This window comes from Anomaloglossus baeobatrachus, chromosome 2 (genome assembly GCF_048569485.1).
Source record: "Anomaloglossus baeobatrachus isolate aAnoBae1 chromosome 2, aAnoBae1.hap1, whole genome shotgun sequence".
NCBI classification, from domain to species: domain Eukaryota; kingdom Metazoa; phylum Chordata; class Amphibia; order Anura; family Aromobatidae; genus Anomaloglossus; species Anomaloglossus baeobatrachus.
The window spans coordinates 41,227,468-41,299,556 of NC_134354.1; the positions used below are offsets into that span (position 1 = coordinate 41,227,468).

The 72,089-nt window shown below is 44.6% G+C and overlaps 2 protein-coding genes across 2 annotated transcripts in view; both read left to right on the top strand.

Moving 5' to 3' along the window:
- Nucleotides 1-10,175: 10,175 nt before the first annotated feature.
- LOC142286229 (protein kinase C delta type-like) lies at nt 10,176-18,388 on the top strand. The gene is made up of 10 exons (XM_075333335.1): nt 10,176-10,242; nt 10,688-10,776; nt 10,921-11,091; nt 11,855-11,946; nt 16,548-16,610; nt 16,766-16,904; nt 17,016-17,204; nt 17,309-17,437; nt 17,531-17,718; nt 17,914-18,388. The coding sequence occupies exons 1-10, from the start codon at nt 10,176-10,178 to the stop codon at nt 17,978-17,980; spliced, it is 1,194 nt and encodes a 397-aa protein (XP_075189450.1). The 3' UTR covers nt 17,981-18,388.
- Nucleotides 18,389-66,394: 48,006 nt separating this feature from the next.
- Nucleotides 66,395-72,089, top strand: part of LOC142286246 (protein kinase C delta type-like) — an 8,702-nt gene continuing 3,007 nt past the window's right edge. The window contains exons 1-4 of the mRNA XM_075333336.1: nt 66,395-66,461; nt 66,907-66,995; nt 67,140-67,310; nt 68,074-68,165. Coding sequence (XP_075189451.1) covers nt 66,395-66,461; nt 66,907-66,995; nt 67,140-67,310; nt 68,074-68,165 — 419 coding nt within the window. The remainder of the gene's footprint in view (nt 66,462-66,906; nt 66,996-67,139; nt 67,311-68,073; nt 68,166-72,089) is intronic.

The window sequence follows — 72,089 nt, forward strand, 5'->3', positions numbered from 1 at the left end:
CTTTATATCATTTTGCATAGACTTCCTGAAAGTTTCAAAGATGGACTTCATCTCCTCCTTTGTGACAGGCTGGTGATCAGGGCTTACCGTTTCCACAGCGCCCGCAGCCTCCATTGAGCTCTCCTGCTTGAGGTGGAGGAAGTAGCAGAGCGCGCAGGCCGTGCAGGCTTTGCAGCATGAGGAGAGGCCGCCGCCATCTTAGAAATCATCTCCAGCCCGGAGCCTCTGGCAAAGAAGTCAGATACCTTTCTGGGAGAGCTCCGGCGCCCGGTTTTGGACCGCCTCATCTGATCTCTGGGTGATTCTAAGTGCCTGGAGGAAGATTCACCGCTGGAGGAACCACTGGTAAGATGTGTGAGCCGCTTCACCGCCTAATGCCGTCGGCGCTCCTGGATTATGCGACCAGCGCCATGCTCCGCTAGGCCACGCCCCCCACTTTATTACTTCTGAGTCTGACAGACTCACAAGTTCTAAATGAAGAACCGCCGACATCAACCAGTCGCCCCCCCATTCAAGAAGGGTATAAAATCGCAGTTCTGTCCCCCTATTACACCAGGGAATAATAAAGACCTATTCCAAAAATTAGTTTTGAAGGATATAGAAGCCTTGAAATATCCTACTTTTGCCGCAAATTTAACTAGAGCTGAAAAACAAGCTTTAGACACACTTAAATCTTGGGATGACATCATAATCCGCAAGGCGGACAAGGGTGGCGCCACTGTCCTGTTACCAAAGGAGGCATATATAACAGAAGCTTTAAAACAACTAAATAATAAAGGGGTTTATTTAAATGTACAAAATGATCCAACATGGGCATTTTCTAATAAATTATGACGTTTACTAAACAAAAATGTAAGTGCAGGGGTTTTATCTAAAAAAACTGCAGAAAAATTATTTGCTCTTTTTCCCATAAAACCGCACTGGTACTACCTCCCAAAAATTCATAAGGACAGCGCCGCCCCCCCTGGCCACCCTATCGTGTCAGGAATTGTCTGATTAACAGAGCCACTTTCTGAATACATTGAATGGCTACTCAAACCCTTTTTGAAATATATTCCATCCTATCTGAGGGATACTGGGGAATTTATCGAAATGATTGAAAATCATCAATGGCAAGAAGCCATTCAACTAGCTTCTCTCGATATTGATAATGATAACTAGAGCATTGAAACAATTTAATCAAGATACAGCTTTAATAACGTTCATAGCTGATGCCTTACATTTTATCCTCCACCACAATGCATTCAAATTTGTCGATAAATGGTTCTTGCAATGCAGGGGTACCGCGATGGTTACCCCTGTAGCTTGCAGTTCTGCAACTTTGTTCCTGGCCATGTTAGAAGAGGACTTAATTTATAGCATGTCTAATCTCTTTCTAAAATTTATAAGGAAATATGCGAGAAATTTGGATGATGCTTTTTTGGTGTGGGACGGGAATGAAGAAGATTAGAGGGCTTTTGTGAATTATCTAAGTGTTACCAACTCTTATAATATGCTCTTCACATACAATTATGGGGGCAAAGAGCTAGAATTTTTAGATGTCAAATTGACTATTCAAGAGCATAAGTTGGTGAGAGAAATTTATAGGAAGCCGACTGCGGTAAATGCCCTCCTGCACTTCAATAATGCACACTCGTCCCACACCAGAATGGCACTCCCCTATGAACAATTCCTTAGGCTTAAGGGCGCTTTACACGCTACAATATATCTTACGATGTGTCAGCGGGGTCACGTCGTAAGTGACGCACATCCGTGATCGTAAGTTACATTGTAGCATGTAACAGCTACGTGCGATTGCGATTGAGCGGTAAAATGTTAATCGCATGCACGTCGTTCATTTCCTAAAAATTGAACATCAGGTTGTTCATCGTACCCGGGGTAGCACACATCGCAGTGTGTGACACCCAGGGAACGAAGAACAGATCTTACCTACGTCCTGCGGCTCCCGCCGGCAATGCGGAAGGAAGGAGGTGGGCGGGATGTTTACGTCCCGCTCATCTCCGCCCCTCCGCTTCTATTGGCTGGCTGCCGCGTGACGTCGATGTGACGCCGAATGTCCCTCCCACTCCAGTAAGTGGATGTTCGCCGCCCACATCGAGGTCGTATGGACAGGTAAGTACGTGTGATGGGGGGGCTATTCGTTTGTGTGACACGTTCAACAAATTGAACGTGCCGCACATACAATGGGGGCGGGTACGATCGCATACGATATCGTATGCTTAATTGCAATGTGTAAAGCAGGCTTAAGAAAGATTACTATTAGTCTGAAAAAACTGCAGGAACAAGCAGGTGAATTGAAAATGCGACTGTTATGATCCGGAACCATGGAAGATCACAATAGATCATTGGCAAAAAAGGTGACAAGAGCATTGGCAACTAATCTGGCCGCCATCCCCATACTAACCATCAACACTAGAAGTAGCTGAGGGGTGAACTAACATCCTATGCACCGCGAACCCAGCCGGAGAACTAGCTATCCTAAAGGAAGGAAGGATGAATAACTCTCTGCCTCAGAAACGGATCGCAAAAGGTATAGCAAGCCCCCCACATTCAAAGACTATGGTGATATAGGAAAATACAATACACAGATGGATGATAGGATTAGCAAACGTGAGGCCCCACTGACTAAATAGGAAAGGATAGGAAAGGGGCTGATGGTGGCCAGAGAAAAACCCAACAAAAACCCAAATAGTTGATGATGATAGTACAAAAAGATCCACAGATTTGCACGATCTGCAATCCGTCCTATATCAGGCGCTCTTGTCAAACTAATGAACAGAAAACAGGAACAATTACAAATTGAAGAAGCAACAAACACATGGACTTATAGGAGCAAAACTCCAAACATAACTGCAGGGAGCTTCCCAGCAAAGCAACAGAGAGGGAAGATTCCGCATGCAAATAAACTGACAATACCCACAATTATTGACAACCCAGATAAGAACAAAAGAACAAAAACAACATAAGAAAGAACCAAGCACCTATCTGGGGTAGATGTGGTCTGGAGCAAGAGGAAAAGGCTGGTGAGCTACAGGACAATGATAACCGGCTCAGACTGCCAGGAGGCCAAGGTTTAAATAGGCAGAGAGTTAGCAATGTAAACGCCCATTGCTCCAGCACACCTGGTCTCTGTCCAAACCATTCCTGGCTACAAGAAGGAGCCTCACAACAGCAAAAGCATAAATCGGAAGATGAAAGACGGGTTTTTTTGCCGCGCTATGAACCACAAAGCTGAAGATTTCTTAAAAATATTCTTTTATTGAACCATTCCAACGCGTTTCAAAGGCACAACCGCCTTCTTCTTCAGGGAAAAAAGAAAGGTGTTTCTTTTTTCCCTGAAGAAGGCGGTTGTGACTTTGAAACGCGTTGGAATGGTTCAATAAAAGAATATTTTTAAGAAATCTTCAGCTTTGTGGTTCATAGCGCGGCAAAAAAAAAACGTCTTTCATCTTCCGATTTATGCAGTAACCTCATCTTGATGGGGCCGCTGCTGAACCACCCTAGCACTCCCATACATCTGCACAGGGGTTGTGACTGGCACAACCTGACCAGGTGAGTGCATCCATTCTCTCTACCCTTTAAACCCAAATACCAGGTAAGACCCTATTGCGCCTTTTCTTTCCCTACTACAGGAACAGCAAAAGCATAACTGAGATTCACAACACGCGACTAAGTGAACAGGGTTACCCTGCGGTGATAATTAAGCAGGCTTATGAAAAAGCAATGTAAAAAAACCTAATAAATAAAAAAATGCAAACTAGTACAACATCAGATCCCTTAAAAATTAAAAGATGTGTCATTCATTTCAAATACACACTCCTATTTGATCTGATCAAATCCAGTATCAGAAAAAACTGGCATCTTATTAAAAAAGATCAAGATTTAGCAAGCATAGCATCTAATGACCCCATAGTCTCCTACATAAGGAGTGTGAATTTGAGTGACCTCCAGGTAGAAAATAGTTTTGAAAATATCAGAGCAAAAACCTGGTTGGAAAAAAATAGATTATACGGTAATTTCAAATGCGGCAACTGCCCTTTGTGTGTACATCACCTATTAGGAGATTCTATCGAAATCGGGAAAACAATTTTCAGGATCAACGACTTTATCTCCTGTAAACCCAAATACGTTGTGTATGCGATCCTCTGCCCCTGCCATAAGTTTTATATCGGAAAAACTATAAGACCACTATATGTTAGATTCCGAGAGCATTTTAAATCTATCACTTCAGGAGTCGGCTCTCCCCGCTTAATAAAACAAATCAGAGACTGTCATAACAGTAACCCTGATTGTTTAAAATTTGCAGGTATATTAAGGGTTAAACTCCGTTCAATAGGAGGAGATACCCATAAACTCCTGCTTCAAAAAGAATCTTGAATAATAATGGATCTAAAAGCTCTCGGCCTCCTAGGTCTAGACGAGAAAAATGACCTAGCAGTTTTCTTATAACTCACTATGTTTCTAGACTAAAAAGGTGATAATTTATAGCCATACGTTATTTGCAATATAAAAAGTATAAAAAATAGAGAATAATTTTAACAAGTCCTTTTTTTGTGTTGAATGTTTCTGGTAATGTGCTTTTTACACCTGTTTTTAATTCACATAATGCCGTGGAATCCACGTTTCCCTTTATAGGTGTGGCCTCCCATGGCAGTCACTACAGGACCCCCGAAGCACACATTGTGCGAAACGGCCAGCCGCCGTCCTACCCCATTTGCCTCCCCTCACCCCCCTATGCTGTACCCGATCCACATGTAACTTAAAAAATAAAAATAAAAACACCACGAATGAAGATACGGTGTTGCTGCCTCTTCTACCCTAGATTGGATTTGAGTATATGGACTTCTCTCTTGGATGGTGCACCCGTACACTCCGTGGTCTGGTTATGATCCATGCATAGCGACGGATCAGCAGGATAAGCAGTGCCCGGTGAATCTGATTTTTTTTTCTTTATATATATATATATATATATATATATATATATATATATATATATATAATGTGTGTTTTTCCAAGAGTGGCAGTGAGACTTTAGGAGGAGGTTTGAGGGGTAGAGGGGGAGCTGGGGTGGAGCCTGGGCGGAGTCCCAAGGGGGCCTGAAAATTTTGCCAGTATGGGGCCCTGAAATTCCTAGTGGCGGCCCTGGGCACGGGATACAATGGGGCACTATGCCAGCTATCCTTAGTGACACTTTACACACATTAGGATCACTTTGCGGTCACTAACAATATGGCTCCGAACTGTGATCCTAAACTTCATCCTTCCTTATCCCTTTGGAAACCCGAAATGGGAGGGGGAGGTGACATCCCACACAAGAGAGCAGATTTCACCCACATTTACTGCAGTTGTAATGTGACCTAGTTGTGCAGTAGGATTTCAGCAGCTGCTCCCCCTAGTGTTTAAGAGTGGAAAATATCAAACTTTAAAAAAAATAATTATATTTTGCTCAATTAAAAACAAATTATAATATTTCAACAAAACATTAAAACATTACATTTTTTCATACTTTACAATTTTTCAGTTATTGAATTTTTTTTTTAACAACACCTTCCCTTTAATATGCTTGGATACAGCACTCTGTGTACAGCCAGCTTCTTTAGCAATGACATTTGAGGCACACCATCATTGTATAGTGTGTCAATGACTGCCTTCTGGACATCTGTCAAGTCAGCAGTCTTCCCAATGATTGTGTAGCCTACTGAACCAGACTAAGGGACCATTTTAAACGCTTGGGAACCGTTTGCAGATGTTTTGTGGTAATTATTCTAATTTTCTGAGATAATGACTTTTGAGTTTTTATTGGCTGTAAGCCATAATCATCAACATTAACAGAAATAAACACTTGCAATAGATCACTCCAAGTGTAATAACTATATAATATATAGGAATAGATTTCTCTGTGTGTAATGACTATATAATATATAGGAATAGATCCCTCGGTGTGTAATGTCTATATAATATTTAGGAATAGATCCCTCTGTGTGTGATGACTCTATATAAAATATAGGAATAAATCCCTCTGTGTGTGATGACTCTATATACAGTTAGGTCCAGAAATATTTGGACAGTGACACAAATTTCGCGAGTTGGGCTCTGCATGCCACCACATTGGATTTGAAATGAAACCTCTACAACAGAATTCAAGTGCAGATTGTAACGTTTAATTTGAAGGTTTGAACAAAAATATCTGATAGAAATTGTAGGAATTGTACACATTTCTTTACAAACACTCCACATTTTAGGAGGTCAAAAGTAATTGGACAAATAAACCAGTCCCAAACAAAATATTTTTATTTTCAATATTTTGTTGCGAATCCTTTGGAGGCAATCACTGCCTTAAGTCTGGAACCCATGGACATCACCAAACGCTGGGTTTCCTCCTTCTTAATGCTTTGCCAGGCCTTTACAGCCGCAGCCTTCAGGTCTTGCTTGTTTGTGGGTCTTTCCGTCTTAAGTCTGGATTTGAGCAAGTGAAATGCATGCTCAATTGGGTTAAGATCTGGTGATTGACTTGGCCATTGCAGAATGTTCCACTTTTTTGCACTCATGAACTCCTGGGTAGCTTTGGCTGTATGCTTGGGGTCATTGTCCATCTGTACTATGAAGCGCCGTCCGATCAACTTTGCGGCATTTGGCTGAATCTGGGCTGAAAGTATATCCCGGTACACTTCAGAATTCATCCGGCTACTCTTGTCTGCTGTTATGTCATCAATAAACACAAGTGACCCAGTGCCATTGAAAGCCATGCATGCCCATGCCATCACGTTGCCTCCACCATGTTTTACAGAGGATGTGGTGTGCCTTGGATCATGTGCCGTTCCCTTTCTTCTCCAAACTTTTTTCTTCCCATCATTCTGGTACAGGTTGATCTTTGTCTCATATGTCCATAGAATACTTTTCCAGAACTGAGCTGGCTTCATGAGGTGTTTTTCAGCAAATTTAACTCTGGCCTGTCTATTTTTGGAATTGATGAATGGTTTGCATCTAGATGTGAACCCTTTGTATTTACTTTCATGGAGTCTTCTCTTTACTGTTGACTTAGAGACAGATACACCTACTTCACTGAGAGTGTTCTGGACTTCAGTTGATGTTGTGAACGGGTTCTTCTTCACCAAAGAAAGTATGCGGCGATCATCCACCACTGTTGTCATCCGTGGATGTCCAGGCTTTTTTGAGTTCCTAAGCTCACCAGTCAATTCCTTTTTTCTCAGAATGTACCCGACTGTTGATTTTGCTACTCCAAGCATGTCTGCTATCTCTCTGATGGATTTTTTCTTTTTTTTCAGCCTGAGGATGTTCTGCTTCACCTCAATTGAGAGTTCCTTAGACCGCATGTTGTCTGGTCACAGCAACAGCTTCCAAATTCAAAACCACACACCTGTAATCAACCCCAGACCTTTTAACTACTTCATTGATTACAGGTTAACGAGGGAGACGCCTTCAGAGTTAATTGCAGCCCTTAGAGTCCCTTGTCCAATTACTTTTGGTCCCTTTAAAAAGAGGAGGCTATGCATTACAGAGCTATGATTCCTAAACCCTTTCTCCGATTTGGATGTGAAAACTCTCATATTGCAGCTGGGAGTGTGCACTTTCAGCCCATATTATATATATAATTGTATTTCTGAACATGTTTTTGTAAACAGCTAAAATAACAAAACTTGTGTCACTGTCCAAATATTTCTGGCCCTGACTGTAATATATAGGAATAGATCTCTCTGTGTGTAATGACTCTATATAATATATGTGTTTCTCTTTTTGAATTGAATTACTGAAATAAATTAATGTTTTGATGATATTCTAATTTATTGAGATGCACTTGTATCATTTAGACTTTTGGTATACTCATATAATATTTAAATGTTTTTAATGTTTGTTCATTTGATGAGTTTTTTTCGCTCTAATAAAGATGTACTTTGTATTTCTATCTTTATGTGGTGATACCATTTTTGTAGTACACTTTTCTTTCTTCCATTATTTACCTAGTCTCTTTGGTACTACTGGAGATCACCATAATTGATTCCTGGGATGGTGTCCTCTAGTCTGTTTTGGTTCCAGGCCCAAACCTGTCACAAGTCTCCAAACAACAAAAGACGTCCGTGACAATTTCTACATAAAGCTATTTCCTAATATTATTATTATTATTATTATTACTACACCTACTACATATTGGGCTAGGATTCTGAAGATGGGAATACCCCTTTAAGGTTGAAGGTAGACTTAAGTCTATCGAGTTTAACAAATGATCAAACCTAACCTGTTGATCCAGAGAAAGGTAAAAAAAAAAAAAAAAAAAAACCATGCGCCAGATAGTAAGCTCCACATTAGGGAAAAAAGATTCCCTCCTGACTCCACAAACGTCAATCAGACTAGATTCACAGAATCAAGTGGACATAACCAGTAATATTATATTTTTTAAGAAAGGCATCCAGGCCTCTCTTAAATTTTAGTAATGAATCAACCATTACAACATTATGTGGCAGAGTTCCATAGTCTCACTGCTCTTACAGTAAAGAATCTGTGTCCCTGATTATGAATTAATATCCTTTCATATAACTGTAGTGGATGCCCCCCAGGCCTAGGTGTAAAAAGATCATTAGAGAGCTCAGTATTGTCTCCTCATATATTTGTACATTGTAATAAGATGGCCCCTAAGCTTTCATTTTTCCAAACTAAATAACCCCAACTTTAATAACACATCTTGGTATTGCATTCCACCCATTCTTTTAATAACCTTGGTTGCTCTTCTCTATACTAGCTCTAGGTAACGGGGCCCATTTTGACCTCCAAAGCAGGCGTAATTGTGGATTATGATAAATTATTGGGTTGCAAAGGTCCCATATACTGTTCTTGACAAGGACCCTTTGATGGTCTGTGCCCACCAGTGACCTTGGCTATCTGCAGTGAAATTAGCTGTATGAATGGGGAGCCGGCCACTGCTGCATTCAATTGTTGTCATCCCTCAGAAGAGAGAAGTAATAGGTCTCTATGGGAAATCACTATGAAATAACTGGGATCACAGCACAGCTGTCATTTCTTAAGGAGTCACCATCATTTTATTTATTAATTTATTATTCTTTTCATAAATCAGTAGTACAAGTGAAGATAAGAAACTCTGTAATATATCTCAGAGAAACCTGCTTCCTTCTCCTCGTGGACTGATCTTTCACTCTCAATTCACAGATATAATTTACACTCAGTGGCCCACAGAGCACGGAAGCAAGATGCAGGAAATTCAATAAGAGGCGTGCACCTTCATTGAATTTGCCGTACCTTACGACGGCTATGTGTGCTGCCAGGAATATACTCCAGTCAGTGACTGGAGTACATTTCTAGCAAAAACAAAATTGCCACTTTTTTCACGTAAGTTCTGATGAATTTGTCGGGCAGCCATGAGCATGCACCGCTCTGCCCAAGCTCTGTCCACATTCCTCCTACTTGGAAAAAACACAAAACATTTGTGGAACTAAAAGTTGCATAAAACATTTGTGACATTTTAAGAATTTTAACATCAAAACTCTGTCAAAAACTCCTTGATGACTTGGAGTCCTATTGTGTACAGATTTTGCCATTACTGAACTAGGAGATGACAGTTGGTGCTCATATACTTCTATGGAAAGAGGGAAAGCTGGAGGCAGACACAGATATTCTACTGCAAGTTCACCTGTAGTGACAGACGATATCACTGGTCTCTCGGTGATGTCACTTGACCTTTGACTTTGGTCCCTTTGTGATGTCATGTGACCTATAGAATGTGATCCCTTTGTGATGTCATAGAACAGTCAGCAGAATGTCGCTGCAGCCTGAATATCGTCCAGTTGTTTTCATCACTTAGTGTGTGAAGGCGATTTTTACTTGCGCTTAGCAAATTTTAGTGTTATATAAAATATAATACCGAATAATAGAAGGCCTGTTAGAGGAGTAGTTCCAGGAGCCATCCGAGAGCGCTCCAGAGTGGACAGGACCTTCCTCAGCCCAGAATTTCATCTATGGAGCTGAATATGGAGAGTTTAAGGAAGAGAAAGAGAGAGAGCAGAGATGAGGTGCCAAAAAAAAGGAAAATAGAAACATCAGAGGGTGATAAAGATGGCACCAACCAAAGCCTTATCAAGGCTCCAAAGAGACCTGGAAGCCCGATACAGGAGAGTATCGAGAGCAAGAGGAAAAGGGGACAAGCGATGGGGGACAAAGCTGATGATAAATCCAGCGTCTCCCCCAAAGCTGAACCTGAGCTGAATATGGAGAGTTTGAGGAAGAGAAAGGGAGAAAGCATAGATGAGGTGCCAAAAAAAAGGAAAATAGAAACATCAGAGGATGAAAAAGATGGCACCAACCAAAGCCTTATCAAGGCTGCAAAAAGACCTGGAAGCCAGATACAGGAGAGTATCGAGAGCAAGAGGAAAAGGGGAGAAGCGATGGGGGACAAAGCTGATGATGGATCCAGTGGGTCCCCCAAAGCTGACACTGAGCAGCTGTCAGGTGAGTACAGAAATAAGACCCCGAGAGCCAATAGCCCCAATATAGTAATTCATGGGATTATGAACCTTTAGAATACCCCACCTATTATGATTTTTGTGCCTTTTCTCTTTGATACCTTCTAATATTGTTCTACCTCATGTTGTAATTGCTATAGGAGGCCACATTAGAATTATATAGGAATAATACATCTTATTTCTCCTCTCTCCATCAGGGACAACCCCGGCTGAATCTCCCATCATTGTGACTGGACTGGAGAGCTTCACCTTCCATAAAATCCTTGGAGAGGGCGGATTTGGTAAAGTAAGTATTAGGAATTGTGGTGACGTCTTCCTCATGTGTGATGTGGATGATATGACCCTAGGAACATCACTGCTTCACATCTTCTTGTCACGTCTCATGGCAGGACGGGCCTTTCCTCCAGTTCTAATGCTTTGTATCCTCCAGGTCATGTTGGCCACACATAAGGCCTCCCAACAACAAGTGGCAGTGAAGATGGTGAAGAAGAGGCTCCTACTTAATATATCAAGAGACGAGATCCTGATAGAACGACAGGTCCTGGAGATGACTAGGAAGAGTCCATTCATTACTCGGGCTTTTGCCACCTTCCAGTCCCAGGTAATCCCTCCATAAGTACTCCTATTCTTACCCCTCTATAGTTACCCCTATATATATCACTTGTAAGGCCACATCTGGAATATGGGATTCACTTTTGGGCTCCACATTTTAAAAATGATGTTCAGAAGTTAGAGTCTATTCAAAGGCAGCAACTAGATTATTGCAAGGAATGGACAACTCCCATATGATGAGAGGTGGAAAAGTTGGATTTGTTTAGCTTTTAAAATAAGACTTCTCACAGGAGATCTCATTTATATGTATGAATACAAAAGACTGGAACATGACTTATTCCTTCCAAAGACATTACTAAGGACTAGGGGGCACTCTCTGTGAGTGGAAGAAAGGTAATTACGGCAGCTAAATAGGAAAGGGTTCTTTACAGTTAGAGCATTCACACTGCAATGCCCAACCACAAGAGGTAGCAATGGCTGACACTATCACAACTTTTATATCTGGACTCGATGATTTCCTTAGTACACACAACATTGTCGGTTATAAATGATTTAGTTACAAAATGTATAATTGTTGGAGGAAGTTTGAACTACATGAACCAAGGTCTTTTTTTCAACCTATGTAGCTATGTAAAAGGCTCACAATCTAACAGCTCTGAGCCTTCTATATATTCTATGAATGCCTGTCCATATGGCCATGCAATGTTCTTCTAGGACATTACCATAGTATTACATGTATTGTAACATTACCACCAGTGCCCCATATCTAGACTATACCAGTAACACCTATTATCTCCCCTGCTTTATCACAGGACTACTTATTCTACGTCATGGAATATCTCAGCAGAGGAGACCTTATAGACATCATGTCAACCAATGGCCCATTTCCCATTTCAGCCACCAGGTAAGACAGAACATGGATATATGACTTAGGAAACACTATCTGACGGCTTTGCATTGCTATACTAACCCTAGCCCAAAAGAACACCTTTTCCAATTTCGTAAACTAAAATAAGACACAAAGACTGTGTGATATCGGATGTAAAAGGCCACAACAGCCCGGTTTATTAACAACAAACAATCAGTAACATATCATCCATAAACATAGCAATAACTCCATAAAACCACCAGCAAAGGAGGGGGGGGTAAGTGAAGAGTCCGGTTGTACATGATTGTAACACCAGCTCCACCACGTGCTCTCAGCCGCACCACACCGGATCAAGGACATCCAGCCTTGTGTGGCCCAACCAATGTCCCGCTGGAACCCAGCCAAGCAGGGACCCAAATTAACATATTCTGCTGAGACTCAGCACAACAGGGACCCACCTTAACCAAGTATACCAATGCACCACCAGGGTTAACCCGTTCCTGCACTGGGTTACCCTCCGCTTTTTGTGCAATCCACCGACTTCAAATACCCCCTCCTTTTTGCCACAGCGAGCTTGTATGATACCTTGTAAGTGGGAGTCCCGCCACCAAAGATCAACCAGGGCCTTCACTATGGCCCCCCAGGTACGCCAATATCTCAATGGCAATACCAAATGGGCTCAAATGAACTCCATTGAACCTCACAACTCACCAGATAGAGACTCCAAAACCCAGTGCCGCATCACTGCTCCGCCCATATGCACCGCACCATCAAAAATCCTGTGGTAGTTTTTTAAAAAACGTGCCCTGTCACCCAACTGTGCATACCTCCAGAACAAGTGAGCCACTATATCCGACCACACGAGCACAATACCCGGGCGGGAAGACAAGGGCCCAAGACAGACAAGCTTGATGTCATGGATCAAGTCCCTGGACACCCTGGTCCAAGAACATCTCACCCATGTGCAGTACCAAAACATCCGGTGGTCCATCCAACCTACGTGATAGCACCAGTCCTTAAAAATACCCACTTCAAGGCCATTACCATACACTAAAGTTTCCCCTCCTCCCTGGCGACATTGAACTGCTGTCCATCAAGCCAAGCACCGGCCTGAAGGGAATTATTTAATTTTACCAACGTGCTAAAACGCCCCCACCCCAAAAGGGGAAGTTCGAAATACATAAAGTAGCAGGACACACCTCCGACTTCGGGGTACAAACCAAACGACCCATATGCCACATAAAGTTTGCCATACCATACATAACTAGCCAATTGAACCCAACCAATTGTACGCACCTTAAGAGCCCCCCAGACCAGCAGCCACTACCGCTGCCCCACTCCAAAGATGAGACACGAAATTCTCACCCATTCTGCCACTATAATGCAGATCCAACGACACCCCCTAACTGAAAGGAAGGCAACCCTAATTTGTCCTGAAGTCCTAAAGGAATCCGGACGCACCCCTCACTACACCAGACCCAGTGACACCATAACCCTGGACCTTCCGACAAACCCTGCACCAACCAAGTGCCCAACGCCAACCACTTCCCTGAAACTCGGCCTTCAACCGCTGAAAGCAACACCAGACCCTATACACAATGCCGCTTGTATCCACAAACTGCAATTATATCATGGCCTCTGGCCAACCTACCACCCGCTCCCTGATCCTAAAGTTCCACCGCCAGGGAGGCGAACACGATTGCTACCGTGAACACATTCCCAGACCAAAATGCCCCCCAGCAAATCTGTCTAAGGACGTTTCCAGATGCCTGCAGGTACCGAATGACCACCCACCCCACAGACCTGCCCTATACATCTACACTACAACAGACCTCCCCCTGACCAATCCCATTGCCCCACAACCCCTATAACTCCACCTCACAATTTTCCCCGCACAAAATGCACTACACCTTAACCCCTTGCTATCCCTGAGGCCTAGCATCCCTCTTTAGTTATGCAAAGAATAACAAAGTTTATTGATGCACAAAAATACAAGACACACAACAGAAAAAAATGGCCATAATATATAACCATTAAAAACACCATAAATATGGGGAAAATAACCGTTGAAATGGGACAGAGAGATGGCTAAATAGTCATAGGATTTGAATAGCCTAAGCCAATAAAGGATGTATCCTATCGGCTGTATCATGCATAAGTATATCATGTATTAACATTTACCAATGATGGATTATATCATGCATGAGAACATCAAAGAAGTCATGAATTGTTGTATTATGCCAAAAATCACAATTGTGCAAAAACCCAATAGGCTATAATGGATATTTCCTGGAAATATAAACTGATATAGTCAGTAAAATACAAATGTGACAATAACAATAGTCACTGAAAGCCAGGCAGTGCTTTATGTAAAAGCACTACATGTCCCAGGAAAAGGGGGATCCCCATAAAGATAAGCCCCCATACCAGTGACTATTGTTTCAGTGACTATTGTTATTGTCACATTTGTATTTTATTGACTATATCAGTTTATATTTCCATGAAATATCCATTATAGCCTGTTGGGTTTTTGCACAATTGTGATTTTTGGCATAATACAACAATTCATGACTTCTTTGATGTCCTCATGCATGATATAAGCCTACAGGATACATCCATCATTGGCTAATGTTTATACATGATATACTTATGCATGATACAGCCTATAGGATACATCCTTCATTGGCTTATGCAGGCGTCACACGGGGTGATATGTCGTGCGATCGCATAAGCAATCGCACTCGCCCTCGTCGTTTGTGTGCCACGGGCAATTAGTTGTTAACCCCCGTCACACGTACTTATCTGCCGGACGACCTCGCTGTGGGCGGCGAACATCCACTTTCTGAAGTGGGAGGGACGTTCAGCGTTACAGCGACGTCACACAGCGGCCGGCCAATAGAAGCGGAGGGGTGGAGATGAGCGGGACGTAAACATCCCGCCCACCTCCTTCCTTCCGCATTGCCGGACGCAGATAAGCTGTGTTCATCGTTCCCGGAGTGTCACACGGAGCGATGTGTGCTGCCTCGGGAACGATGAACAAGAGGCGCAGAGAAGAATAAACGACTTTTTGAAACTGAGCGACATGTCAACGAGCAACGATAAGGTGAGTATTTTTCCTCGTTAACCGTCGCTCGTAGCTGTCACACGCTACGATATATCAAACGATGCTGGAAGTGCATCACTTACGACGTGACCCCGCCGAAATATCGCCCGATATCTCGTCCCGTGTGACGCCCGCATTAGACTATTCATACCCTATGGCTATTTAACCATCTCTCTGTCCCATTTCAAGGGTTATTTTACCCATATTTAAGGTGTTTTTAATGGTTTTATATTACGGCAATTTTTTTCTTTTATGTGTCTTGTATTTTTGCACATCAATAAACTTTGTTATTCTTTGCACAATTAAGTACTTTGGTCCTCCTGTTTTAGGTATATGCTATAAGGGGGCACAGACAGCACTGACCGTGGAATGGACAGCACTGGTGGCAGCATGGACAGCATTAGGTGGTGCGGACAGCACTGGGGGACATGCTATAAAGAAAAAGACATGGATCGCACATTCCACAAAAATACGATGATCATTGTATTTTTGTGGGATGTGCGATCCATGTCTTTTTTTTCATAGCATGTCATACAGCACTGGGGGAGCATAGACATCACCCAGGGGGTACAGACAGCACTAGGGGGGCATGGACAGCAGTGAAGAGGTTACACAGCACTGAGGCGGTACACAGTGTACTAGGGGGTACACAGCACTGGGGGTACACACTGTACTAGGGGGTACACAGTACTGGGGGTACACAGCATTAGGTGGTACACACTGTACTAGGGGGTACACAGCACTGGGGGTACACACAGCATTAGGGGGTACAAACTGTACTAGGAAGTACACAGCACTGGAGGTACACACAGCATTAGGGGGTACACACTGTACTAGGGGGTGCACAGCACAGGGGGGTACACCGCACTGAGCGGGGGGGCAGCGATGGGTTGAGCACTCATAGTACTGGGGTGGGGGAGGAGTCACACACACAGCACAACACAGGTCCGGGAGGCTGGTAAATCTGCTGCAGCTCTTCTGTGACTTTATCGCAGCGTGCTGCTTACCCCGCCCACCAGAGCACACTAGCACAGGTCATGGTTAAACCTAGAATGTATGGGCTGCAGTCAGGTCCTGGAAGTCAGGATCTGGATAGAGCCCATACATTCTAGCATCTACTCTCAGATCATCAGGCAGTGGGATTTAAAGGGCCAGCAGCCGGGAAAAGCGCGGCTGCCGCCACAGCACAGCTGTCCCCCGGAATGTGCCCGGGGGCCGCATACACAGTCGCCACGGGCCGCATTTGGCCGCGGGCGGACGTTCCCCACCCCTGCTATAGAGTAAGTGCTAGGCACAGTTAGACCCCATTGTGGGCTTCCGTGACCTCAATTTGTATAGTCATGGTTATGAGGTATATTTTTCCTCCTTAGTTATGTTGCCGTCCCTTGAGCCCTTTCGGGGCAACCAGTCCAGGCTGTCTTTACATGAAGATGATGGTTGTCAGGCTCAAATGGCTTTACGTCATTATTCGCCTCAGTTTAGTTTCATGAAATGATGGATGTTGATCATTTTCTGTTGTTTTATTTCTCATTAGATTTCTTGCTGCTGAGCTGATCTGTGGGCTGCAGTTTCTCCACTCCAGAGGCATCATACACAGGTAGGTGCAGTACGTCTTCTCTGTAGACCTTGTATATATACTCTTATACCCTCATCCTAATATCCCCTGTAGACACTTGATATCTCAGGCCCTAAAACGTTATCAGCCCAGCTAATATAATAATTGCAATATGATATTTTTTAAACTCTTTCCAGAGACATAAAACCGGACAACATTTTACTGGACAGCACCGGTCACTTGAAGATCGCTGATTTCGGTCTTGCAGTGATGAACATCTTTGGCGATACAAAGACTTCAGGTTGGGCCGGGACTCGTTTATACATGGCTCCTGAGGTGAGGAATCATCTACATGTCCCTGAGGGATCACTGATATACAAGGCTGGACATCTTCATGTCTTCTGCTGGTTGGACAATGTTCTTATTATCTTTTTCATGTCTTTACAGATTCTTCAAAACAAGCCATACAACACGGCAGTGGACTGGTTCTCTGCTGGTCTGGTGATATACGTGATGGCTACTGGCAGACATCCATTCTATCGAGGGGAAATTTGTAGGGCCCTTGAAGCAATAATCAATGATGATCCTGTCTTCCCAAATGAAATGGACCCCCAACTCAAAGCCATCATTAACGGGGTGAGTATAAAGACACATCTCAGTAATACAGCGAATATATGTAATGAAATACACAATGGAGGATAACTGGAGACTCAATAATCATCTTCATTATATGTTCCCAGCTCTTGGATAAGTCAGCAGAAAGTCGGCAGAAATTTGTGGAGAACATCAGAGATCATCCATTCTTTATGGAGATCAACTGGACAGATATAGAGGAAGCCACAGCGTGCCCTTCATTCCAGCTACCCCCTGTAAGTAAATGACCCAGAGAAGATGGTGGCAGTAGTACATTTCTGTTGTTTCTTCTTTATGAACGCTCTCACTCTTGTATCTTCTTTCCGCAGCCACCAGTGATGACATCTGATACAATGAAAGACGTCCTGTGCTTTACTGAAGCTAACAATACACCAATAGACGAAACAGGTCAAAACCTGTTCTGTGGATTCACATTTGCCAATGAAGGATGGAAGGTCATAGAATCAATACCAAAACCTATAATATCTAATCGAAGGCCTGTAAAACCCCATCGGAGGTGAGTCAGTGTAAATGGGACGGGGATAGGGGGACTTTTTGAGGCTCATTTCTTATCCTATGAATCGGTCAGCAGAGTGTAGTGTGGAAGCCTCTTACTGACTGCGGCTTACACGTTATCCCTTTAGGACAGTCCCAATTCATGTGTCTTATTGCAACATAAGGATTCTTTCTAACCTATTATCTCTCCCGACAGGACATTTGGCAGTATTGTGAAGGACGCCTTCCACAGGATCTGGAGGAGGATAAAACCCTGGAAGTGAACAGCCTGAGAACCGCTGTTCACCTGTTCCTATTCCATCAGCACTAGGAGTGTCCTGAGGGCCGTGACCTGCAGTGTAGCCATATCCACTCCTCTGCCCTGCCATAATCAGGGCTAGGGGTTATTGCTGCATCTGCAGGGTCTGAATACAAGGAGAAGCTGGAGACCATGAAAATCCTACCAGGAGTCACTAATATGACCGCGGACCAGCATTTCTGGATGACATGTTGCCTCGTGCACCCAGGGAAGGGCACTTATCCTTAGGCCATGGTTCCCTAGAGGTTTCCCCCACAGGGGGTTTTTCCTCTCCTGAGTGCCGATGGATAAACACAACAATGGCAACTTGTAGTCCTTTGCCCTCGGTGGAGCTCACACCACTAGTGGCAGAGAAGAACCTAAAAGGACATTTACCAGCAATAAACAAAACCATTCACCATCATGTGCTAGTAGTAGTAGCAATTTATTTTATATGTTCGTGGATAAGTATTTTACATCCCACCCCTTAAGAGCACAGGGTGCATGTAATGTGGTGATAACGCGTATCCACTTTTCATTAGTACAATTTTGGGTTACATCAAACTTTTTGGTCAATTTTTAATCTGTTTTTGGAGGGGTGAAGAAAGGAAGAAATGCTTTCCTGCTATTTAGGGTGGATTTTCATTTGGGCAAAAGAAATAAGATATAAATGTTATAGTTTCAAGTGGCTACAGGTACAGAAATCCCAATTATTATAGATAAAAGTGTAAAGTGCAGGTACACGTCACGGCTGAGCTCCTGACTATCGGTTACTAATCTTGGCAACAGTTTTGAAAAATGTCTAATATTATTGTGTTTATTCATACAAGCTCAACCAGGGTGTAACACCTCAGTATAAACCCACCTTCACTCCTCAGATTTCCATACAATACACCCCTCCAATCCAAAGGTGACACTTCCACTGGCTACCAGGTATATGGCTTTGGCTACTGCCCTCTGTTCAGCTTCTTCCATTAGTGTACATGTATGGACTTCAGGATCGGCCACCACCGTCTCCTGCAGGATGATCGGTCCGGGGGAGCTGCCATCCTATACAATAAAGTGCAGATGGATTTGCTTAGTACAGTAAGGCAATAGATCCTGACAGTAATAAGCTGATAATATTTTGACCCTGACTTTGGCCCAGCCGAAAATACAGCCATGGCAGTCCTGGGGCCTTTGTTTCTCATCAGAGTTCTGCAATTGCATTAGATCCCAGTCTAATCACCTAGAAGCCGCGGCCAGTATAGGTAGCAGCATCTAGGGATTAATAAAGTAGCGCTATCTTGCTATGTCATCTATGTACCCACTGCTGTACAGCAGCGAGCACAGGGATCCGCAGCACTACTATCAGACAGGTAAAGCAGCTGCTGTTTATAGATGGTGGCTCACACTTACAGTCTCAATCATTGCTCAATAGGTAAATGGGAAAAAATAATAGAAAAGAAAGTGATGGATCCTGTTACTGCACAAAGTGTAAAGTGCAGCACCTCCTACCCACACTAATTCTATATAGCAGCCTGAAATTCCCTGAACATGAGGGAAGCGACATAGTGAATCAGAAGAACTATACTACATTTCTGTCACGCACAGACCAGGGGATGTCCGGCGCACGGCGCATCAGACGTACATGGACCAACTACTCTCCAGTGCACCACGAAACTCACCGGGAACACTTTAACAGCGGTGGGCACAGCAGTCAGGGAGTGGGAGGATGGACATCTCCTCTACTCATCTGACTGACCCTGCCCTCCCTAGCTAGCCCTATATAGGTTCCTTCACCCAGTCATCAAGCAGGATATCTAATGCCCTTGCAAATCCCTGAGCTTACCCTCACTAGTGAGTTGGCCGGCGAGCAACACTAGTTCCACCGCTGCACTAGTCAAGTTCTTGGCTGCAGTCAGAAACCAGGACTACAGCCTACACCGCTTCAGACAGCAACGGCTCCAGAAGCTCCTTCCACCTCAACGCTAAGTCTCAGATTGAGGATTCAGTATAACCCGCGTACTCTACAGGAAGGTGTGACCATACATAGGGGATAAGAGTGGTCACAAACCGGAAGCACCAGAGGAAAGGAATTGGACACTACTGGCAATGAAAACTGACATTAACCCTTGATACACATAAAAGAAAGAAAACACATTTAATCTCCAAAGTCTCAGAAGCCAAAGTGAGACTCGGAGCCCAAACCTGGTAAATAATGGAAGAGAAAAAAGCGTACTACGAAAATGGGATCACCCCATAAAGATATAAATACAAAGCAAATTTTTATTAGAGTGAAAAAAACCCTCATCAAATGAACCAAACATTAAAAATTTACATGAGTATAAAAAGACACCCTGATTCCCTCCCCGCAAGAAATATGTCATTATATCCTGAGTATACCAAAAATCTAAATGATACATAGGAAAATGGTTAATAACACTTGGGACCCAGAAAAATAGAAAAACCTCAAAAAGGTGCAAGTAAAATATACAAATGGCAAGTAATGCTGATAATAACCGTTAAAGAGCCCAAAAAGACCTTCTATATATTATAGCCTGGTGTAGATTTCTCAAGAGCCAGCTTGAATGGCCTTTTCTTAAGAATCCTATCAACACTGTGTTTATCCCTGTTGCTTGTGCACCTTTTTCTACCACACTTTTTCCTTCCACTCAACTTTCCTTTATAGATAATGTGTCATATTTTTTAATTTTTGTATTAAGAACAGTGATTATGGAATCAATTATTTTTAATACAAAATTAAATTCACTGTTTATTTAGTTTTTATTTAATTCTATTTTTACTGAAACATTGGGGGCTGCCATCGTGGAGTAACAACACTTACTCACCTCATTTATGGCAGCTATCAGTGCATTGGGTGTGATAGTCGCTCTCCAACCCTATTCTGTAACACTGAGAACTCTCTGCTGTGAGCTGAAGATGCTCCCTAGGCTCACAGCAGACAGCAGAGGGAGGAGATCGCCGCCATCTTTGTGGAGCCCACAGCGTATGCGGTGTTCTGCACTTTCCCCCTGTCACCTGCTCGGGATGAGGTGAGTACCGGTACCGGGCAGCAGTGGTTTCACCGTAACTGATCCTGGCGTGCTGCTCGCCACCCCTCCCCCGCCGCTGAATGCCCACTCCACCGCGTGTGCTCACCTTGGGCATACAGTGGGACATGACATACAGTGGGACATGGCATACAGTGGGGCACAGTATACAGTGGGACAGGGCATACAGTGGGGCACGGTATACAGTGGGACATGGCATACAGTGGGACATGGCATACAGTGTGGTGCAGAATACAGTGGGGCGCAGGATACAGTGAGGCACTATGCCAACTTTCCTTAGTGACACTTTACACATATTAGGATCCCTTTTACGGTCCCCAATAAAATGGCTCCGCACTGTGATCCTAAACTTCATCCTTCCATATCCTTTTGGAAACTAAGAATGGGAGGGGTAGGTGACATCACACACAGGAGAGCAGATTCTGCCCACTTTTACTGCAGTTGTAATGTGACCTAGTTGTGCAGTAGGATTTCAGCAGCTGCTCCCCCTAGTGTGTAAGAGTGGAAAATATCAAACTTTTGACTTCCGGGTCCTGCTCTTGCATGGAAGGCAGCATATGAGGAGAGCTCCTGTGTCTTTATCAAGACCCCTGCAGTCCCAGCACACAAACCAGCTGATTAGAGGTCGGAAAGAGGAGATAAGATAGTGTGCATGCCCCTCAGACATAATGGAGAGGTATGTACACAAGAACAGGACTGCAGGAGAAAGATCCCCCTTTGCCCAGAGGAGCAGCCCTGCTAATGCTAAAATGGCTATGGAGGTGAACAAGCCCAGGAAAAGCAATAAACCTGGTAATCAGCTTACCCAGCAGGAGGGAGGGGGTGAGCAGAAGATAAGCACTGCAGGTCTCAGCATTTCTTACAAGTCCCTAGCAGATGAGGTGGAAAAGATGTTAACCCCCAAGCTTCAGGAAATGCTGGAGCAGACAGTGTCTGATGCCCTGAAGCAAATGCAGGAAGCCATCTCACAGCAATCAGAAAGACTGGTTACAGTGGAGAACAGGATCAGCACTGCGGAGGATGAGTTGGGAGAGGTGCAGGCCGAGCTACAAAGAGTCACCAGGCTGAACCAGTAGCTTGCAGATAAAATTGATGATCTGGAGAATCGCTCCAGACGAAACAACTTAAGAATCATTGGGCTCCCAGAAACTATCACCCCTCACCAGCTAATGGGGATATGCATGGAGGACATACCTCACGCTCTGGGGATTGCTGATACACTCAAGGCTGAACGGGCACACAGAGTGGGACCCCCAGCCCAGCACACAAGTGCAAACACACCTTCAAGACCCAGGCCAGTGATTGTCAGATATTTGAACTTTGTGGATAAAACTAACATCTTACAAGCATTTCAGAAGAAGACATACCCCACGGTGGTAAGGGGACATAAGATTCTGATATTCAGTGACTATTCGGCGGAGGTCACAAAGAAAAGAAGAGCCTTCAGCGATGTCTGCACTGAGATTTTCAGAAAGAAGATAAAATTTGCTTTGCAATTCCCGGCCATCCTTAAAATCTTTGCCCCAGGAGGAGGTACAGAGACATTCACGACCCCTGATCAGGCAAGGAGTTATGTGGACAAGACTTTTGCAAAATCGTCGCCCCTGGCGAAGAGTGGGGATGCTACTCCCCAGAGGGGGTGAGGACATAAAATAGCCCATACAGGGGAAAAATTGCTGATGATTAATGTGGAGTATTGATCCTGTTTGTAAAGGAGCGATGGGGGAGGGGGATTTGTATGGGGGTCTGGAGTTCATGATGTGGGCCTGAAAGTGTGGCGCCCTGGACTAGCCAGGTCGTCACAGGTACTGCAACACACACCCCCACCCGGAGACAGGCACATCAGCCAGACACAAAATCCTTGTTGCCTCCCTCCAGGGGCTGATGTCCATACCAGGTGGGGTGAAGCCAGGCGGTTGGCCCCACCCATTGAGGAGTTCACAGTCCTGGAGGCGGGAAAAGGAAGAGTCAGTTCAGTTAGGGAAGTGCAAGTGAGAGGAGTGAAGGAGTAAACTGACCGTGTCCGGGTGCGTGGCCCGGGCACTAAGAGCAAGGTTGGCAGACGTTGGTGGCCGTCTGCAGGAGAGGCGAATCGACGCGGAACCGTAGGACCGGGGTCGGCCGGTGGCCCGCCGGTACCGAACCGGGGAGCGAAGTGAAGCCAGCACAAACCGGCAGGGCCTGCGGACCCCGACCAGGCTTGGAGTCGCCGTTAAGAGGTCAAATCCGTCAGTGACCGGAACCCCAGGGGTTTCCTAGCAGCCAAGACCCGATAGAAGGCAACCGTCCGACCAGTAGAAGGAAATACAGCTACCCCCACAGCTAGAGTTCCAAGGGCCAGAGCCTGCGGGCAAAAGGGCTCCTCTGGCACATATATACGCTGGGGAGCGGGTTACTGGTGGGAAGCCATCGGGACCGAACATACACAAAAGGTGCAGGGAAAGGCAGCCACCACCAACTGTACGGGAGAAACCACAGCAGCCGGCTGCGGGACCCGTCCATCCAGCCGTTTGGTTTACCAGAGACTTTGCGTACATTTGTGGCTGAGTGAGTACAACCGTGCCATCCGGCACCGCGCTGTGCAGTCCAGGCGACCCTGCACCTTGCCAACCCTGCCTCCCTGTAACCTCACCGGGCTCCGGGACCACCAACACCTACCCACGGAGGGGGAAAACAACATCCCAGCTGCTCCCTACCATCGCTCCCGGGATCCCCGTCACCAGCAACGGTGGTGCCCAACCTCACCACAACCCGTGGGTGGTGTCATGGACTAAATTCCCCAATCCAACCACCCCTTTCACTCATGGGCGAGGAGCGCCGCTCGAGTCCCCGGATCCGGCCCAACGCTCGAGCCACCGAGCAGCCATCGCAGCAGCGCCGGACCCGAGCGTTAGCGAGCGCAGCGCAGTGGCATCCTCCCCGCCCGCGACAAAAGTGTTAACTCTACCATAACCCAGACACCCCCAGTCCCTCTCCATACCCCCGCTTTTCCCTTTTTTTTTTCTCTTTCTTCCTCTTTCCTTCTTCTTTCCCTGTCTTGCCCAACCAATTTATTATCCCATCACCCAAATACACTCCCCTCCCACACATAACTGCCCCCCTCTACCCCCATAACCACACTCCTCTCCCACTCCCTCCAACTACACTCCCCCACCCACAAACTACTTTCCACCCCCTACCGCCCACAGCCCCTTTGCCACCCACAAACAAACAAACCCCCTCCTGCCCCCCCCCCCGGGCAACACACTTTCTCCCACCCACAAACTACCTCCCACCCCATTCGTCCCAATCAACTCCCCCATCCCATTCACACCTCCCCCCATTTACGACCCTTCTCCTTCCCATAACCATTTTCTGGACCCCTCCTCCATTCTTCACTCCTTCCTTCCTCTTGTTTCTTTTTTCTTTCTTTTCTTTTCCTTCATCTCTCCTGGGAATGAGCCTCTCTATACTGCGTCGAGGTTCAACCTACTCTCAGTCCTCAGGGCTTGGGGATACTTGTATATATTTCTGAAGCTATGTTTAGCATGCCTTTAAGTGAAGTGTGGAAGCTGAAGAAAGCAAAAATATTTTGAGTAGCGAAAGACGGATCAGTAGGAGTCCCTACATACATGCGGGAAAAAAGTGAAGTCCGCAACTGTGTTTTCCTACAAAGGATATAGGATAGCGGTGTTATTTTGTTGCTTTAATTGACTTTTTTTTGCACCACCAGAGAGAGACGCGGTGGACAGGTTTTAAGAGGGTTTTAGTTAAGATAGGATAAGAAGTAAGATTTCAAGTAATATATAAGGATGCGAATTGTGTCTTAGAACGTGAAAGGCCTGCAATCGCCACACAAAAGACGAATGATATTGAGGCACTTAAAGAAGCTTAAAGTAGACATTGCCCTTCTTCATGAGACTCTTTTAAAAATTCAGATATTACCAGAATGTGCAAAATGTGGGTGGGAGAAGTGATGGGATCCTCAGCGCAAAATAATAAAGCAGGTGTGTTAATACTACTCCATAAGCAGGCAAATTGTAAGGTAATTACACAGGAAAATGATGGAGATTGGAGAATACAAAAAGCTTTGCTTGATACCCCATGTGGACGACTCAAAATCTATAATGTATATGCACCAAATGAGAGTAATAAGATTTTCTTCAAGGACCTGGAGAGGCAGGTTTTGGAGGACCCTGAGAGGAACATAATAATAGGAGGAGATCTCAATACGGTAATGAACGTCAAAGAAGATAGGTCGGGCACAGGACACAAACGCATGGTAGTGAGGACACATGACAAGGTGCTGAATGCGTTCACAGAACATACTAGCGTAATAGATGCTTAGCGAAACTCACACCCGGCAGACCGAGAGTACACTCATTTCTCCCATGTCCATAGCACATGGTCCAGAATAGATTATTTTCTACTAACATATGGTCTACTAAACAAAATGAGGAGGATCGACATACAAGATCTGGTGATATTAGATCACGCCCCATTACTCCTAGACTTAGAAGAAACCTACCCCAATGGAACAGACATACTGTGGAGATTCCCTTCACACTTAGCCCAAGACGAGAACTTCCAAAAACTGGTAACAATGTGGTAGCAGGAATATACATGGGATAATAAGGAGCATGAGGAGAACTCCCATTTATACTGGGATGCAGCTAAGGCAGTACTAAGGGGAAGAATAACACTGGGGAACGCAATTTTTTAGGAGTTAGGTCAGACAACTGTTCTTAATTAATTTTTGGATGCTGAATCCATAAATGATCTCAGTTTTTCTCTATCACGTCAAGTTTTTGAACTATAGGATTTTTGTCTTCTCAAAAGTATGTAAACTACTGTACCTAAAAAGTATTTTTTTTTTTAAATAGTAGAAATATGAACAAAAAATGAAATATATAAGAAATAGGCATGACAAATATGTTTTTTAACACTATCATGTTTTTTACAAAGGATATATATATATATATATATATATATTGTGAGGTAGCGACCACCAATGTGGTAAATGGTCGCTATATGTCACAGTGGAGAAGGTACCTGCGATATCTAAATGGAAGAAGTTGCTATGGGACTTGTAGTCCACAAAGGATTCTTGCTGCACATAAGGGTCAGGTTCCCTTTAATAATCCCAAGGTGCTGTACAGGGCTGAGAATCACAGACCTCCACCTGTGGGTGTGGCTCGAGGGGTTAAAGCAATCCAGTCTCAGAACCTGGGTGGAGTGTGTCTAGGGCAGTCTAGTTAGAGACTAGATCTAGACTTCCAGCGTGTGTGCTGGGAGAGAGTGAGAGCAGAGCCGAGAGTTCTGCATGGAGTGTGTGTTTGGGGCAGTCTAGATAGAGACTAGCTCCAAACGTCCAGTGTGTGGACTGGAAACAAGTGAGAGCAGGGAGCTCTGAGTGTGTGTTTGGGGCAGTCTAGATAGAGACTAGCTCCAGACGTCCAGTGTGTGTGTGTACTGGAAACAAGCGAGAGCAGAGCCGGGAGCTCTGGGTGTTTCAGCCTGCGTGGAGGCTGAACACAAGGCTCTGATATTGAGTCTGAGGTGAGTGCGGCCAAGCCAGGCCAGGGCTGTAGGACCGAGTCTCTCCTGGAGGAGAGACAGACAGGGGTCTGCAGAGGGCCCTGGGTGCTGGAAGGAACCTTGGCTAGAGCGGTATGCTGGCAGGAGCCAGAGAGTGGGGAAGTTGCTAAAACTTCCAGTATGGACTTATTGTTTATGTGTGAGGGCAGTTTATACTGAGTGTTTTTAACCCCTTCAGCCCCGGGGCACTTTCCGTTTTTGCGTTTTTGTTTTTTGCTCCCCTTCTTCCGAGAGCCGTAACTTTTTTATTTTTCCGTCAATCTTGCCATATGAGGGCTTGTTTTTTGCGGGACAAGTTGTACTTTTAAATGAAACCATAAGTTTTACCATATGGTGTACTGGAAAGCAGCAAAAAAATTCCAAGTGTGGAAAAATTGCAAAAAAAGTGTGATGGCACAATAGTTTTTGGGATGTTTTATTCACGGTGTTCACTATATGGTAAAACTGATGTGTGGGTATGATACCTGAGGTCGGTGCGAGTTTGTAGACACCAAACATGTATAGGTTTACTTGTATCTAAGGGGTTAAAAAAAATTCACAAGTTTGTCCAATAAAAGTGGCGCACGTTTTGCGCCATTTTCTGAAACACGTAGCGTTTTTATTTTTTGGGATCTGTGGCTCAGTGACGGCTTATTTTTTGCGTCTCGAGCTGACGTTTATAATGGTACCATTTTTGCGCAGATGCTACGTTTTGATCGCCTGTTATTGCATTTTGCGTAAAACTTGCGGCGACCAAAAAACGTAATTTTGGCGTTTGGAATTTTTTTGCCACTACGCCGTTTACCAATCAGATTAATTGATTTTATATTTTGATAGATCGGGCATTTCTGAACGCGGCGATACCAAATATGTGTATATTTATTTATTTTTTAACCCTTTAATTTTCAATGGGGAGAAAGGGGGGTGATTTGAACTTTTAGGTTTTTTTATTTTTTTTTAATTTTTTAAAACTTTTTTTTTACTTTTTTTATTTTATTTTACTAGTCCCCCTAGGGGGCTATAGCGATCAGCAATCCGATTGCTGATCGCTATCTGCTGATCACAGCTATTCCGCTGTAAACAGCAGAAATAGTCACTTTCTTTCTTCCTCTGCTCCGTGCCGAGGAAGAATGAAAGTGAAACTTCTTAGCACCAGGCGTCATCACATGACCCTGTGCTACGATGGCAACCACCGAACGTCACGTGATCACTCACGTGACGTCCGGAGGGGGCGGAGGTAAGAAAAAAAGATGGCCGCGCGCATATAGATCTCGCTGCCAGACTTTGGCAGCGAGATCTAAGGGGTTAATGTTCCGGGTGGAATGCGATTCCACTCGGAACATGTAGGCACACATGTCAGCTGTTGAAAACAGCTGATATGTGTGCCGATCCACGCCGCCTGCCCGCGGCAGGGGGCGGGGATTACCGGGACACGATCCATGACGGAAAGATCCGTCCATGGTCGTGAAGGGGTTAAATAAACTGCCAGAATTTCTATGAAGAGACTGTGTACGTGTGTTGCTGAAGCTACCTCACACCGCTGCAAGCGAGTGAAACCCCCCACGTTGCAGGGCGCAACGTTACATATGGTGGAGGTAGCGGGCATGCGGTCTGGTTGCTAGGGGCAACGCAGCCTGGTTGCTAGGGGCAACGGCCTAGGACATATTCCTGTGGATACGGACTGCTTGCGGTGGATCGGCGGGTCCACGAAAATTTTTTGAAGCGGTTTGCGGTGGATCGGCGGGTCCACGAAAATTGTCTGCGCACTCAAGCAGCTGGCGGTGGATCGGCGGGTCCACGAACAGGGACAGCGCTCTCAAGCACCTGGCGGTGAATCAGCAGGTCGTTGGGGACCCGTGCTGCAGTGGCGAGAGTTCAGCGACTGGAGGTTCCAGGCCAGCCGGAATTGCGAGGCCCTGCTTGGTGAGCAGTGATACACTACAGGCTGGAGACCCTGGTTGTACGGGCGGTACAACCCGGAAAGGTTAGTGGTTCTCTAACCCCCCCTGTCTTTGACCACCGGGTATTACCCATTGGAGCGCCCCTCCTGTTCCTTTTCTCGTTGCAGCATGGAGGAGCTCCTGAATCAGCTGCTGCAGAGTCAGCAGCACCAACAGCATGTGCCAGGAGGTCCAGCGACAGCAGTGGGGGCTGAAAGCCAAAAAGAGGGAATGGTCCCTGCGGACATTGTGGAGGAGCTGTACCAGTTCCTGGTCCGGGGACAGCAGGAGCTGTCAGAGTGTAGCGATGTCGCAGCCATGAACCAGTTTGAGCGTTCCCTTCGGGGGCCAGTATGGACACTGGGTGCCCAGGGAGACAAGGGCGAACGGTGTGAACTGGGGGCTAAGGACATTGCATGGAAACCCCAAAAGGGGGCGGAGTCCCAAAAAGGGGTGGTTGCCCAAAAGGGGGTGGAGGCCCGGAACCGGGTAGTTACCCAACAGGGGGCGGGACCCCAGAAAGCGGTGGTGACCCACAAGGGGGTGGAGCATTCAAAATCCGAACAGAGGGACTATACCAAGGGGCAATGGGATTCGCCTTACCTATGTCCTACCTGCGGTATAGGATATCCATCCGATGTGAGGCCACAGAAGTGCTCCGTGGACTTGAATGGGCTAAGTGTGTCTGGTCTGTTAGACCCGGGTAGCCAGTTGACCTTAGTGAGACCCACGTCCGATCTCCATTTTATGGTGGGTAAGACAATAGAAGGACGTTGTGTGCATGGGACCACTAAAGAATATCTTCTGACCAGGGTGATGATTCAGACGGCCAAACATATGGGGCGCCCTGATGTGGGTGTAGCTCCAGATCTGCTATATCCGGTTGTCATAGGACAGGACTTTGAGTTCTTTTGGGACTTATGGAAGACAGAGGCCGGGACCGATTGCACAGGATTAAGTCGGCTCCCGCTTACGGAAGCCTCTTTTCCGCAAGAGGTTATACAGGTTCTCGGTGGGACATTGAGGTACACTGAGGAGGAGGTACCTCCACGTAAGGACAGTCCTAAGTTGGGGGTGACCAAAGATAATGGGGGACATGCCCAACTTAGTGACATGACCGTTAAAAACGGGAGAGCTCCAGACAAGGGGTCCGACACCTGGTTAAGTGGGGACGTGGTAGTCCAGAACACCAGGGGGAGTGACGATGACTCCAGAATTGACACTGACGTTACTAAAGTGACAAATGAGTTCAGTGACAGACTGATGAGCAAAGAGGGGAAATCCTCCTCCAGTCGCCGAAGGCGCAATAGGCGCATAGGGGCGAAGCAAGCTACAACCTCAGATAATATGGACCAGGTAGAGACAGTGTTGTGTATTTCTGCCCACAGTGCGCATTCCCTTCCAGAATATGAGTGTGCAGAGAAGGTTGAGAAAGGCACGTTGCCGATAGCAACCACTAATGTAGAGACGGACAGTAAAATCATGCAAATGAACGATGTGTCTGAGCTGGAACTGACACATTGTAACGACGGAATTCAGCAGGGTGAAATTGCAGGGAAAGAACCGATCAAAGAAGTAATGGCGGTGTCTTCTATAATTTCCAAGCATGAAGCTGGTGGTCTGTCGGATGAAAGCGCTGTAGGAGATGACATACTACAGAGTAATATAGGAGAAGTAATCCTAGACAGTGTTGGTGGAGTACAAATCCACAAAGGTCCGAGTGAGCGGACCGATAAGCTACCCAGTGTTGAGGTGCTGAAAGTTGAAAATGGTGCCAAGGTTCTAAGAAGAACAGAGTACCGTGCTGAAGGGCGTGACACCCTGGTAGAAGATGATGCTGTAAATGCCCAAGAGAAGGCAGAGGGTGACATTGCAGAGACCCAAGAGGACGTTGGAGGGAATGCAGTGAAGTCCCAAGACACGGCTGGTGCTGTAAAAGTGGAAAGAGCCTCTGAGGAAGAGGTGAAGATCAGACGTAAGGTCTCAACAGGAGCTGAGAACGTGACTGACTCAGTGGGTAAGACTAAGATTGAAGACAAGGCGATTGGCTCAGCTAAGAGCCTGAAACCCGAGGCGTGTGTAACTCAACAGGTGAAGCCTTTGATGGAGAATATGGAGGAAGACAAGAGACCTCAGCAACAGTCTAGTGTCCTTGACAGTGAAGGAAACAGACCAGCCTTCAAGTGCTGGATAGACGTGCCGGAAGACTTAAGAGAAGCCTGTGCCAGTGAGAAGGTGCATGAGAGATTCCAGAAGGCAGTAGGGGCCTGTAAAGTGTACTTTGCCGCAGAGACTGATCGGTTGGTGGTGTGCTCTTTTAGTGACGTCACAAAGAAGCGAGTGGCCATCCTAAGTGACATGCACCTTCGGTGTCTTCGTACGAAGTGGCTCATCACTGCCAAGAAGGATGAAGACGCCAGACGCTTGGCGCAGCTGACCACAGGGTTTCAAGAAGTGGTGGTTGTGAAGTCAACATTGATCGGGCTGGCATTGAGAGCGCTAAGAAGTAACATTAAGCAAGCCAGGGAGGTTCCAGGGGTTACAGCTGTACACTTCGAAAAAGACAGCGGAACCTTCCGTATCTATGGAAAAACTGCAGAAGCGGTGAAGACAGCTCGACGGTTATTGGAGTTTGTTGAAGAGAGCATCCAAGTACCCAAAGAGATGGTTATGAGGCTTATTGGACGACATGGAAGAGCCATGCAGGAGATGGTTGATCAAACCGGCGTGACGAGAGTAAGAATTGATATTCATAATGAAGCCAGGATACCCTGTGAAGTCGGCATGGTTCCTGGTGCCATTGCGAGAACGACAGAGTGTGTTGCAGATATACAAGTCCTCCTAGAATACCGCCTGGGATACTTGGATGACTTAAACCAGTTGAATTTAGAAAGACAGAGAATTGCGAACCAACTCCGCCAAGTTGGTGTGGGATGGCGACCATATAGGGGCTATGGCCCCGAAGAGGAAGGTAGCCCGCTCGATGAACGGGTTACCTCAGAGGACGAAAGAAAGTCTGTTGATAAAATGAGCCGGGGTCACAGAGGACCCGGATATTTATCAGGCTATAGTACGGACTCTGAAGGGTCTCCATCCTGCGAGACACAATCTGAAGGACTGAATGAAAAGTGCTGCAGCGTTAGCCAAAGACGCTGACAAGAAAGTATGCTATCCGAGACCCAGACGAAGATGCCCGGGAAGAAGAGCCCACAAGAGATCTGTGAACGGACCATGCGGAGGTCCTAGTTATGGCGCCTCTTCTATCATCTCCCTGCAGAGGCCCCTCGATAGTGAGGCCTCTAGTGGTCAGGTTAGCTCAGGGACTGACAGGACGATGGTGCCGACTAAGGGGGAGTCTCCCTCTTCCACAGACCATGGGCGACAGCCTTGGAGGGATGGGTCTGGCCGGGGACCGTGTCTGAGAAGTGGGTTTCCTGTGCAGGGTTTGGTGACGGACGGTCTGGCAGGAACAGGAGCTCGAGGGTGTCCTAAAGGGCCCTCTTGCCTGTTAGCGCACAGTGGCCCTGATGCCCTGTCTCGGGGCCCCTGTGGGGTATCGAGTGTTCAACCCTACAAGTTTGAACAGAGGGGGGGGGATATGTGAGGTAGCGACCACCAATGTGGTAAATGGTCGCTATATGTCACAGTGGAGAAGGTACCTGCGATATCTAAATGGAAGAGGTTGCTATGGGACTTGTAGTCCACAAAGGATTCTTGCTGCACATAAGGGTCAGGTTCCCTTTAATAATCCCAAGGTGCTGTACAGGGCTGAGAATCACAGACCTCCACCTGTGGGTGTGGCTCGAGGGGTTAAAGCAATCCAGTCTCAGAACCTGGGTGGAGTGTGTCTAGGGCAGTCTAGTTAGAGACTAGCTCTAGACTTCCAGCGTGTGTGCTGGGAGAGAGTGAGAGCAGAGCCGAGAGTTCTGCATGGAGTGTGTGTTTGGGGCAGTCTAGATAGAGACTAGATCCAAACGTCCAGTGTGTGGACTGGAAACAAGTGAAAGCAGGGAGCTCTGAGTGTGTGTTTGGGGCAGTCTAGATAGAGACTAGCTCCAGACGTCCAGTGTGTGTGTGTACTGGAAACAAGCGAGAGCAGAGCCGGGAGCTCTGGGTGTTTCAGCCTGCGTGGAGGCTGAACACAAGGCTCTGATACTGAGTCTGAGGTAAGTGCGGCCAAGCCAGGCCAGGGCTGTAGGACCGAGTCTCTCCTGGAGGAGAGACAGACAGGGGTCTGCAGAGGGCCCTGGGTGCTGGAAGGAACCTTGGCTAGAGCGGTATGCTGGCAGGAGCCAGAGAGTGGGGAAGTTGCTAAAACTTCCAGTATGGACTTATTGTTTATGTGTGAGGGCAGTTTATACTGAGTGTTTTTAAATAAACTGCCAGAATTTCTATGAAGAGACTGTGTACGTGTGTTGCTGAAGCTACCTCACACCGCTGCAAGCGAGTGAAACCCCCCACGTTGCAGGGCGCAACGTTACAATATATATATATATATATATATATATATATATATATATATATATATATATATATATATATATATATATACATACAGTGCCTACAAGTAGTATTCAACCCCCTGCAGATTTAGCAGGTTTGATAAGATGCAAATAAGTTAGAGCCTGCAAACTTCAAACAAGAGCAGGATTTATTAACAGATGCATAAATCTTACAAACCAACAAGTTATGTACAACATGAAGGAACCACAGAGAAGTAACGGCAACAACTCAATAATTGGCTATATTCAATGTGAAGGAGTCTTTATATTTACCAGAATATGAAGTTACCCAATTGACACCGTGATACAAATGTATAAACATTTTTATTTTAATCAATGCATAGGGTAAACATTACAATTACAATTACAATATTTAAAGAAAAACCGGAGTGAGTAGGTGAAAGGAGGGGATTAACCCCACGTGACCCAGGCAAGAATCTTTAAATCTCACAAAAATCTGCACATAAAGTTATACTGAAAGTACCCTCATGCAAGTGCAATAAGTTGATGCTGACACAAAAGAACCCAAGGTCTCCTATAAAGCCAGTCAAATGAGGGGCTTACCTAGCAGGCAGATCAGCAGTAAGTCCTGGTGTACACGTGGGGACCGGCGTCCCAACACGTGTTTCGTCTAGTGCTTCGTCGGGGGACAGTGACTGGGTCACGTGGGGTTAATCCCCTCCTTTCACCTACTCACTCCGGTTTTTCTTTAAATATTGTAATTGTAATTGTAATGTTTACCCTATGCATTGAGTAAAATAAAAATGTTTATACATTTGTATCACGGTGTCAATTGGGTAACTTCATATTCCGGTAAAAATAAAGACTCCTTCACATTGAATAAAACCAACAAGTTATATTGCTCAGTTAAATTTGAATAAATTTTCAACATAAAAGTGTGGGTCAATTATTATTCAACCCCTAGGTTTAATATTTTGTGGAATAACCCTTGTTTGCAATTACAGCTAATAATCGTCTTTTATAAGACCTGATCAGCCCGGCACAGGTCTCTGGAGTTATCTTGGCCCACTCCTCCATGCAGATCTTCTCCAAGTTATCTAGGTTCTTTGGGTGTCTCATGTGGACTTTAATCTTGAGCTCCTTCCACAAGTTTTCAATTGGGTTAAGGTCAGGAGACTGACTAGGCCACTGCAACACCTTGATTTTTTTCCCTCTTGAACCAGGCCTTGGTTTTCTTGGCTGTGTGCTTTGGGTCGTTGTCTTGTTGGAAGATGAAATGACGACCCATCTTAAGATTCTTGATGGAGGAGCGGAGGTTCTTGGCCAAAATCTCCAGGTAGGCCTTGCTATCCATCTTCCCATGGATGCGGACCAGATGGCCAGGCCCCTTGGCTGAGAAACAGCCCCACAGCATGATGTTGCCACCACCATGCTTGACTGTAGGGATGGTATTCTTGGGGTCGTATGCAGTGCCATCCAGTCTCCAAACGTCACGTGTGTGGTTGGCACCAAAGATCTCGATCTTGGTCTCATCAGACCAGAGAACCTTGAACCAGTCTGCCTCAGAGTCCTCCAAGTGATCATGAGCAAACTGTAGACGAGCCTTGACATGACGCTTTGAAAGTAAAGGTACCTTACGGGCTCGTCTGGAACGAAGACCATTGCGGTGGAGTACGTTACTTATGGTATTGACTGAAACCAATGTCCCCACTGCCATAAGATCTTCCCGGAGCTCCTTCCTTGTTGTCCTTGGGTTAGCCTTGACTCTTCGGACAAGCCTGGCCTCGGCACGGGAGGAAACTTTCAAAGGCTGTCCAGGCCGTGGAAGGCTAACAGTAGTTCCATAAGCCTTCCACATCCGGATGATGCTCCCAACAGTGGAGACAGGTAGGACCAACTCCTTGGAAAGGGTTTTGTACCCCTTGCCAGCCTTGTGACCCTCCACGATCTTGTCTCTGATGGCCTTGGAATGCTCCTTTGTCTTTCCCCCGTTGACCATGTATGAGTGCTGTTCACAAGTTTGGGGAGGGTCTTAATTAGTCAGAAAAGGCTGGAAAAAGAGATAATTAATCCAAACATGTGAAGCTCATTGTTCTTTGTGCCTGAAATACTTCTTAATACTTTAGGGGAACCAAACAGAATTTTGGTGGTTTGAGGGGTTGAATAATAAATGACCCTCTGAATAAACTTTTCTCAATTTAAAATAAAAAAGAAATAACATTCTTTTTTGCTGCATTTCACACTTCCAAGCTGATCTACAGTCCAAATGTCACAATGCCAAGTTAATTCCGAATGTGTAAACCTGCTAAATCTGCAGGGGGTTGAATACTACTTGTAGGCACTGTATATGCGCACGTATTTAAGGTAAAAATGTACATTTATAGCTTTTTCTGGAGTGTTTAACTTGAGGACCATCACGTTTGATGCTCCAGCAATAGTCAGCCATCATATGTACATCCCATCTACCCTGGTAACGGTCTTCCATAACCTTCAAATCTTGGTGAAATCGTTCACCTTGCTCATCGCTAACAGCACCAAGATTTTCCGGAAAGTTGGCAAGATGGCAATGCAGAAAATGTAGTTTAATACTCATGTTGCAACCAAGCGCTTTGTAGCTCTCCAATAGTTTCTGAACAATTTCTTTGTAATTACTTGCACGTGTATTTCCAAGAAAGTTCTTGACGACATCTTTGAATGATAACCAAGCATTCTTCTCAAGGTCTAACATAGTCCCGGTGAAATGTTCATCTTTGATGAGCTGTCGAATTTGTGGACCATCAAACACACCAGCCTTGATTTTTTCAATGGACAGTCCAGGAAGTGCCAACATGATGTACTTAAAACAGTCGCCGTCAGTTGGCAATGCTTTTACAAATTGCTTCATGAGACCTAGTTTTATGTGCAGAGGTGGGAATAGTATATTCTTCCTGTCAACAAGTGGCTGATGTAGAATGTTAGGATCTCCAGGTTTAAGACCAGATCTTGGAGGCCAATTCGACTCAACCCAATGCTTTTCTCGAGCTCTGCCATTCCACATACAGAGAAAGCAGGGATACTTTGTGTACCCACGTTGCTGACCAAGAAGGAAGCAAACCATTTTAAGGTCAACACAGATGATCCAATTGTGTGTGTCATATTTCAATAACTGAATAACTCTCTTTACATCTCCATGTTCTTCACGAAGAGAGACAGAATGCCCAATAGGGACTGCACCAAATAAATTGCCATTGTGTAGAAGGACACACTTAAGACTCCGCTTTGAGCTATCAATAAACAGTCGCCATTCATTTGGATTGTACAATGAAAGCCCTAATTCTTGTAGTAAACCAGGAATATTATGGCAAAACACAAAACCGCTGTCACACCGAAAGTACTGCAAAAATGTACGTTCTCTAGTACGAAAGTATGATACCTTCGCTCCTTGTTCAAGTAACTGTTTCTCATTCAGCCTTGATGCTAGTAATTCTGAAGCTTTTTTTGATAAGCCCAATTTACGTGCTAAATCATTTAACTCATGCAGATCAAATCTCTTACGAACTGAATCCTTGTGAATTTCAAATTCTGCATCATTGCTGTCACTGTGTTCGTCAACATCACTCAGAACTTCTAGAGATGGTAGCTGTTCGAAAACTGGCACTGGAATTTCAGCTGAATGAGGCATTGGTTTGATAGCTGACGGTAGATTTGGATATTCTATTTTACTTTTATTTTTCCTGTTAAATCCTGATGTTTTCACTAAACAGAAGTAACAGTCTGTGGCATGACTTTTTTTCCTCTCTCCACACCATGGGGATACCAAATGCCAACTTTTCACGTGTTCCTTTGGTCCACATTGGTAAACTCTCGACACACTGCTTGCACACTATGCGAGGGGCCCATGGCTTATCTTGATCACCGAGTTTTACTTTAAAATATGCAAAAAATGCTTGTTTGACAAATGCACTGATGTTTGCCCTTTGAACTGGAATGGTGAAAACACCACAAATATAGCAGAAGGAGTCAGGGTTGTTTAGGCATTTACGACGAGAGGAAGAAGGAGCAGACATGATCTGAAACAAAGGAAATATGTACATAAGTAAATAAAACACTGAGATGGAAAGTTACAATCTTTGAAAACTAACAAAGAAAAAAAATCATAAAAGATATATAAATTACAACTAAGCGCCCAATGTAAAGAGAAAGCTATCACAAATCCTATTTATTCCTACTATGATACATTTTTTGGGTAAAGATATTGATAATTATGACGTATTGGGAGCTGCACACACCTCTCACCACACTGTCTCAGTTGTGACTATACAAGTTGCCACGTAGCTCTATATGAGTCGAATTGTACTCAGATAACAAGTCTTATTACAGAAATCAGTGCAATTGTGCTTCTATGGCAGGTAAGTTGAGGAGGAAAAACTTGACGTGATAGAAAAAAACTGACTACATTTTTGGAATCAGCATGCCAATTTTAGTATATATCAGTTCAAAAACCTAACTCAACAGAAATTTTTTTTCAAATTGTTCCCCAGTGTAATGGGATATGTGAAAGCATTGCGAAACAAAACAACTAAAGCATTCGCTAAAAGAGAAAGAAGAATTTGACTTGTGGGTGGACAGGGCAAAGAGGATGAGGGGCCAGAGAATTGCATCACATTATTTTAGATTCGGGAACAAGGCAGATTCGCTTCTGGCACGAATGGCAAAGGGAATAACTCCTTTAACATCTATAACTCATTTCAGGGACCCATCTGGGGCTAGTCACAATGACCCAAAGATAGTCAATGACATATTTGGAGAATTCTACAAAAAACTGTATGAACAAGGGCCAGCAAATGACACAGAAGGCGGCAACTTCCTAAACAATCTGTCATTACCCACAATTACGGAATCGGACGGGGAAATGTTAAATGCCCCAATAAAAGAGGAGGAAGTGAGAACAGTTGTGAAAAACCTTAAAAATAACAAGGCCCCAGGCCCCAATGGAATGACGGGGGAATTTTATAAAATACTACGGGAAGATGTTATGCCCACTTTAGTAAAAGTTTTCAACTACACTCTCCAAAATAAAATTCTACTACAGTCTGGCCATATGGTGTATATAAAGGTAATACACAAACAAGGAAAAGACCCCTTGGACCCTTCATCATACAGGCTCATATCGCTGATAAATCAAGACATTAAAATAATCTCTAAAATCCTGGCTAGCATTGATCCTCCCATCGATAGTAAGACCACATCAAGTGGGGTTCGTTAGAAATAGGTCAGCAGTATTCAACATTCGCACAGTGTTGGTGGTACTAGATGAAACAAAAAAACCGGGCCTGATAAAGGGGAACCCTGCGTTGTTGGCCTTAAACGCGGAAAAGGCCTTTGACAATGTAAATTGGCATTGGTTAGGGCTAGTATTAGATAAATTTGGCATAATGGGTACTTTTCGGAACTATATGGAGGCACTTTACGCTACACCTGAAGCTAGAATTTACACAATGGGCTTTCTGTCAAAATCTTTTCAGCTATAGAAGGGGACTAGGCAGGGGTGCCTCCAGTCACCACTTCTGTTTGACTTGGCCCTTGAACCACTAGCCCAATACTTAATAAAATAAGAAGATTTCTCAGGAATCAAGGTGGGGAATAGTGAGATAAAACTAACCTGCTTTGCAGACGATATGCTTTTATTTACGTCAGATCCAGACAACCATCTGAAAAACGTAACAGACAAACTGGCGTACTTTGGCTCCTTTTCAGGCTACAGGATAAATATCAGTAAAAGTCAGATTCTATATTTGACACCCCTGGGAAATAGGCAAGGTGAGGGAATAGAAGTAGCCATAGCCTCCCACTACATCACTTATTTAGGAATTAAAATAGGCAGAGACTCAATATCATTATATAGACTTAACTATCCACATCTAATTGAAAAAATAACTAAAGAGCTAGATAGGTGGAAAAATCTTTCCCTGTCCCTGTTTGGCAGAGCACATCTGATAAAGATGATCAGCTTCTCCCGTTTGCTCTATCCTCTACAAACTATCCCCTTACTGCTGAAACACACCGATATCAACAAGTTACAAAAAGCATTGTAAAATTTTTATGGCAGGAAAGAGATCAAGAGTAGCCTAGTCAAAGCTGTGTCTACAGAAAAAAAGATGGAGGGGTACAAATGCCCATGATTAGATTGTACAACTTAGCGGCGCTTGCCAGACATATAAAAAACTGGATCAATGGGACAACCTTCTTTTCTAACGTTCAGCTGGAGAGGGAGCTAACAAGCCCTTTTAACTTGGTAGCGGTATTACATATGAAGCTAGATAAAATACCAACGTATGTGAAACAAAGCTGTTTAATAAAGGACACGGTGGGGGCCTGGAGAGCACTGAGAAAAACTGCATAGACTCCCTTATTGTCTTTCAAAATTTACTCCATTGTGGGAGGATCCAAATTTTATTCAAGGGTCTCAAAACAAATTATTTCAAGGATGGAAGCAGAGGGGCATATGGAGGTTGGGTGATTTACTGAAAACGGAGGAGGGGAGAGTTCTGAGCTGGGCGGAGGTATCGGAAAAATTTAACATGGAAAATCACCATTACCTACAATATTTACAAATAACAACACATTACATATCAGTGGTAAAAGAGGTCGGGAAGGCTGAGAAGAAGGGGAGTTTTGATGTGTTGATTGGTCAGGAAGCTGGACATGAATCCTTTTCGATGATATACCAACGATTGAGAGATCAAGTACAGGGCCCCTGGAAAGAGCAAATATTTAAAACCTGGGAGACGGCTCTGGGCGATCTGGACATCTATGATAAAATTCTAAGGGGGTTGGAATCTGTTAAGAAAGTAATGATAGGGGGGCGTGGCCGCCCGTATTCAGCTAATACACAGCCTCTCCACAATCTTATGCCGCCTAAAAGGAAGCCCCAGGGAGCACCCACCGCCGTGGCTGGAGCCGTGCGTCCAGGAGAAAGAATGGAGCGCTTTCTCAGTGGGCCGCCGCTGGAGATGAAGAGTGCGGGGAGCAGCGTTAAGATGGCGCCGGCTCCCTCGCCGCGGCCTGCTGGAGGGGAATCCCCACATGCGGCGACGCTGAAGAAGCCGGCGGCTGCCAGCGCGAACCCTCGCGACGGAGCGGGGACGAGAGCGGCAGCTGAGAGGGTGTCCCAGCCGATGAAAGGACACCACACGGCTGAAAATCTCCACAGCAGGGACGCCATGGGATCCACAGGGCACCGCAAGGAGGAAGGTGAGGAGAAGCGGAGGAGCGGGGGGGAGGCCCAGAACATGGGGGCCCTGACAGACACACAGCACCTGACCAGCACAAGCCCAGTGTGTGAGAGCTGCCCTCTGCACTCACCAGAGGAATCCCCAGGCAGAGACATTCCAGCTATCTTCCTCCCTGTGGGGGGGCCTCCCATGGGCAGCACGGCTCTCTCCCCCACACATGCCAGCTCTGCTTATAATACACCAGAAATACAGGCACTGAGGGAGTTAATCTTAGCTCTTCCAAGTAAAAGTGACCTAGATGCACTGGTCTGCAGAATAGAGCAATCTCATCAACAGGCCATCACGGCTGTGAGAGAAGAGATAGGGGCCCTGGACGACAGGGTCACAGCCACTGAGCAGGCTCAAGGCTCTCGGGAAAGCAGAGTCACATGGCTGGAGAAAGACTGTGTGGCCTACAATAATCGGTTTAAGTATATGTCACTGCTGCTGGATGATCAAGAGAACAGAGGTCGTCGCAACAATATAAGAGTAAAAGGTATCCCAGAGGACTGGCCCACTGAGTCGCTCCGCACCAAGGTGCAAGAAATATTTAACACAGTCACTAATAGACCACTGGATGCCACGTTTCTATGTGACAGAGTACACAGAGTTGCCAGGGCCACCCAGGGAGCCGGTGTGGCCGCACCAAGAGACGTTCTTTGCCGTTTACACTTTTTCACGGACAAGGAGCTGATCCTGAGGAGGGCCTGGGAGTTCGGTCCTGTAAAGATGGATGGTGCAGTTATTAAGCTTTTCTCTGATGTCTCCAGCCGCACACTTTACATGAGGCGTCAGCTCCACCCACTCCTGGTTAAAATTAAGGAGGTGAACGCCTCTTACCGCTGGGGCCATCCGTTCCACCTTATTGTCCGGAATGGGTCGTCTACCTTCCTATTGAAACATCCTGCGGACTTGCCGGCCTTATACAAATTCCTGGATCTGCCCGACCTCTCCATCCCAGACTGGCTATCCTGGGAGTCCACGAGTCCCCAGATGCAGAGGAGGGGAAAGGTTCCAGGATCCATGCCAAGCGGGGGCAGTGGCTGAGAAATTTATAAGGCTCCGTTCTTGGATTGCTGAATCGGTGTATTGTGCTCATTTGCATTTTCTGGGGTAACTGTTCCGATGTGGGGGAGGGGTGGAGGTGGGCCTTACATAAGGTCTGAGGGTGGCGGCGGTGGAGAGGCTGTTGGAATTCATAATAAGCATTGCCTCCTGTGGGTTTACAGGGGTGATAGCTAGTATATTGGGGGGTGGGGGGGCGGGTAGGCTTCATACGTGTGTTCATTTCCGTCTTCGTTGAGACTGCCCTTGTAGGCCTAGGGCGGGCCCATACACCTGCAAGCTCTTTGAGAGCATCTTATCTTGATCTCCGTTTTCTTTCTTTTTCTCCTTCTTCCGCCTAATTTCTCTCTCTTTTCCTTTTTCTCCTTTTTTCCCTTCCCTACTTCTACAACTCCCCCTTTTTCATCCCCCTTCCCCTCAAAACCTCTTCTCGTGGTGTGTTTGTGCGTCTAGTCTTTGTCGTTTCCCCGTAGGTTCCTGTTGAAGCCACGAAGCAGATGTCCAAACCTGGTCTTAGAGTGGGGTCCCTGAATGTCAAGGGCCTTCACAGCCCAGAGAAACGCTCAATCCTCCTGAACCTGCTATGGAAAAGGCGACTTCAGGTAATCTTTCTACAAGAAACCCACTATTGCCTAGACAAACCATATAAGCTTTCTGACCGGAGATACTCGACGGTCTACCACTCGCCATCACCTGATCCACGATCCAGGGGGACAAGCATTCTGGTTGCGAGCTCTCTGCCATGGGAGTTGATGGGGACCCACACGGACGGGGAGGGGAGACTGATCATGATAAAGGGTCGTGTCCAGTCCCAGGTCTTCACCTTTGCGGCCCTTTACCTTCCCAACACGGGGCAATGCTCGGCCCTGCTAAAATACCTGAACATCCTGGACGAGTTTTCAGAGGGCACGTTGATAATGGGAGGGGACTTTAATTTTGTTATGGACCCAGAGTTAGATACTTCAAAGGGAGCTGCCAATATGTCTAGAGCCACTCATAGTCGGATCAAACGGGGGTTACACGAATACCAGCTAGTCGACGCGTGGAGGGTGCAACACCCGACAGATAGAGACTATTCCTTCTACTCCGCTGTCCATAACACGTACTCAAGGCTGGACCACTTTTTTATCAAACACCTCACTCCCAGCTGACATTGCGGCCGCATTTAGGGACTTTTACTCTGCCCTGTATTCGATTGACAACAAGTTGACAGAGGGCGAAAGGGAGACAGCCAGGGAAAGAATCCAGGATTACTTAAGATCCTCAGGACTCCCGAGGCTTAAACCGGAAAATATAGAGGCACTGGAGACACCGATTTCCGAGGCGGAGCTAGCTGCGGCCCTAAAGAACTCCCCCTCGGGTAAGGCACTGGGGCCGGATGGGCTCCCGGTGGCCTATTACAAGAAGCTGGGTCACATATTGACCCCCCACTTTTTAGCAGCCTTCAACAACATCCCATCTTGTCCATCCCCACCCTTACCTAGAGATGCCCTTGCAGCAACCATAGTGGTTATTCCTAAAGAGGGGAGGGATCCCTCCACTTGTGCCAACTATCGCCCGATCTCCCTGCTTAATGTGGACCTAAAGCTGTTTGCTAAGATTCTGGCCGAGCGACTGTTCCCCCTGCTAGGGGGTATAGTCCATTCTGACCAGGCCGGGTTCATGCTGGGCAGGGAGGCTAGGGATAACACCACGAGGGCCATTAACCTGATTCATAGGGCCAGGTCTGATGGTGGATCTCTCATGTTGTTGTCGACGGACGCCGAGAAGGCGTTCGACCGGGTTGGCTGGACGTTCCTGGATGGAGTCCTTGCTTTCCTGGGGCTGGGGGGAAACCTGCTAAGTTGGATAGGTTCTCTATATAGTGCACCGTCGGCTCGTGTTTGGGTTAATGGAGTGCTTTCAGAGAGTTTTCCGATCACCAATGGCACTCGACAGGGTTGTCCGCTTTCCCCAATGATATTTATACTCACATTAGAGCCCCTACTGCGACACATTCGGATGAATACTAGCATTAAGGGATCAGAGATCGGGGGAGTGACTCATAAGATAGCAGCCTTCGCGGATGATCTATTATTTTTTATTGCTGACCCAGCCGAATCACTCCCGGTGCTAATGCAGGAGTTTGATCGTTACTCCCTTCTCTCCAACTTCAAGGTCAACTTGTCTAAATCGGAGGTACTGGGCGTCAGCCTCCCTGCGGAGGTAGTCTCGCAGCTGCGGGGAGTCTCTGATATTCAGTGGGCTCCTCAGTACTTGCGGTACTTGGGACTTAAACTGTCGGCCGATGTGAGCTCCCTTTTCCAGTTGAACTTCACCCCTCTTCTCCAAAAAATTAAAGAAGACTGTACAACCTGGTCAAAAGGCACTTTCACGTGGTTCGGACGGGCCGCGATTTTTAAGATGAACATTTTTCCGAGACTCTTGTACCTCCTTCAGACCCTACCCATAGGGATCCCCAGGTCATTCTTTAGAGAAGTTTCCTCTCTACAAACGAAGTTCCTATGGGCAAACAAGCCGGCGAGACTGGCACGGTCGTTGTTGTGCAGACCTAGAGCTCGGGGGGGCCTGGGCCTCCCGGACCTCAAGACATATTACATTGCGACTCACATGGCCAGGGTGGTGGACTGGTGTCGACATTCTAAGGCCAAAGCTTGGGTTCAGGTGGAGCAGAGCTTTACTGAAATACCATTGGCGGGGCTACCCTGGGCGCTTCCCCCTGTGGGCACAGAACTCAAATCCCATCCTACTATTGGGGCTACGCTATCTTGTTGTTCCCAGGAGGCGGTTCGGAGAGCCCTAATGCCCCTACCCTCTCCCCTTTCTCCGGTCATAGGCGCCCCGAATTTCTCGCCGGGTCTCTCTGACCCGATGTTTTGTCTCTGGATCTCCCGGAACAGATTCCGTGCTCAACACATCGGAGCCGAGGGGCAATGGCCAACAACTGAGGAACTTCGGAACTTCCGGGTCCCTGGGCCCCTGGGCCTGTGGCGATCCCTACAGCTCCGACACTTTCTCTGCACCCTGCCGGTCCGTAGTCAGTTTGTCAGACCCCTCACCGACTTTGAGAAGCTGTGTTTGGAAAAGGGGTCGCTTCGACACTCCCTGGCTATCTCACACTCCATGTTATGCAACGTAACAGACCTGTCCCCTCCTGGGTTCCTCTTGCACTGGGAGTCAGACCTGGGCCTCACCTTCTCGACCTCGCAAAGAAATAAGGTGCTGTTACTTGCCCACAAAACTTCAGTTAGCTCTAAACTTCAAGAGGCCAACTATAAATGTATATCCCGCTGGTATAGGGTCCCGACAAAACTCCACAGGATGTTCCCAGGTGTATTGGGGAAGGTACATATTCTGGGAATGCCCGAAGTTGCAGCGGTTTTGGGAGGGGGTACGGGGTGTGATCGGCCATGTGGTTGGACATGCGCAGACCCTGGGCCCTGAGCTTTTCTTGCTTCAGTTGCCCGATTCCTCTGCTCGTGCCTATAAGGGGTCTCTCTTAAGCTTCCTGGTGATGGCTGCTAGGACGTGCGTCCCCCTGAGATGGAGATCCCCCATTCCGCCGACACTGTCAATGTGGGCGAACAGGGTGAATGAATTGTTGTATATGGAGGATCTGACGGCGTCTCTCCACGACAGACAGGAGGTTTTTCACAAGATTTGGTTTCCCTGGATCGAGTTTATATTTTCCACGGAATATGGTACCTGGATCCCCCCTGACTGAGGGGGCCTACTTCTGCCGTTAGACAGAGGTGTATCGAGATATTGGATCTTTGCCTAGTGGCTGTATGTTCCCTTATGTTTTTCCCTTTACCCCCCCTTCCTCCACCCTTTGTGTGTTCCCCCCTGTTCGTCTAAGACCTACTTTCTTCTGCTCACCTGCTTCTCTCTCTTTCTTTCCTTAATTCACTAAAGAATCTCTATACTTGAAAATTCCCGGGTATACATGGAGGAGTCAAAGTGTGGAGGCTTTCAGATGTTACAGTTAGCCTGAGGGGTGTCAATGTACAATGGTTGTAAAATGTCATGCTACTGTTTTGGATTGATGTATCTCCATGTTTTTCGGTTAAATAAAGAATTATAAAAAAAAGAAAGTAATGATAAACGAGCAATGGAGGGAGATGCAATTTAAGCTAGTACACAATGCAATTTACGCCTTTAATATATCACATATCAGCTCTGTTGTGTCCCATGAATGGGAAGAACCTGTTGTATATAATTCTTGCATTGCATATTTTTCCTCCTATCAGGAAATTCCTTTATTGTTACTAGGTAGATTAGACTGTATGAAGTTTGTCCCTATGTACCTCCCTTAGTTGGCTTCTGTATAGAAAGCTCCTCCCTTCTCCTTCAGTTTAGTCTACAGGAACCATTGCTGAAGAGATATGTCTGCAACCCTGTACAGATTATTCCTTTTCACCTGCCTTTACTTTGTACTTTTTTGTTTCTTTGTTTGTTTTTTTTGTTTTGTTTTTTTTTTGTTTCCAGGAGTACTATACTGCATACAATCCAGAGAAAGGATTACCCCAAGGGGCTGATAACAAGCCACAGCATAAAACTTTATAGCAGCTTCAGACAAAGTGCCCTGTAAAGTATTAACCTGTTATCAGAACTGTGTGCAGCTATAAACCAAGAATCCCCCATAAGCTAATTGTAAATTGCAGCCAGAGACTCTGCAAATACATCCTGCAAACACAGACTGCTGGCTGCAGAGATTGCAATATTGTATAGGTTTCCCTGACAACCAGTGCAGAGCAGCGTTCACCCTTCCTGATGGAGTCAAAGAGAACAATTTCCCTACCTTCTTTAAAGCAACAAGAGGAAGACAGGGACTCACACTTACATTATAGTGAAAGATCTAACCGGTTGACCAAACCAACATGGAAGGTTAAAGAGAACCTAGAAACAGCCAGAAGTGAACTGCTCACCCAGACAGCATTATTGTGGCAAAGAGTGCAAAAACAAGTGACTGTTTTATCTGCGCCCGGTGCTCATGAGCTACCACCAGAGGGAGCCCTGGAACAACTGTACTCAGCATACCAGTCCTACAAAGAGATTTGTAAAAAATATTCCTCTACCCTGCTGAGATCAAATACGTCCGAGTCTCAAAAAGAACTACAGGACTTCCAACAGCTTAATGCTGAACGAGACCAAACTGTGCTCGACATTGTGAGCGAGACTGAAACAAAAATGGCGCAAATGTCAGGAGCGGCATCTTACAAATCCAGGTCCGTTAAGAGCTCAAGGCACTCACTCAAATCAGGCTCATCAAGGTACTCAACCCTCAGCGAGCAGCTCATAAAGGCGCGCGCTGAAGCAGAAACAACAAAAGTACACGCCATCTTCGCCCAGAGAGAAGCAGAGATGAAAGCAGAATCTGCACGCAGAGAAGCAGAGATGAAAGCAGAATCTGCACGCAAGGAAGCAGAGATGAAAGCAGAATCTGCACGCAAGGAAGCAGAGATGAAAGCAGAATCTGCACGCAAGGAAGCAGAGATCAAAGCAGAATCTGCACGCAAGGAAGCAGAAATTGAAGCCCTTCAGAAGGAATGTGAACATGTGGCGGCCATGGCAAGGCTAAACGTCTTTGAGCAAGCTCTGGGTGGGAGCCAGGAAGGCAACGCCAGTTTGTGTGATCTTGACTCAGAAGACTCACTTAAGCGTACAAGAGATTACATGCTGAGCCAAGCCGACGAACTGCCAACTACCATCAACATTCCCGTCAGTGCTAACACTTCTCCAGAGCCTCAAGACACTGATCCACCTACAGCTTCCAGCCTTCCAGGTCAGTCCAATGCACCTCAGACTTTCAAGCCTGAACCTGGAAAACATATTCACAACAGATCCCTCTGTGTGTAATGACTCTATATATGATATAGATATATATCTGTAATGACCCTAACCTACTATATCCTCACCCATCCCTTGTAGACTGTGAGCCCTCGCGGGCAGGGACCTCCGTCCTCCTGTACCGGTCTGTGTCTTGTATGGTTTATGATTATTGTACTTATCCCTATTTTGTATACCCCTTTCAAGTGTAAAGCGCCATGGAATAAATGGCGCTATAATAATAAATAATAATAATATATAGGAATAGATCACTCTGTGTGTAATGACTATATAATAAATAGAAATAGATCCCTCTGTGTGTAATGACTCTATATAATATATAGAAATAGATCCCTCTGTGTGTAATGACTCTATATAATATATAGAAATAGATCCCTCTGTGTGTAATGACTCTATATAATATATAGAAATAGATCCCTCTGTGTGTAATGACTCTATATACAGTCCCTGACAGAAGGTCTATCGCTTATCCATGTTATGTAAATAAAAGCTTATAACCTGACTTTAAATTCATCCATTGGTTTCATAAATTACTCTTTTGAAAGCTGAAACCCTCCTAAATTTGGTTTAGGTTATAAAAAAAAAAGTTGCTGCAAAGCTGAAATATTGATCATTTAATGAACACAGAAAGGTCAGATTTTGGCAAGACAAAAGTTTTGTCGCCTTGTCATATAATGCACCCAATCCTAGTTTACATCCTCACCTGTGCTCACTAAATCATCGGTTAATTAGTGGGTGTGTATAACAAGAAACCCAGCACCCCAGACCTTCAGTTGAACTGCAACTTGACCTCTGACAACATGCCAAAAATCCACCCTGCAACCAAAGCCTTGATTATCACGATGCTGAAGACCAGATCCACTGCAGAGGTGGCTGGCACCTTTAATGTGTCTCAGCATCAAGTACAAAGAATTAAAAAAAGATTTGAAGAGACTGGAGATGTTTTTGACAAGCCCAGGTCTGGCAGACCCTGCAAGACAACTACTCAAGAGGAAAGTTTGCTGGTTAGAAAATCCAAAGCCAGACACTCTTCCACTGCAGCAGAGCTCCAAAAGGCCTGGTCACATCAAGTCCCTGTGTCAACTAGAACAGTTAGTAGGATTCTGTCTTGAAATGGCCTCCATGGTCAAATCAGTGACCAAAAACCAGCACTAAAACAAAAGGCAATTAAAAAACCGTGTGGGATTTGTCAAGTCCCACAGCCTGCTAAACAGATGGATGCTGGAAAAGTGTCAGAAGGTGGATTTCGCTGATGAATCTTCAGTTGAATTACACCACTGCCACCGCAAATACTGCAGGAGACCTACGGGAGCCCGTATGGATCCAGAAAACATTTAAGTTTGGTGGTGGAAAGATAATGGTCTGGGGTTACATTCAGTAGGGGTGTGTGTGAAACATTTTCAAGGTGGAAGGTAATATCAATAGCCGAAAATATCAAAAAGTATTAGCTACCTCTTACATTCCCAATCATAAAAGGGGTCAAATTCTGCAGCAGGATGGTGTCCATCTCATACATCCATCTCTACAATAGAGTTCCTCCTGGCAAAGAAGATCAAGGTGCTCAAGGACTGGCCAGCCCAGTCACCAGACTTGAACATCATTAAGCATGTTTGGGTTAGGATGAAAGAGGAAGCTTGGAAGACAAAACCAAAGAATCTAGATGAACTCTGGGAGGCATGTAAGACTGCATTCTTTGCTATTCCTGATGACTTCATCAATACATTGTATGACTCATTATTGAACCACATGGATGCAGTCCTTCAAGCTCTTGGAAGTCACACAAAATATTAAATATGGCTCTAATAGCACCACAACTTCATTCACCAATGTTATGCAACATATCTTTGTATTAGAAGTTAATTATTTGTTTGAAGTTCACATTACTTTCTGTGGGCGACAAAACTTTTGTCTTGCCAAAATCTGACCTTTCTGTGTTCATTAAATGATCAATATTTCAGCTTTGCAGCAACTTTATTTTCATAACCTAAACCAAATTTGGGAGGGTTTCAGCTTTCAAAAGAGTAATTTATGAAACCAATGAATGAATTTAAAGTCAGGTTATAATCTTTTATTTACATAACATGGATAAGCGACAGAACTTCTGTCAGGGAGTGTAATGTACACTGTGTGCAGAATTATTAGGCAAGTTGTACTTTAGAGGATGCTTTTTATTATTGATCAACTTTGTGCTCAGTCAACCCAAAAGACTCATAAATATCAAAGCTTAATATTTTTGGAAGTTGGAGTGGGGTTTTTTTAGATTTGGCTATCTTAGGAGGATATCTGATTGTGCAGGTAACTATTACTGTGCAGAATTATTAGGCAACTTAATAAAAAACAAATATATTCCCATCTCACTTGTTTATTTTCACCAGGTAAACCAATATAACTGCACAAAATTTAAAAATAAACATTTCTGACATGCAAAAACAAAGCCCCAAAAAATTAGTGACCAATATAGCCACCTTTCTTTATTATGACACTTAACAGCCTACCATCCATAGATTCTGTCAGCTGCTTGATCTGTTTACGATCAACATTGCATGCAGCAGCCACCACAGCCTCCCAGACACTGTTCTGAGAGGTGTACTGTTTTCCCTCCCTGTAGATCTTACATTTTATGAGGGACCACAGGTTATCTATGGGGTTCAGATCAGGTGAACATGAGGGCCATGTCATTATTCTTTAATCTTTTAGACCTTTACTGGCCAGCCACATTGTGGAGTAGTTGGATGCATGTGATGGAGCATTGTCCTGCATGAAAATCATGTTTTTCTTGAACGATATCGACTTTTTCCTGTACCACTGCTTGAAGAAGTTTTCTTCAAGAAACTGGTAGTAGGTCTGGGAGTTGAGCTTCACTCTATCCTCAACCTGAAAAGATCCCACAAGTTCATCTTTGATGATAGCAGTCCATACCAGACCAGTACCCCACCTCCACCTTACTGGCGTCTGAGTCGGAGTGGAGCTCTCTGCCCTTTACTGATCCAGCCTCTGGCCCATCCATCTGGCCCATCAAGAGTCACTCTCATTTCATCAGTCCATAAAACCTTTGAAACATCAGTCTTAAGATATTTCTTGGCCTAGTCTTGACGTTTTATCTTATGTTTCTTATTCAAAGGTGGTCGTTTTTCAGCCTTCCTTACCTTGGCCATGTTCCTGAGTATGGCACACCTTGTGCGTTTTGATACTCCAGTAACGTTGCAACTCTGAAATATGGCCAAACTGGTGGCAAATGGTATCTTGGCAGCTTCACGCTTGATTTTCCTCAATTCATGGTCAGTTATTTTGCTCCTTTTTTGCCCAACATGCTTCTTGCGACCCTGTTGGCTATTTTCCATGGAACACTGTTTGGTGATCACGCTTCAAATGTTTGGCAATTTCAAGACTGCTGCATGTCTCTGCAAGACATCTCACAATTTTGGACTTTTTTTTTAATTCAATAGATTTTTATTAAGATTTTGCACAATACAGGTTCTACAAACGCAACAAACATGCGGACAGTTGAAAAAATTATCCTAAAACAGCAGGACAATAAACTTAAAGTAAAGACAGATAACAGCTGAAAATTCTGCATAGTAGGGTTAGAACACAAAATTACACCATGGGAACCAAGGATAGGGATGAGAAGTAATAAAATAGCAGGTCAATCAGGACTGGAAGGATGAAAATTTGGACACCACCCAGGGGGACCAACGATTCCTAATTTCATTTTTGGTAGACAGGTCAGAGGTCAGAAGGAGTTTGTGTTGGTAATGTTTATTGATTTTTTGGATGATTTCCAATTTTGAGGGGACAGTTTTTTTCTCTCCAATGATCTGCCAGACACATACGTGCTGCTATTAGAATGTGAGATACAATAGGTCTCAAATCGCCAGGGAACACATGTAAACCAATCCCCAAGACTGCCAACGGACCACTCAGACTTCCAGCCAGGCCCAAAACTGAGGTAATAATGTTAGACACCTCTTCCCAAAAAGGCTGGATGAGCGGGCAATCCCACCATACGTGTCCTAGGGAACCAACACCTGAGCAGCCCTTCCAGCAGGATTGGGGATAGGATCTACGGAATTTGGAAATCTTCAGCGGGGCGTAGAACCAGTCAAAGTGAACTTTCTTAAGCTGCTCAAGATGATTGATACAGGAGGAATATTTCTGCAGGTCGCCAGAAGCGGACCACCATTGGATCGGGTTGAGGAAAAAGCAAGAGCCGATTCCCAGCGTCCCATATACGCTTGTTTAGGACCATTATCGGGGGAATTAAACACTTTATATACTACCGAGAGACCGTGTTTTTGAGGGGAGGAGGAACTAAAAAAAATCACTGGAAAGGCGAGCAAACAGCTATTATGACAGGATATGGGGAATACACATGATTTTAAAAAGTGCCAAATTTGCAGATACTGGTAGAAATTATTTCTGTGAAGGCCAAATTCATCTATTAGGGCAGAGAAAAGTTTTAACTCCTGAACTTAGAGGATAGCTTTCAAAATCATAATACCATTCCTCACCCAATTGCCTAACGTGAGGCCATTCACATGAAGCTCCAAAGCTCTAATAGAAATAGATTCAAATTTAAGCACCTGATGAGTAGAGACCAGATCAGACCAGTAGGAAAATGCCACTCTCACTGTCCGCAGAGGAAGAGAGGGAGCAAAGGAACCAAGTACCCGCGCCTCCAGTAAGAATCTCAAAATCCCACGAGGGGCTAAGTACTTCTCCATAAGGACCCATATATTAGCACTAGAATCATCAGACCAATCCTTCAATGCCTCCAGAACCGCTGCTTTATGATACAAATAAAAATTCGGGACCCCCATGTGAATAACTATAAAATAAGGTAGACATACCAACCCTAGGTTTCTTCCCCGCCTAAAAGAATCTACTCACAACTGCCTGCAGGAGAGAGAAAAACCTCTTAGGAAACCTCAGGGGAAGACAGCGGAATAAATAGATGATTTTAGGTAGGAACATCATCTTAACTATCTGAATGCGCGCCATCCAGGAAAGGGGTAAATGTATTTGGTTTTCTATGTCCTTTCGAATGGAATCAAGCAAAGTATTAAAATTCTGTTTGACAATATTGGAAAGTTTACAGATCTTTAACCCTAGGTACGAAAAGCCATCCTGGGCCCAAGTATACGGGAAAAGTGAGGAGATCCTATTTCTAGCAGATGGTGAGACATTAACTGAGAAGAGAACTGATTTTTCTTTGTTTAACTTGTATTATGAGAGCTTAGAAAATTCAAAGAGGGCATTTTTGATCCCTATCAATGATCTTTCTATGTCAGTGCAAGAGAGTATTACATCGTCTGCATAGAGACCGATCTTATGTTCTACAGGGCCTATTTTAACCCCAGAAATTTTCGGGTTGAGCCTAATGGACTCCGCCAGGGGCTCCATGACTAAGGCAAAAATTATAGGAGAGAGAGGGCATCCCTGGCGGGTTCCATTAGTCTGGTCAAATCTATCAGAATAGAAGCCTGCTGTACAGACCGAAGCATTTGTTTTTTGTATAAGGCCATAATAGCATTCTTTATATTACCAGAGAAACCAAATGTGTCCAAAACGGCGTCCGCATAGCTCCAATGTACCTTGTCAAATGCTTTTTCCGCATCTAGAGACAGGAATACACCGGGGGTACCACTGGACTCAAGAAAATCCATTAAATCAATCACTCTTTTAGTGTCATCTCTATCCTGCCTCCCTGGGACAAATCCCACTTGGTCAGGGGAGACCAGGCCCGGCAAAGCCGAGAGGAGTCTATTAGCCCAGATCTTTGCGTACAACTTCACATCACAGTTCAAAAGAGAGATAGGTCTGAAGTTACCAGGTAAAGTTGGAGGCTTCCCCGGTTTAGGAATAGTAGTAATTGACGCAGCCAAACATTCAGGTTGGATGTCAGATGAGTCCCTCCACAGTGAGAACGTTCTAACCAAAAATGGAGCCAAAATGTGCGCAAATTGGCAGTAGTAAGAATTAGAAAAACCATCTGGCCCGGGGGCAGAAATTCTCTTAGAGGAATTAATAACCCGAACTACTTCCTCCTCAGTAAGGGGGGCATTAAGAGCAGACAGAGCCGTGGGGGAGAGTTTGGGTAAATTTAGTTTAGTAAGGAAAGTGGAAATTTCGCCCTTCGAGGGCTGGTGTGTGTTAGGATCTGACTTGAGATTATACAGTTGGGAATAGTATTCTTTAAACTCACTAGCTATGTGAGTAGGGTTTAAAACCTTGGACCCATTTTGCTTAAATCAAAAAGGGAATGGCCATCCGAGCCACCCTTTTCTTCACACGACTTGCTGGGACCCTACTGGCTCTATCATCCAAGCTATAGAATTTGGATTTAAGCTTTATATTTTTTTCATAGGAGTACAGCATAAATGATCTCAGTTGATCTCTCAGACCTCTAATAGAGTCAAGGAAAAAGTCAGAGGGGTGGGCCTTTTTTGCCCTTTCAAGAAGTTGGAGTTTAGACAAAATATCATTGAATGCCTTTAACTTGTTCCTTTTCTCCATTGCTGCAATTTGGATGAGGACACCTCTAGCAAAGGCCTTAAGGGCCGCATAGAGAGTTTCATCTGAGACCATTTGATTATCATTAATAGCAAAAAATTCTGTCAATTGCCGAGCGATTTCATCGCAGGCATCTTGGTTAGTGAGGATATAATCATTCAGTTTCCATTTAGAAGGGGACCGGGTAGGGCCCTCGTTGGAAATTGTTAACATAATGGGAGCGTGGTCTGACCACGTAATGGGGCCAATATTGATGTGGTCGCAACTAAGCAGTAACGAATCATCTACTAGGATATAATCTATTCTAGAGTAGGTATTAAACCTTAGGGAGTGAAAAGAATAGTCTCTCTCTACTGCATGAGCATATTGCCATATATCATGAAAATGAAACTCGCGGATCAGGTGGGCCATCTCCTTTCTGGCCCGGGCTTGGTGGGAACAGTCTAGTGATATACACATAAGGACATTAAAGTCTCCGCATATCACCAAGGAACCCTTTACCACTCCCCTAAAAGTCTCCAAAAATTTACGTATGAATTTTAGTTGGCCCACATTGGGGGCATACACTGAAGCAATTGTGAATTGTACATTATTCAATAGAGAGATTAAAATGACATATCTCCCCTCAATATCCTCCACCACCCTCTCAAGCTGGAAGGCTGCAGAGCTTTTAATGAGGATTCCCACACCCGCCCTTTTGTGGTCATTGTTGGCATAAAACTGGTGAGGATAATTAAAATTTTTCATTCTACCATTATCCTGGGTTAATAAATGTGACTCTTGAATGCACAAAACATTACTACTCGCCTTCCTGGCCTCTTTCCAGGCCCATGATCTTGTATGCGGAGAATTTAATCCCTTTACATTTATAGACAATACCTTTAAACCCATGGTACGTAAGGCCAGAAGTGGCAGTGATAGCCGAGGATCTGCTTTCTTCGGAGTAATAACCCTGCAGAAAGGAAAAGTGTAAACAGGCAAGACCTATCAACAAATAACATAACATAAAAATTAAAGAGGAACTGAAACACAAGTTGCTCCTCACACATCATGACGGAGCAACACAAGGACTGACAAGCAATAAGAACAGTAAAGGCCGCTTTACACGCTACGACATCGCTAATGCGATGTCGTTGGGGTCACGGAATTTGTGACGCACATCCGGCCGCATTAGCGATGTCGTTGTGTGTGACACCTATGAGCGATTTTGAATCGTCGCATAAACGTTCAAAATCGCTCATCGGTGACATGTGGGTCCCTTCTCAAATATCGCTGCTGCAGCGTGTACGATGTAGTTCGTCGCTCCTGCAGCAGCACACATCGCTCTTTGTGACGCCGCAGGAACGAGGAACCTCACCTTTACCCGCCGCCGCCCGCAATGCGAAAGGAAGGAGGTGGGCGGGATGTTATGTCCCGCTCATCTCCGCCCCTCCGCTTTGATTGGGCGGCCGCTTAGTGACGTCACTGTGACACCACACGGACCGCCCCCTTAGAAAGGAGGCGGTTCATCGGTCACAGCGACGTCGCAGAGCAGGTAAGTAGTGTGACAGGTCCGGACTATGTTGTGTGCCACGGGCAGCGATTTGCACATGTCGCACAACCGATGGGGGTGGGTACCCACGCTAGCGAAATCGGTACCGATATCGCAGCGTGTAAAGTGGCCTTTAGAGCGAAAAAAAGACACTCGTGGGGCAGAAAACTGCAGATGGGCTGGATACGGCCACAAAATTTAGCAGCCAGCACCCACTACAGAAGCAGAAAAAGTCCAGAAAATGGAGATCACGACCCCAAAAGGCTAAAGTTATTGGAACTTCAAGCTTTAAACCATTCAGGGTTAATTGTTTTGTTTTGCGGTGAATCTTTATCCATGGTAGATGGCGGAGGGGGTGGAATATCCCAGTCCTCAAACAATTTCCCAAGTTGCACAGTAGAGAAGCAAACCCGAGTGCTACAATTTTTGCTGACAATGAGCTTGATAGGGAAACCCCAACGATAAAAAATTCCTTTATCCCGTAGGATCTTTGTAAAAGGAGTGAATTCTCTCCTCCTTGCAAGAGTGCCAGCGGAGAGATCTAGGAACACCGAAAGACGAGCAAATCGGTCTGACAGGGAAGGTTTCTTTTTTAATCCCAGCAGGAAGGCCTCCTTTGTTTTATAGAAGTGAATGCGGACAATAGTATCTCTGGGAATCAAATGGTTATGTCCTTGAGGCTTAAGGATTCTGTAGATCCGGTCCAGTAAGATATCTCTCCCTTCTGCTTCAGGCACAACTACTTGAATAAAGTCCTGTAACAGGGGGAGCAAATCTTTATCATGTACTTCTTCTGGTATTCCTCTTATCCTTACATTGTTCCTCCTGGATCTGTCCTCCAGGTCCAGCATTTTAGATGTTAACTTGCGAACTTCAGCTTTAAGCTCCTCATGCTCATTTATCAGGGAATTGTGAGAGAGACAATGTTAATTCCTCCATTTTGTTCTCCAAGTGATCCGTGCGGTTCCCTTTGGCTCCAACTTCCCCCTTCAGCTCTGCTAACATACTCTTTATATCATTTTGCATAGACTTCCTGAAAGCTTCAAAGATGGACTTCATCTCCTCCTTTGTGACAGGCTGGTGATCAGGGCTTACCGTTTCCACAGCGCCCGCAGCCTCCATTGAGCTCTCCTGCTTGAGGTGGAGGAAGTAGCAGAGCGCGCAGGCCGTGCAGGCTTTGCAGCATGAGGAGAGGCCGCCGCCATCTTAGAAATCATCTCCAGCCCGGAGCCTCTGGCAAAGAAGTCAGATACCTTTCTGGGAGAGCTCCGGCGCCCGGTTTTGGACCGCCTCATCTGATCTCAGGGTGATTCTAAGTGCCTGGAGGAAGATTCACCGCTGGAGGAACCACTGGTAAGATGTGTGAGCCGCTTCACCGCCTAATGCCGTCGGCGCTCCTGGATTATGCGACCAGCGCCATGCTCCGCTAGGCCACGCCCCCCACTTTATTACTTCTGAGTCTGACAGACTCACAAGTTCTAAATGAAGAACCGCCGACATCAACCAGTCGCCCCCCCCATTCAAGAAGGGTATAAAATCGCAGTTCTGTCCCCCTATTACACCAGGGAATAATAAAGACCTATTCCAAAAATTAGTTTTGAAGGATATAGAAGCCTTGAAATATCCTACTTTTGCCGCAAATTTAACTAGAGCTGAAAAACAAGCTTTAGACACACTTAAATCTTGGGATGACATCATAATCCGCAAGGCGGACAAGGGTGGCGCCACTGTCCTGTTACCAAAGGAGGCATATATAACAGAAGCTTTAAAACAACTAAATAATAAAGGGGTTTATTTAAATGTACAAAATGATCCAACATGGGCATTTTCTAATAAATTATGAAGTTTACTAAACAAAAATGTAAGTGCAGGGGTTTTATCTAAAAAAACTGCAGAAAAATTATTTGCTCTTTTTCCCATAAAACCGCACTGGTACTACCTCCCAAAAATTCATAAGGACAGCGCCGCCCCCCCTGGCCACCCTATCGTGTCAGGAATTGTCTGATTAACAGAGCCACTTTCTGAATACATTGAATGGCTACTCAAACCCTTTTTGAAATATATTCCATCCTATCTGAGGGATACTGGGGAATTTATCGAAATGATTGAAAATCATCAATGGCAAGAAGCCATTCAACTAGCTTCTCTCGATATTGATAATGATAACTAGAGCATTGAAACAATTTAATCAAGATACAGCTTTAATAACGTTCATAGCTGATGCCTTACATTTTATCCTCCACCACAATGCATTCAAATTTGTCGATAAATGGTTCTTGCAATGCAGGGGTACCGCGATGGTTACCCCTGTAGCTTGCAGTTCTGCAACTTTGTTCCTGGCCATGTTAGAAGAGGACTTAATTTATAGCATGTCTAATCTCTTTCTAAAATTTATAAGGAAATATGCGAGAAATTTGGATGATGCTTTTTTGGTGTGGGACGGGAATGAAGAAGATTAGAGGGCTTTTGTGAATTATCTAAGTGTTACCAACTCTTATAATATGCTCTTCACATACAATTATGGGGGCAAAGAGCTAGAATTTTTAGATGTCAAATTGACTATTCAAGAGCATAAGTTGGTGAGAGAAATTTATAGGAAGCCGACTGCGGTAAATGCCCTCCTGCACTTCAATAATGCACACTCGTCCCACACCAGAATGGCACTCCCCTATGAACAATTCCTTAGGCTTAAGGGCGCTTTACACGCTACAATATATCTTACGATGTGTCGGCGGGGTCACGTCGTAAGTGACGCACATCCGTGATCGTAAGTTACATTGTAGCATGTAACAGCTACGTGCGATTGCGATTGAGCGGTAAAATGTTAATCGCATGCACGTCGTTCATTTCCTAAAAATTGAACATCAGGTTGTTCATCGTACCCGGGGTAGCACACATCGCAGTGTGTGACACCCAGGGAACGAAGAACAGATCTTACCTACGTCCTGCGGCTCCCGCCGGCAATGCGGAAGGAAGGAGGTGGGCGGGATGTTTACGTCCCGCTCATCTCCGCCCCTCCGCTTCTATTGGCTGGCTGCCGCGTGACGTCGATGTGACGCCGAATGTCCCTCCCACTCCAGTAAGTGGATGTTCGCCGCCCACATCGAGGTCGTATGGACAGGTAAGTACGTGTGATGGGGGGGCTATTCGTTTGTGTGACACGTTCAACAAATTGAACGTGCCGCACATACAATGGGGGCGGGTACGATCGCATACGATATCGTATGCTTAATTGCAATGTGTAAAGCAGGCTTAAGAAAGATTACTATTAGTCTGAAAAAACTGCAGGAACAAGCAGGTGAATTGAAAATGCGACTGTTAGGATCCGGAACCATGGAAGATCACAATAGATCATTGGCAAAAAAGGTGACAAGAGCATTGGCAACTAATCTGGCCGCCATCCCCATACTAACCATCAACACTAGAAGTAGCTGAGGGGTGAACTAACATCCTATGCACCGCGAACCCAGCCGGAGAACTAGCTATCCTAAAGGAAGGAAGGATGAATAACTCTCTGCCTCAGAAACGGATCGCAAAAGGTATAGCAAGCCCCCCACATTCAAAGACTATGGTGATATAGGAAAATACAATACACAGATGGATGATAGGATTAGCAAACGTGAGGCCCCACTGACTAAATAGGAAAGGATAGGAAAGGGGCTGATGGTGGCCAGAGAAAAACCCAACAAAAACCCAAATAGTTGATGATGATAGTACAAAAAGATCCTCAGATCGCACGATCTGCAATCCGTCCTATATCAGGCGCTCTTGTCAAACTAATGAACAGAAAACAGGAACAATTACAAATTGAAGAAGCAACAAACACATGGACTTATAGGAGCAAAACTCCAAACATAACTGCAGGGAGCTTCCCAGCAAAGCAACAGAGAGGGAAGATTCCGCATGCAAATAAACTGACAATACCCACAATTATTGACAACCCAGATAAGAACAAAAGAACAAAAACAACATAAGAAAGAACCAAGCACCTATCTGGGGTAGATGTGGTCTGGAGCAAGAGGAAAAGGCTGGTGAGCTACAGGACAATGATAACCGGCTCAGACTGCCAGGAGGCCAAGGTTTAAATAGGCAGAGAGTTAGCAATGGAAACGCCCATTGCTCCAGCACACCTGGTCTCTGTCCAAACCATTCCTGGCTACAAGAAGGAGCCTCACAACAGCAAAAGCATAAATCGGAAGATGAAAGACGGGTTTTTTTGCCGCGCTATGAACCACAAAGCTGAAGATTTCTTAAAAATATTCTTTTATTGAACCATTCCAACGCGTTTCAAAGGCACAACCGCCTTCTTCTTCAGGGAAAAAAGAAAGGTGTTTCTTTTTTCCCTGAAGAAGAAGGCGGTTGTGCCTTTGAAACGCGTTGGAATGGTTCAATAAAAGAATATTTTTAAGAAATCTTCAGCTTTGTGGTTCATAGCGCGGCAAAAAAAAAACGTCTTTCATCTTCCGATTTATGCAGTAACCTCATCTTGATGGGGCCGCTGCTGAACCACCCTAGCACTCCCATACATCTGCACAGGGGTTGTGACTGGCACAACCTGACCAGGTGAGAGCATCCATTCTCTCTACCCTTTAAACCCAAATACCAGGTAAGACCCTATTGCGCCTTTTCTTTCCCTACTACAGGAACAGCAAAAGCATAACTGAGATTCACAACACGCGACTAAGTGAACAGGGTTACCCTGCGGTGATAATTAAGCAGGCTTATGAAAAAGCAATGTAAAAAAACCTAATAAATAAAAAAATGCAAACTAGTACAACATCAGATCCCTTAAAAATTAAAAGATGTGTCATTCATTTCAAATACACACTCCTATTTGATCTGATCAAATCCAGTATCAGAAAAAACTGGCATCTTATTAAAAAAGATCAAGATTTAGCAAGCATAGCATCTAATGACCCCATAGTCTCCTACATAAGGAGTGTGAATTTGAGTGACCTCCAGGTAGAAAATAGTTTTGAAAATATCAGAGCAAAAACCTGGTTGGAAAAAAATAGATTATACGGTAATTTCAAATGCGGCAACTGCCCTTTGTGTGTACATCACCTATTAGGAGATTCTATCGAAATCGGGAAAACAATTTTCAGGATCAACGACTTTATCTCCTGTAAACCCAAATACGTTGTGTATGCGATCCTCTGCCCCTGCCATAAGTTTTATATCGGAAAAACTATAAGACCACTATATGTTAGATTCCGAGAGCATTTTAAATCTATCACTTCAGGAGTCGGCTCTCCCCGCTTAATAAAACAAATCAGAGACTGTCATAACAGTAACCCTGATTGTTTAAAATTTGCAGGTATATTAAGGGTTAAACTCCGTTCAATAGGAGGAGATACCCATAAACTCCTGCTTCAAAAAGAATCTTGAATAATAATGGATCTAAAAGCTCTCGGCCTCCTAGGTCTAGACGAGAAAAATGACCTAGCAGTTTTCTTATAACTCACTATGTTTCTAGACTAAAAAGGTGATAATTTATAGCCATACGTTATTTGCAATATAAAAAGTATAAAAAATAGAGAATAATTTTAACAAGTCCTTTTTTTGTGTTGAATGTTTCTGGTAATGTGCTTTTTACACCTGTTTTTAATTCACATAATGCCGTGGAATCCACGTTTCCCTTTATAGGTGTGGCCTCCCATGGCAGTCACTACAGGACCCCCGAAGCACACATTGTGCGAAACGGCCAGCCGCCGTCCTACCCCATTTGCCTCCCCTCACCCCCCTATGCTGTACCCGATCCACATGTAACTTAAAAAATAAAAATAAAAACACCACGAATGAAGATACGGTGTTGCTGCCTCTTCTACCCTAGATTGGATTTGAGTATATGGACTTCTCTCTTGGATGGTGCACCCGTACACTCCGTGGTCTGGTTATGATCCATGCATAGCGACGGATCAGCAGGATAAGCAGTGCCCGGTGAATCTGATTTTTTTTCTTTATATATATATATATATATATATATATATATATATATATATATAATGTGTGTTTTTCCAAGAGTGGCAGTGAGACTTTAGGAGGAGGTTTGAGGGGTAGAGGGGGAGCTGGGGTGGAGCCTGGGCGGAGTCCCAAGGGGGCCTGAAAATTTTGCCAGTATGGGGCCCTGAAATTCCTAGTGGCGGCCCTGGGCACGGGATACAATGGGGCACTATGCCAGCTATCCTTAGTGACACTTTACACACATTAGGATCACTTTGCGGTCACTAACAATATGGCTCCGAACTGTGATCCTAAACTTCATCCTTCCTTATCCCTTTGGAAACCCGAAATGGGAGGGGGAGGTGACATCCCACACAAGAGAGCAGATTTCACCCACATTTACTGCAGTTGTAATGTGACCTAGTTGTGCAGTAGGATTTCAGCAGCTGCTCCCCCTAGTGTTTAAGAGTGGAAAATATCAAACTTTAAAAAAAATAATTATATTTTGCTCAATTAAAAACAAATTATAATATTTCAACAAAACATTAAAACATTACATTTTTTCATACTTTACAATTTTTCAGTTATTGAATTTTTTTTTTTAACAACACCTTCCCTTTAATATGCTTGGATACAGCCCTCTGTGTACAGCCAGCTTCTTTAGCAATGACATTTGAGGCACACCATCATTGTAGAGTGTGTCAATGACTGCCTTCTGGACATCTGTCAAGTCAGCAGTCTTCCCAATGATTGTGTAGCCTACTGAACCAGACTAAGGGACCATTTTAAACGCTTGGGAACCGTTTGCAGATGTTTTGTGGTAATTATTCTAATTTTCTGAGATAATGACTTTTGAGTTTTTATTGGCTGTAAGCCATAATCATCAACATTAACAGAAATAAACACTTGCAATAGATCCAAGTGTAATAACTATATAATATATAGGAATAGATTTCTCTGTGTGTAATGACTATATAATATATAGGAATAGATCCCTCGGTGTGTAATGTCTATATAATATTTAGGAATAGATCCCTCTGTGTGTGATGACTCTATATAAAATATAGGAATAAATCCCTCTGTGTGTGATGACTCTATATACAGTTAGGTCCAGAAATATTTGGACAGTGACACAAATTTCGCGAGTTGGGCTCTGCATGCCACCACATTGGATTTGAAATGAAACCTCTACAACAGAATTCAAGTGCAGATTGTAACGTTTAATTTGAAGGTTTGAACAAAAATATCTGATAGAAATTGTAGGAATTGTACACATTTCTTTACAAACACTCCACATTTTAGGAGGTCAAAAGTAATTGGACAAATAAACCAGTCCCAAACAAAATATTTTTATTTTCAATATTTTGTTGCGAATCCTTTGGAGGCAATCACTGCCTTAAGTCTGGAACCCATGGACATCACCAAACGCTGGGTTTCCTCCTTCTTAATGCTTTGCCAGGCCTTTACAGCCGCAGCCTTCAGGTCTTGCTTGTTTGTGGGTCTTTCCGTCTTAAGTCTGGATTTGAGCAAGTGAAATGCATGCTCAATTGGGTTAAGATCTGGTGATTGACTTGGCCATTGCAGAATGTTCCACTTTTTTGCACTCATGAACTCCTGGGTAGCTTTGGCTGTATGCTTGGGGGTCATTGTCCATCTGTACTATGAAGCGCCGTCCGATCAACTTTGCGGCATTTGGCTGAATCTGGGCTGAAAGTATATCCCGGTACACTTCAGAATTCATCCGGCTACTCTTGTCTGCTGTTATGTCATCAATAAACACAAGTGACCCAGTGCCATTGAAAGCCATGCATGCCCATGCCATCACGTTGCCTCCACCATGTTTTACAGAGGATGTGGTGTGCCTTGGATCATGTGCCGTTCCCTTTCTTCTCCAAACTTTTTTCTTCCCATCATTCTGGTACAGGTTGATCTTTGTCTCATCTGTCCATAGAATACTTTTCCAGAACTGAGCTGGCTTCATGAGGTGTTTTTCAGCAAATTTAACTCTGGCCTGTCTATTTTTGGAATTGATGAATGGTTTGCATCTAGATGTGAACCCTTTGTATTTACTTTCATGGAGTCTTCTCTTTACTGTTGACTTAGAGACAGATACACCTACTTCACTGAGAGTGTTCTGGACTTCAGTTGATGTTGTGAACGGGTTCTTCTTCACCAAAGAAAGTATGCGGCGATCATCCACCACTGTTGTCATCCGTGGATGCCCAGGCTTTTTTGAGTTCCCAAGCTCACCAGTCAATTCCTTTTTTCTCAGAATGTACCCGACTGTTGATTTTGCTACTCCAAGCATGTCTGCTATCTCTCTGATGGATTTTTTCTTTTTTTTTCAGCCTGAGGATGTTCTGCTTCACCTCAATTGAGAGTTCCTTAGACCGCATGTTGTCTGGTCACAGCAACAGCTTCCAAATTCAAAACCACACACCTGTAATCAACCCCAGACCTTTTAACTACTTCATTGATTACAGGTTAACGAGGGAAACGCCTTCAGAGTTAATTGCAGCCCTTAGAGTCCCTTGTCCAATTACTTTTGGTCCCTTTAAAAAGAGGAGGCTATGCATTACAGAGCTATGATTCCTAAACCCTTTCTCCGATTTGGATGTGAAAACTCTCATATTGCAGCTGGCAGTGTGCACTTTCAGCCCATATTATATATATAATTGTATTTCTGAACATGTTTTTGTAAACAGCTAAAATAACAAAACTTGTGTCACTGTCCAAATATTTCTGGCCCTGACTGTAATATATAGGAATAGATCTCTCTGTGTGTAATGACTCTATATAATATATGTGTTTCTCTTTTTGAATTGAATTACTGAAATAAATTAATGTTTTGATGATATTCTAATTTATTGAGATGCACTTGTATCATTTAGACTTTTGGTATACTCATATAATATTTAAATGTTTTTAATGTTTGTTCATTTGATGAGTTTTGTTCGCTCTAATAAAGATGTACTTTGTATTTCTATCTTTATGTGGTGATCCCATTTTTGTAGTACACTTTTCTTTCTTCCATTATTTACCTAGTCTCTTTGGTACTACTGGAGATCACCATAATTGATTCCTGGGATGGTGTCCTCTAGTCTGTTTTGGTTCCAGGCCCAAACCTGTCACAAGTCTCCAAACAACAAAAGACGTCCGTGACAATTTCTACATAAAGCTATTTCCTAATATTATTATTATTATTACTACACCTACTACATATTGGGCTAGGATTCTGAAGATGGGAATACCCCTTTAAGGTTGAAGGTAGACTTAAGTCTATCGAGTTTAACAAATGATCAAACCTAACCTGTTGATCCAGAGAAAGGTAAAAAAAAAAACAAAAAAAAAAACATGCGCCAGATAGTAAGCTCCACATTAGGGAAAAAAGATTCCCTCCCGACTCCACAAACGTCAATCAGACTAGATTCACAGAATCAAGTGGACATAACCAGTAATATTATATTTTTTAAGAAAGGCATCCAGGCCTCTCTTAAATTTTAGTAATGAATCAACCATTACAACATTATGTGGCAGAGTTCCATAGTCTCACTGCTCTTACAGTAAAGAATCTGTGTCCCTGATTATGAATTAATATCCTTTCATATAACTGTAGTGGATGCCCCCCAGGCCTAGGTGTAAAAAGATCATTAGAGAGCTCAGTATTGTCTCCTCATATATTTGTACATTGTAATAAGATGGCCCCTAAGCTTTCATTTTTCCAAACTAAATAACCCCAACTTTAATAACACATCTTGGTATTGCATTCCACCCATTCTTTTAATAACCTTGGTTGCTCTTCTCTATACTAGCTCTAGGTAACGGGGCCCATTTTGACCTCCAAAGCAGGCGTAATTGTGGATTATGATGAATTATTGGGTTGCAAAGGTCCCATATACTGTTCTTGACAAGGACCCTTTGATGGTCTGTGCCCACCAGTGACCTTGGCTATCTGCAGTGAAATCAGCTGTATGAATGGGGAGCCGGCCACTGCTGCATTCAATTGTTGTCATCCCTCAGAAGAGAGAAGTAATAGGTCTCTATGGGAAATCACTATGAAATAACTGGGATCACAGCACAGCTGTCATTTCTTAAGGAGTCACCATCATTTTATTTATTAATTTATTATTCTTTTCATAAATCAGTAGTACAAGTGAAGATAAGAAACTCTGTAATATATCTCAGAGAAACCTGCTTCCTTCTCCTCGTGGACTGATCTTTCACTCTCAATTCACAGATATAATTTACACTCAGTGGCCCACAGAGCGCGGAAGCAAGATGCAGGAAATTCAATAAGAGGCGTGCACCTTTCATTGAATTTGCCGTACCTTACGATGGCTATGTGTGCTGCCAGGAATATACTCCAGTCAGTGACTGGAGTACATTTCTAGCAAAAACAAAATTGCCACTTTTTTCACGTAAGTTCTGATGAATTTGTCGGGCAGCCATGAGCATGCACCGCTCTGCCCAAGCTCTGTCCACATTCCTCCTACTTGGAAAAAACACAAAACATTTGTGGAACTAAAAGTTGCATAAAACATTTGTGACATTTTAAGAATTTTAACATCAAAACTCTGTCAAAAACTCCTTGATGACTTGGAGTCCTATTGTGTACAGATTTTGCCATTACTGAACTAGGAGATGACAGTTGGTGCTCATATACTTCTATGGAAAGAGGGAAAGCTGGAGGCAGACACAGATATTCTACTGCAAGTTCACCTGTAGTGACAGACGATATCACTGGTCTCTCGGTGATGTCACTTGACCTTTGACTTTGGTCCCTTTGTGATGTCATGTGACCTATAGAATGTGATCCCTTTGTGATGTCATAGAACAGTCATCAGAATGTCGCTGCAGCCTGAATATCGTCCAGTTGTTTTCATCACTTAGTGTGTGAAGGCGATTTTTACTTGCGCTTAGCAAATTTTAGTGTTATATAAAATATAATACCGAATAATAGAAGGCCTGTTAGAGGAGTAGTTCCAGGAGCCATCCGAGAGCGCTCCAGAGTGGACAGGACCTTCCTCAGCCCAGAATTTCATCTATGGAGCTGAATATGGAGAGTTTAAGGAAGAAAAAGAGAGAGAGCAGAGATGAGGTGCCAAAAAAAAGGAAAATAGAAACATCAGAGGGTGATAAAGATGGCACCAACCAAAGCCTTATCAAGGCTCCAAAGAGACCTGGAAGCCCGATACAGGAGAGTATCGAGAGCAAGAGGAAAAGGGGACAAGCGATGGGGGACAAAGCTGATGATAAATCCAGCGTCTCCCCCAAAGCTGAACCTGAGCTGAATATGGAGAGTTTGAGGAAGAGAAAGGGAGAAAGCATAATTGAGGTGCCAAAAAAAAGGAAAATAGAAACATCAGAGGATGAAAAAGATGGCACCAACCAAAGCCTTATCAAGGCTGCAAAAAGACCTGGAAGCCCGATACAGGAGAGTATCGAGAGCAAGAGGAAAAGGGGAGAAGCGATGGGGGACAAAGCTGATGATGGATCCAGTGGGTCCCCCAAAGCTGACACTGAGCAGCTGTCAGGTGAGTACAGAAATAAGACCCCGAGAGCCAATAGCCCCAATATAGTAATTCATGGGATTATGAACCTTTAGAATACCCCACCTATTATGATTTTTGTGCCTTTTCTCTTTGATACCTTCTAATATTGTTCTACCTCATGTTGTAATTGCTATAGGAGGCCACATTAGAATTATATAGGAATAATACATCTTATTTCTCCTCTCTCCATCAGGGACAACCCCGGCTGAATCTCCCATCATTGTGACTGGACTGGAGAGCTTCACCTTCCATAAAATCCTTGGAGAGGGCGGATTTGGTAAAGTAAGTATTAGGAATTGTGGTGACGTCTTCCTCATGTGTGATGTGGATGATATGACCCTAGGAACATCACTGCTTCACATCTTCTTGTCACGTCTCATGGCAGGACGGGCCTTTCCTCCAGTTCTAATGCTTTGTATCCTCCAGGTCATGTTGGCCACACATAAGGCCTCCCAACAACAAGTGGCAGTGAAGATGGTGAAGAAGAGGCTCCTACTTAATATATCAAGAGACGAGATCCTGATAGAACGACAGGTCCTGGAGATGACTAGGAAGAGTCCATTCATTACTCGGGCTTTTGCCACCTTCCAGTCCCAGGTAATCCCTCCATAAGTACTCCTATACTTAACCCTCTATAGTTACCCCTATATATATCACTTGTAAGGCCACATCTGGAATATGGGATTCACTTTTGGGCTCCACATTTTAAAAATGATGTTCAGAAGTTAGAGTCTATTCAAAGGCAGCAACTAGATTATTGCAAGGAATGGACAACTCCCATATGATGAGAGGTGGAAAAGTTGGATTTGTTTAGCTTTTAAAATAAGACTTCTCACAGGAGATCTCATTTATATGTATGAATACAAAAGACTGGAACATGACTTATTCCTTCCAAAGACATTACTAAGGACTAGGGGGCACTCTCTGTGAGTGGAAGAAAGGTAATTACGGCAGCTAAATAGGAAAGGGTTCTTTACAGTTAGAGCATTCACACTGCAATGCCCAACCACAAGAGGTAGCAATGGCTGACACTATCACAACTTTTATATCTGGACTCGATGATTTCCTTAGTGCACACAACATTGTCGGTTATAAATGATTTAGTTACAAAATGTATAATTGTTGGAGGAAGTTTGAACTACATGAACCAAGGTCTTTTTTTCAACCTATGTAGCTATGTAAAAGGCTCACAATCTAACAGCTCTGAGCCTTCTATATATTCTATGAATGCCTGTCCATATGGCCATGCAATGTTCTTCTAGGACATTACCATAGTATTACATGTATTGTAACATTACCACCAGTGCCGCATATCTAGACTATACCAGTAACACCTATTATCTCCCCTGCTTTATCACAGGACTACTTATTCTACGTCATGGAATATCTCAGCAGAGGAGACCTTATAGACATCATGTCAACCAATGGCCCATTTCCCATTTCAGCCACCAGGTAAGACAGAACATGGATATATGACTTAGGAAAGACTAACTGACGGCTTTGCATTGCTATACTAACCCTAGCCCAAAAGAACACCTTTTCCAATTTCGTAAACTAAAATAAGACACAAAGACTGTGTGATATTGGATGTAAAAGGCCACAACAGCCCGGTTTATTAACAACAAACAATCAGTAACATATCATCCATAAACATAGCAATAACTCCATAAAACCACCAGCAAAGGAGGGGGGGTAAGTGAAGAGTCCGGTTGTACATGATTGTAACACCAGCTCCACCACGTGCTCTCAGCCGCACTACACCGGTTCAAGGACATCCAGCCTTGTGTGGCCCAACCAATGTCCCGCTGGAACCCAGCCAAGCAGGGACCCAAATTAACATATTCTGCTGAGACTCAGCACAACAGGGACCCACCTTAACCAAGTATACCAATGCACCACCAGGGTTAACCCGTTCCTGCACTGGGTTACCCTCCGCTTTTTGTGCAATCCACCGACTTCAAATACCCCCTCCTTTTTGCCACAGCGAGCTTGTATGATACCTTGTAAGTGGGAGTCCCGCCACCAAAGATCAACCAGGGCCTTCACTATGGCCCCCCAAGTACGCCAATATCTCAATGGCAATACCAAATGGGCTCAAATGAACTCCATTGAACCTCACAACTCACCAGATAGAGACTCCAAAACCCAGTGCCGCATCACTGCTCCGCCCATATGCACCGCACCATCAAAAATCCTGTGGTAGTTTTTTAAAAAACGTGCCCTGTCACCCAACTGTGCATACCTCCAGAACAAGTGAGCCACTATATCCGACCACACGAGCACAATACCCGGGCGGGAAGACAAGGGCCCAAGACAGACAAGCTTGATGTCATGGATCAAGTCCCTGGACACCTTGGTCCAAGAACATCTCACCCATGTGCAGTACCAAAACATCCGGTGGTCCATCCAACCTACGTGATAGCACCAGTCCTCAAATACCCACTTCAAGGCCATTACCATACACTAAAGTTTCCCCTCCTCCCTGGCGACATTGAACTGCTATCCATCAAGCCAAGCACCGGCCTGAAGGGAATTATTTAATTTTACCAACGTGCTAAAACGCCCCCACCCCAAAAGGGGAAGTTCGAAATACATAAAGTAACAGGACACACCTCCGACTTCGGGGTACAAACCAAACGACCCATATGCCACATAAAGTTTGCCATACCATACATAACTAGCCAATTGAACCCAACCAATTATACGCACCTTAAGAGCCCCCCAGACCAGCAGCCACTACCGCTGCCCCACTCCAAAGATGAGACACGAAATTCTCACCCATTCTGCCACTATAATGCAGATCCAACGACACCCCCTAACTGAAAGGAAGGCAACCCTAATTTGTCCTGAAGTCCTAAAGGAATCCGGACGCACCCCTCACTACACCAGACCCAGTGACACCATAACCCTGGACCTTCCGACAAACCCTGCACCAACCAAGTGCCCAACGCCAACCACTTCCCTGAAACTCGGCCTTCAACCGCTGAAAGCAACACCAGACCCTATACACAACGCCGCTTGTATCCACAAACTGCAATTATATCATGGCCTCTGGCCAACCTACCACCCGCTCCCCGATCCTAAAGTTCCACCGCCAGGGAGGCGGACACGATTGCTACCGTGAACACATTCCCAGACAAAAATGCCCCCCAGCAAATCTGTCTAAGGACGATTCCAGATGCCTGCAGGTACCGAATGACCACCCACCCCACAGACCTGCCCTATACATCTACACTACAACAGACCTCCCCCTGACCAATCCCATTGCCCCACAACCCCTATAACTCCACCTCACAATTTTCCCCGCACAAAATGCACTACACCTTAACCCCTTGCTATCCCTGAGGCCTAGCATCCCTCTTTAGTTATGCAAAGAATAACAAAGTTTATTGATGCACAAAAATACAAGACACACAACAGAAAAAAAATGGCCATAATATATAACCATTAAAAACACCATAAATATGGGGAAAATAACCGTTGAAATGGGACAGAGAGATGGCTAAATAGTCATAGGATATGAATAGCCTAAGCCAATGAAGGATGTATCCTATCGGCTGTATTATGCATAAGTATATCATGTATTAACATTTACCAATGATGGATTATATCATGCATGAGAACATCAAAGAAGTCATGAATTGTTGTATTATGCCAAAAATCACAATTGTGCAAAAACCCAATAGGCTATAATGGATATTTCCTGGAAATATAAACTGATATAGTCAGTAAAATACAAATGTGACAATAACAATAGTCACTGAAAGCCAGGCAGTGCTTTATGTAAAAGCACTACATGTCCCAGGAAAAGGGGGATCCCCATAAAGATAAGCCCCCATACCAGTGACTATTGTTTCAGTGACTATTGTTATTGTCACATTTGTATTTTATTGACTATATCAGTTTATATTTCCATGAAATATCCATTATAGCCTGTTGGGTTTTTGCACAATTGTGATTTTTGGCATAATACAACAATTCATGACTTCTTTGATGTCCTCATGCATGATATAAGGCTACAGGATACATCCATCATTGGCTAATGTTTATACATGATATACTTATGCATGATACAGCCTATAGGATACATCCTTCATTGGCTTATGCAGGCGTCACACGGGGTGATATGTCGTGCGATCGCATAAGCAATCACACTCGCCCTCGTCGTTTGTGTGCCACGGGCAATTAGTTGTTAACCCCCGTCACACGTACTTATCTGCCGGACGACCTCGCTGTGGGCGGCGAACATCCACTTTCTGAAGTGGGAGGGACGTTCAGCGTTACAGCGACGTCACACAGCGGCCGGCCAATAGAAGCGGAGGGGTGGAGATGAGCGGGACGTAAACATCCCGCCCACCTCCTTCCTTCCGCATTGCCGGACGCAGATAAGCTGTGTTCATCGTTCCCGGAGTGTCACACGGAGCGATGTGTGCTGCCTCGGGAACGATGAACAAGAGGCGCAGAGAAGAATAAACGACTTTTTGAAACTGAGCGACATGTCAACGAGCAACGATAAGGTGAGTATTTTTCCTCGTTAACCGTCGCTCGTAGCTGTCACACGCTACGATATATCAAACGATGCTGGAAGTGCATCACTTACGACGTGACCCCGCCGAAATATCGCCCGATATCTCATCCCGTGTGACGCCCGCATTAGACTATTCATACCCTATGGCTATTTAACCATCTCTCTGTCCCATTTCAAGGGTTATTTTACCCATATTTAAGGTGTTTTTAATGGTTTTATATTACGGCAATTTTTTTCTTTTATGTGTCTTGTCTTTTTGTACATCAATAAACTTTGTTATTCTTTGCACAATTAAGTACTTTGGTCCTCCTGTTTTAGGTATATGCTATAGAGCAGGGGTGGGGAACCTTTTTACTGCCGGGGGCCATTTGGAATTTCCTACTAACCTTTGGAAACAAAATTATCAACTTGAAAAGTACCCTGGTATATTTGGTCAAATGATTAATTAACTCACCCCTAGTGTGGTGGCTGGAGCTTCTTCTTTGGTGCGGCTGTGATGTTCGGTGATATTGATCATCTTGTTTCTCACAGCTGCTTTTCCAGATTTGTCTCGATATGGAGATGCTGGGGGCATAGACATCACAGGAGACGCTGGGGTGCATAAATTACAGGAGACATTGGGAGTACACATCACAGGAGAGGCTGGGGATATATGTCACAGGAGGGGCTGAGGCGTATACATCACAGGAGGGGCTGGGGCATATACATCACTAGGGGGGCATGGACAGCCCTGGCGATGGCACAGACATGACTGGGGACAATGACAACATTAGGTGGCAGCACGGACAGCACTAGATGGCAGAACAGACAGCACTAGGTAGCAGCACAGACAGCACTAGGTGGCAGCA

Bases quoted from the DNA above. Each gene is read 5' to 3' on its own strand.
- LOC142286229 (XM_075333335.1), top strand. From the start codon at position 10,176: ATGGGGGACAAAGCTGATGATAAATCCAGCGTCTCCCCCAAAGCTGAA. The intron at 10,243-10,687 runs GTTTGAGGAAGA...TCTCTCCATCAG, and splicing joins ACCTGAGCTGAATATGGAGA to GGACAACCCCGGCTGAATCT. The intron at 16,611-16,765 runs GTAGGTGCAGTA...AACTCTTTCCAG, and splicing joins TCCAGAGGCATCATACACAG to AGACATAAAACCGGACAACA.